General features: G+C 36.0%; 3 protein-coding genes across 3 annotated transcripts in view; 1 reads left to right on the forward strand and 2 right to left on the reverse strand.

Annotated features, from left to right (window-relative positions):
- Positions 1-2,974: 2,974 nt before the first annotated feature.
- Positions 2,975-3,917, reverse strand: LOC131152748 (uncharacterized). Its single transcript, XM_058104600.1, has 2 exons — positions 3,656-3,917; positions 2,975-3,549 (listed from the first exon to the last, which is right to left on the reverse strand). Exons 1-2 carry the CDS (start codon positions 3,826-3,828, stop codon positions 3,141-3,143), a joined length of 582 nt encoding a protein of 193 aa, XP_057960583.1. The 5' UTR covers positions 3,829-3,917; the 3' UTR covers positions 2,975-3,140.
- A 20,278-nt stretch (positions 3,918-24,195) lies between these two features.
- LOC131152749 (calcium-binding protein PBP1-like) lies at positions 24,196-24,575 on the forward strand. The gene has a single exon (XM_058104601.1). It carries the CDS (start codon positions 24,196-24,198, stop codon positions 24,532-24,534), a length of 339 nt encoding a protein of 112 aa, XP_057960584.1. The 3' UTR covers positions 24,535-24,575.
- Positions 24,576-52,999: 28,424 nt separating this feature from the next.
- Positions 53,000-72,089, reverse strand: part of LOC131152750 (universal stress protein PHOS32) — a 31,938-nt gene continuing 12,848 nt past the window's right edge. The window contains exon 2 of the mRNA XM_058104602.1: positions 53,000-53,340. Coding sequence (XP_057960585.1) covers positions 53,321-53,340 — 20 coding nt within the window. The 3' untranslated portion in view covers positions 53,000-53,320. The remainder of the gene's footprint in view (positions 53,341-72,089) is intronic.

The following is a 72,089-nucleotide window of genomic DNA, read 5'->3' on the forward strand; positions in this document are numbered from 1 at the left end:
GCTCCGCCTAGTTAAGTGAGCATATAGTTGAATTCTTAAGCTACTAGCTTAAGGCGGGGACATAAGCAAGATTAGCCGAACTCGGATAACAAATATTGTGTCTACTCTTTATTTTTTGCACTTTAATTTCCGTACATATATGTCTATCTATTTATTGCCTTGATTGTTTTACATACATGCTTTGAATATCCGTGGAGTTGGTAACTACTTCGAAAGACACTAAATTGCGAAATACTAGTTGTAATTTGAATTTAACTTAGGAAAGTTTTAAATACCCAATTCACCCCTCCTCTTGGGAATACACCATTCCTGTCAATATCTAACACCTGATCTTTACATTTCAAAAGATTTGCCCATACTTTTCAAGAGTGGTCATCAATGAATGTTACAAAATATAATGATCCACCAACACTTTTATCATTCATAAAACACATAGTAGTATGAACCAGATGGAGATTATGTTTTCTCCTAAATTGGGGGTTTTTTCGAAATGCAACTTTATGTTGTTTACCAGCTAAAGAGTACAATTCTTTAAAGAATTACCTGAGAAATTTAAAAGGAACTTTTTTCCTGCAAGAATCTAGAGTCCCTTCTCGCTCGTATGGCCAAATCTGTTGTGCCATAATTCAATGGTGACTTCATGATCTGTAGTATTCACATCTTTTGCACAAAGTTGCTTAACTTGAGTGTAGTATAAGCTAGCATCCTTCTTTCCTTTGGCCATCACCAAATTCCATTTCTCAAGCTTCCATACTCCATTACCAAAATAGCTTTCATAACCCAAGTCATCAAGTTGACTTGTGGAGATAAGGTTGAGGCGAATGTCTAGGACATACCGAACATCCTTTAGTAGTAGCTTGCAGCCAACATTTGTTTTTATCAACACATCTCCTTTACCAGCAACTTTGCCTTTGACTTCATTTCAAATCTTAACAAATCCATAATCACCGCATTTGTAAGATTAGAAGAAGTCTCTCCATGCTATTACATGGAATGATGCTACAGTGTCAATCGTTCATGTTATGCCTTGGCAAGTGAGGTTAACGCGTCTTTCCTTACTTGCTATGTAAGTTTCACCTTCATCAGAAGTCACAAATGCACTACTTTTGTCCTCCTCTTTCTTGTCTTCGCTAGTTTGTTTTGCTTTCCATTTCCAATAGTCCTTATTTATATGTCCATGCTTATTGCAATAAAAACAGGTGAAGTTAGCTCTTGATTTTGATCTGCCTCTGGACTTGCTTCTAGACTTGCCCATGTTCTTCTTGTCACCTTGAGAATATCTACTTTTGCCCCTTTCAGTGACCATTGCTTGTCCTTGAGATTGAATGGCAAGCCTTGCTTAGCTCTTTTCTTGCCTTCTCTAGTGATGCTATCCGTCACCATACTCATGGTTACCTTTTCGTCTGGTGCTAAATTATTGAGAGCTACCACCAGTGTCTCCCTGCTATCTGACAATGAACTCAGCAGAATCAATGCTTGTATTTCATCTATAATAGTCAACTCCATACTTGTAAGATTATTAGTAATTTCATTGAATTTATTCAAGTGATCTAAAACATTTTTCCCATGACATAATTTTGAATTCACAAGCCTTCTTATTATGAAGGCTACGTTATAGGCATTCTTTGGCTCGCACACCTCTCCCAGATGTTGCCAAAGTTTGTATGCATCCGTTTCTTTGGCCGTGTCACGTATTGCCCTTGGCTTAACCCATTGTCTTATAGCACTGACAGCTTTTCTGTTGAACTTCTTCCAATCGGACTCACTTTTTCCACTTGGTACAATCCCTTTACGTTCAATATGATTGAACAAATCTTTACAATACAACAAATCTTCCATTATTGTCTTTCAGATGAAATAATTTGTCTCTATAAGTCTGATTATAGAGTTGCTGCCAAGACTTGTACTCTATTCCATTCAATATGCTCTCGTACTGTACGTGGATAATTGCAGTGAACAACATTGCTACAGTATAATATCAAATGTTAGGAACAGATCCAGCCACGAAGGCGGTATTAACATCAATAAAACATGTTATCTAGGCGGTATTAATACACAACAATAAAACTTGTTATCTAGGCGGTATTAATACATAACAATAAAACCTGTCATAAAGGTGGTATTAATGCACAGTAATAAAACCTACCATAAAGGCGGTAGTAATACACAAAAATAAAACCTGTTACTAAGACGGTAAACCAATAGCTCTAATACCAATTGTTTGGATATAAATCATGCTCAAAATCAAATAAACACAAATGCACAATATTTACGTGGTTCAGTCAATTTATCCTACATCCACATGAGATAAGTAACTTCACTATATATATATATACAGTGAAGGAGGAGAATGATTACAATACACTCATCTCATTCACTTTAATATACACTCACAGTGCATACAGACTTATTGTGTATTTATACACTCACTCACACTTTATTTGTGTATATAAATTTCACAAAACTTTTTTGAGAGCACCCAAAAGAAGGATGAGTACTCCCTTTTATAGGCGCAACTACAATTATCGTTTCCTCCTTGGACTATGTGCCACCACACAGCAACCAAGGTCTTTTCTCCCTTTAATATTTTATTTATTTGCGTGATGGATACAGCTACCTGCTGCTCAACTTTATCTCCTTAACTTTTAATTATTTGAGTGATTGGTTGCAATAATTTAGCCTCACTCTTTTTTATTTATTATTATTCATAGATCGTATTTCTACAATCCAATAAGGAACCTCTTATGATCCCAAAATCAGATTTATGAATGGAATACATTGTACAACTTCCCTACTACATGACCAAGTTACAAGTCTTCACTGTTGAATCATTTATGTGAAATGAACGACCTGAAGTTCTATACAACCTCCCCAGTACAGCAACTTGCTTCCTTTTCTCCATCTGTAAAACCTATACCTTGTGCTCTCTGTATTTTTTCAAACCATAAAGCGTCGGATAAAATCAAATTTTACGTTGACCCAAAAACAAAATTAATTCATGCAGAAATAATTTTACAAAGCAGAAACATACATATTAACGGTCGTAAAACTGCAAACACCCCTTTATTAACGATAAGATAAAGCCAACGAAGCAAAAGCACGAAATGAACAAGCCTATCAAACTCCTTGCTTTACTTAATTTACGCATCGCACGGCTGCCAGTTCCAGTTTTTCTCGATCTGCAAGACCCATGCCTTGTGCTGCTCTCCGTCTTTCTTTAAAGGATGAACCGTTGGATAAAACCAAATCTTACTTTGGCCGAAAACCAAATGAATTCTCGTATAGTTATTTTGTATATCCCATTTTTGGATTAAATCTTGCGTGCCGTCTCGTTTAATATGAATCACCAGCCCCCAGCCGCCGTCATCGAACACTCTCACACGTATCCTCCCGCGATCGTGATAAAACACCCAATCGCTGTTCCAGTCTCCGCACTCTTCGTTGATGGTGGTGGTGATGTCATTTAAATGTCGGGTTGTAGCAGACTTCTCTAAGAGCAAACCTTTCCTTGAAATATTCATAACGTCATATAACCAAATCCCCATCGATCTGCAGAATACACAAAGCATACATAACAATCATAATTTGCTGATGACCATATTATCCGTTGTATTATGTAGTAAAATGAAGTGTATAGCCATGCGTAAATACATACCTTCGCCAAAAGTTAATGGAAACAAGCCCCTGCTCTGCTATATATCTGCTAGCTAGTCCGTCCTCGATCTTCTGAATTATTTGCGAGAGACATGGGGTTCCTCCATTCCCCTTTATAGATGGGTTCTTCTGAGTGCAGGCCTTATTGGTCAAGGAATTCACTACTGTTCCCATGAAAATGACCCGTCACCGAGAATTCATTTCTTTATCCCAACTTGCTGTTAATATGTATTATTGTTTTCTATTCTAGCTAGGTGTGAACTGTGCTCGATCACCCTACATATATAATATATAGAGCACTAATTTTATCCATAAAAAAGTTTCAAGTACATATTAGTACTTATCATCTAAATAACTTTTTTGAGACAAACTCATAAGTTAAGGGATGGTTAGATTCCACTAAAAAAAATTAGACAAATGAAAACCAAAAACGAAAATCAAAAGTCAAAAATAGAAATTAAAAATTAAATAACAGTAACATATTTGATTAATATTTATAAAACTAATGTAGACACCCTATTTTGTCCGGAGCCAATATAACAAAATTGTACAAATTTTATTCAAATAAATGAAGAAAATATAATTGAAATACACTATTAGATTTTACATTGAAAGTAAAAATACAAACAGAAAAAAAAATAAATAAATAAAGAGGGGGATCTAGGTTCAAAAAAATAAAAATAAAGAGGGGGATCTAGGTTCTTCAGTTCTCCACGCTGACACCAGCACACACATATAAAAGAATAAGTTGTTAGGAAATCAGCAATAAAGTTGACTGATCCGTTTTTAATTTAATTGATCAGTTTAAATATTGATTTATCAATCAAATTCAATACTGGTCAATGCTCTCAAGCCTATAAATAGAGGCTTTCTGAGAGGGATAGGACACACAAATAAAAGAATAAGCCGTTAGGAAATTAACAATAAAGTTGATTGATCCGTTTTTAATTTGATTGATTAGTTTAAATGTTTATTTATCAATCAAATTCAATCTTGGTCAATGCTCTCAAGCCTATAAATAGAGGCCTTCTGAGAAGAATAGGACACATAATCACAAAGAGAGATCATATAGGCAATTGTGAGAAAATCAGAGAGTTCTAATCGAGGGAGATCTATAAAGAGTTTGGGAATTGGAGATACTGTGAACAAAAAGAAAGAATTCAGAGAAGCTCAGGGAAAGACAGTTGGAGTTTGTGAGTCAGAACTTGAAGATTTGAGAACTGCAGAAAACTAGCATCAAAGAAGACTTGAAAGACTCACATTAAACCTAAAGACAAAAGGAGTTGAAGACTAAGGTTAGTCTCATTTTTATTTTTGTGCTTTATTTTGCTTTTAAATTTTAAAAATTTTGGAAGATCCGGTGATTGGAAATGCAAACTTGGGTTCTAAAATTTACCCATTATTTCGATCCGTTGACCCAAGGTCCGACCCATTGGACTGGATTCCACCCGTTGGCCCATAACCCATAACCTATTTGACTGGATTGACCCATTAACCCAAAACTCAAGTCTAGGTTGGATCTAGGTCTATTGAACTATTGACCCAATACTTAGCCTAGTATCTTAAAATAAATTAGGCATAGCCCAATTAGTTAATTTTAGTACAATTTTAAGCTCAAAATCCCAAAATGAATAGGATCCAGTGTAACGCCCCGTACCCGCTACGTGGGGCCCGGAGTGTTAAGAGACCAAACACATGTCTCTGATACCAATCACACAACAAAATTAATTAAATATGCTCAACAAAATATACCTAAGTTCTATATTTACATATATACTATCTCATTCTTCATAATACAAAACCAGAATTGAAATATATTAAACATAAAACTAAATACACAATTGTTCTGATATATTCAACTCACAAAACTACCTCGCCCTAGAGACGATGAAGCTTCCTTTGAGGTTGATGATTTAGAGTCAGCTCCCACACTCTTGGGTTTGCCATTCTTGAAAGACTTTCCATTGTTTCCCTCTCCACCAAATCGTTTGGAGGAAGCAGTATCATCACCAGCGTAGTCAGTCAAGCATTCTGCAGCCGCTTGTGCAGTTGACAAGTCTTGAACCCTTTGCCTATGAAGTTCAATTCTTACCCACAGTTTCATTCCCTCAAGAAAATAGAACAACTTGTCCTTCTCCGACATATCCCGAATATCCAACATTAAAGTAGAAAATTGTTTCACATATTCGCTGATCGACTTCGTATGCTTGAGATCTCTCAGTTTTCTCCTTGCATTATACTCAACATTTTCAGGAAAGAATTGGGCCTTGAGCTCTCTCTTTAAGTCTGCCCAATTATCGATTACATAGCGTCTACTTTCAATCTCTTGGTACTTGGTACGCCACCATAGTTTGGCATCACCAACCAAATACATGGTCGCAATATGAACCTTTGCCTGTTCTGAGGCCATCCTCACAGCGCGAAAGTACTGCTCCACATCAAACAAGAATTTCTCTAACTCCTTGGCATATCGGGCACCCCCATACGTCCTGGGTTCTGGTACCTTGGTCTTGCTAACTCCCGGAGTGTTGGAGTTCCCCATAGTAAGAACCATCAGATTCACCTTTGCATCCAAATCAGCCATCCGCGACTGCAAAGTTTCAACTGTGTGGCGAAAGTCCTCTGACATATCGCCTATCAAACCTATTTGATGTTTTTGTGATCCCATCACCTCATCAACAAGTTCTCTCATCTGGGCCACCTCTGCAGCCATAGTGTTGGTTGTTGTCTCAACATGTGCTTCCAGCACGCTAATCCTCTCAACAGTGTTTGGTGTCATGGTCACTTACCAAAGCTTTTCCAAATCCAGCAATGAAGGCAATCAAATTCACGTAGCAACTCAACCTTGGGCTCTCACCAAGTGTCACCGACTTGGCTCTGATACCAAATGTCACGGTCCGACTATTTTCATACCCTTGTGAAGGGCTGTGCGGTGCTAGTTAAAGCACTCTTGTTTAACTAGCCAGCCTATCGTTTACCAACATTCATCCACAAAGCACTTTCATTAACATTCATATAGATAGTAGCGGAAACAGTAATCAATTCATGAAAGTCGTGGTAAGCAAGCAATAAACATTGAAGTAAACGTAATTCATTAACAAATCCTCCGTTGACGTGGTGTACTTAGCGAGGGAGGCAAGTAGGCTAAGCACATTGACAATTTCTAGTGAGTTTTACAATGATTGATGAACACTCACCCTCCCCTAAAGATGTTTTTATGTAATTATCATCCTGGCCCTTGGAAACATCAAAGTGACTGAGGAGTCATACTGTCTTATTTGGCAAACAAAGACACTACTAATAGAAAATAATCCTACACTAGTATTTACATGATGGAAACCTATCCCAAATACACGAGATAAGTGGTCACAGGCAAGCATAATGCCCTACACAAGCTTAGCTCGTGACGCTGGGTCCAGGACGTCGCGACATATATACTCAATGCATTTGATGTCTCTATCTACACAATTTATAAGCAATCCTATTTTGGTTCATATGCTAAAGTATAAATAAAGTAATGATGCTTTGGGCTTGAGTTGAACAAAAATAAATAAAGGCATCATTTTGTGAGGCCTTCCTAGAAAGTAAAAATAGGATGTACTCCGGAATTTTCACAACATCCCACCACTAACCATGCCTCCTATTGCCCCGCCTCGCCACATTGTCGTTGTTGCCTCCTCTATTACATCGTTGTGGCTTCCCTCTTGTCATCCTCTACACCTGTCACTTCCATCTTCAATCCTCACCTCTCTCGTTCAATTCCAATCCTCCTTTCTCTAGTCTCTTTGGAATTCAAAAAATATTAGAGCAAAAAATGAAAACAAATCCACATTTTTATGTGTACTTATTAAGGAAAGTGAGAAAGAAAATAAAAAATATTCCAATTCTATGAATAAAACTTTAATTTTGCATTTCATTGATAAATTAGATTTTCATAATTTTTAGTCATATTAAACTAAATTTTTATTTTTATAATATATAATAAAAAAAATAAAAATAAAATATAAGAAAAAAAATGAGCTTCATCTTTATATATATATATATATATATATATATATATATTTTCTTTTTTTAAGTAAAATCCAGATGATTAAAGATCCTCCATGGACTCCGGACAAACCGCTTATCCCCACCACCCCCAATAACAATAATCAATTTATTGCGACAAAAAATAGCTAAACTATTAAAGACAATTTTTATCCCTCTTTAAAGCTTCAAGAACAATATTTTTCTCTTTCATTCCTTACAAATAAGTGATATTCTTTGTGACTGCACTTGATAATGCACTAAAATGTGACCAGAAACTATTATTACTGTATAGCTAATATTTGTAATGCTTTTTATGTCTCACAAAGGTTCATATCTATTAAGGTGCCTTTTGTTGCTACCTCTATCTTTATTATAGTCTTTGAAGAAGTTTCTAACTACTTCAATTATTTTATAAAAATAAATTATAATAATGGAGAAGAGAGTGCCACTGCCAAATCATTGACATTGCTAATGATTTGAAACCCTAAAAGAGCTTAATTTAATTCTTAGATTTCTTCCACAAGAAGGTGTTTCAGTATTAAGTATTATATGTATAAACTAATCATGTAGACAATGGCCTATATAATTATAGCTCTTGTGAATTTTCTTCAATTGAATATTTATTATGATTGTCCTGTTTCTTGCTTTTCATATATGCTCATATCATCTACCCTTGCGTAGTCTTTGAAACAGATAATATCATTATATGGAGGAGAATTCAAGCAAGTTGCTTGAATTCTTTGAACAAGACAACGGTTGAAAGCGTGATTAAAATCACCCTTCTAAATCAATGAGAATACAAGAGAACTCTTCCCAATCTAAGGATGACAAAGGGTATTGGATCTAAACCAATGAAATATATTTGATAAATAAATGCCAAATACAATTGAGGTTGTAGAGTGATTCTCCCTAAAGATTCTTCCATTTCTCTCTTTCCAGATTTCCTAACATATAACTGCCGAAATTGCTACTTTCATTCTTTTAAGACATTCCTTAAGCTTTGAGAAATTTCAAGGTAAAAATATTGATGTCAAGGTATTCAATGTGACTATGTGATTATGCATCCTCTAACAAAACTCATGCTTAGTCTTGTACCTTAGGTATGTACAATTAAATGTTGATACGTGCATGTAGATAAGCCATCAAAACGTGCCCTGTCCGCAGGGCTGACTCTTCACAATATGGGGCCCTAGATGAGATTTAATCGGGACCCTTAATATTTTGTTTAATATTTTTTTTATTTTTTCATTTTTCATATCTGGATTCATATTTTCTCATTGACATAATTAATTTTCAAAATTAACACTAACTATAAATTGACAAATTATGTAAATAAATAAAAAAAAATTTAATAAATCTATAGAAATAATAGATTGAATCAATATAACCTGATTATTATTATTATTGCAAATCAATCAGCGAGCGAGGTTTTAGAGATATCGGATTCTTGTCGGATACAACGCTCTAACTTCAAAACTTCCAAAATATAAGAAAAAATAGAAAAAAAAAAAAAATTAGAGTGAAAATAATAGAAAAACAATACACAAACATTGAAATCAAAATTAGGGTTGATGAAAATTACAGAGAATCAGATGCCCGAAAATGATAAACACAAGAGTTAGAGCAAAAATCATAGAGAGATCGAGAGATGAGAGCGAGTGTGAGAGATGAAAGATTTTTTTAGAGAGGCTAAGAGAGAAATGAGAGTAATAGATAGTTAGAAATCATGATGAGTTTCAATGCCACATTCCAAAATTATGCTGCAGAGAGAACGTTGGATTACATACCAATCAGTCTCCTTGGCTCTGTGTATAATATTATTGCGAAAAGTTTATCCTTGAGATTGAGATAGGTTATGAGATCTTCAATTTCAGAATATCAGCGAGCCTTTATAGCAGACAGACAGATTACGGACGCATCAGCAATAGGCAATGGATATATAGATTTGGAAAAAGTTTTTGATCGTGTGAATTGGGAGAACCTAGAAGATATGAGATTTGGTGCAAGATGGGGGGCATTGGAGAAGGTTCTGCACACCAACCCCATCCTTCTTTATTTTAATTAATGGTGAACAAATGGGCTTTCTTTCCTTGTTTAGAGGCCTTCGTCAATGAGATTCCCTTTCTCCTTTCCTTTTCTCTATTGGGAGGAGAGGAGTTGAGCCAACTAATCAAGAAGGCTAATTCCCATGAACAACTTAAAGGAGCTTCTGTCTAATGCAAATATGCACCTAAACGTTTCTCATTTCTATTTGCAAACAACATAATAATCTTTTGCGGAGACTCAGAGAAGGAGCTGAGGCATTTGAGAACTATTCTCCTTTGTTTTGAAGCATTTGGTGGCCTTCAAACTCAACTTATTTGATAGTAGTATTTTTAAAAGGCATGGTAAAGTATCTAGAAACGGTAGCAACTTCCTTCAGTTGTAAGTTACGTAGACGCTCATTTTGTTCCGAGCATTATACACCAAAATTATATTATAATAATCGAAAGCCATTGAAGGTCTCCCCTACTGCGTAATCCCTACAGCCTTCAGCATTCTTCAGCCCTTAATACTGCGGCTCCCTAGCACACAATTAAAATATACTTTCCACTATTGAGACTTCTTTTCAGGCAGTCCACGCATACAAAGAAAATACGCAAAAATTGCATCATCTTTGTGTCTCCATCCGCACAGCATCATCATCACCTGCACAAGAGCATCATCAAAAGTTTAAAGTAGTAATTGATCTTAGTTTAACTAAGACTTAATATGGGTCTTTCTTTGTAATTTGAGCCCAACTTGGGCTAGCTAATCTATGCGATTGGGGGCGTTTGCTGGTAATTGAGGCCCAATGTGAGCCTTCATTGGAAAATGCTGGATTTAGGTTCTTTAATTAAAACCTAGCTTGGGCTTTGTTGAGAAATTAAGGCTCATTAAAACCATTTGATGAGCTACTGGGCCCAAACCCAGCCACCCTTCCTCTTACTATGTGAGAAATTTTCGCCACGGCCATCGACCTCTTTGGAGAAGGAGGAAAAAAAATATAATAATAATAATAATAATAATAATAATAATAAGGGACAAACCAATAATTTTTTTTCAACAAATTGTGCCACTTGGCACTTCCTAATGACCTAAAAACACAAATCAAAATGAAAACAAAAGGGAATACTCTCTAGCTGATTGCTTACTATTTAGCCATATAATTTTATAAGTATTCTACAATCACAAAGTATGACCAAGCTACTCCTTTGTTTTACCAACTTGCTTGAATTCTTTATATTATATTCTCTTTAATTTCTCCTTTTACCTGCATAATAGATTCAAGTACTAAAATCTTCTAATAGTATTAATTTCTTGACCATCAAATTTAATTTTTTCCCGATATTCTATCTACAATAGTTGAAATTATATTTCATATATTTTATCTTATTTCTACTTATTCTTAAATTTCTATACTCTAATGTTTCTCTCCATAATTCTTGGTTCAATTATCCTCTTCCTACCTTCATAAATCAAGATAATATCATATTCAAATAATATACAACATGGGATCTCGTTTTGGATACTCCTAGTGAGAACATCAATCATTAAAGTGAATATATATATTATATATAATATAATATAATATAATATAAGAGTTCATGGTAGATCATTGATGTACGTATTGAAAATTCTCTAAATTCTCCACTTACAGTCATAATACTAGTTGTTACTCTATCATATATATATATCCTTGATGACATCAGCCATCTATAGCATATTCCTTTCTTTTCTAAAAACCGACCAAAAAACTTCTCTATCTACTCTATTATAAACTTTCTCTAGGTTAATAGAGATCATATATAAGTCTATTTTCCTTCCCTTAATTAATGTTTTCCATTAATCATATTAATGGGTAATTAGCTTTTTGTAAATGATCTCGCAGGTACAAAACCAAGTTGATTCTCTAAAACCCTCGTTTCTAACCTTAATCTTTATTTAATTATCATTTCCCATAATTTTATTATATGACACATAAGTTCAATTCTGAGATAATTGTTACAATTTTGAATACCACCTTTGTTTTTGTATATAGAAATTATCATGCTTTTCCTACCTTTGTATGGCATTTTCATGTTTTCTATTTAGTTGTTCTAATCTTTTGAATAATGCTTTGTTGTTTATGGCGTGGCTCTTATAATTGGGGTTTTATAAACAAAGGACGGAAGAAAAACATAAGAATGCTGCACAGTAGGGACTCGTCGACGAGTGCCCTATCCTCGTCGACGAGTAGATACCGAGAGGCCCAATAGTTCAGAGTTTCTGAGATACCGAGAGTAGAAAAATGGGCTCGTCGATGAGTGATCGTACTAGTCGATGAGTGGTCTTCTCTAGCTCGTTGACAAGTGTTGTGTTTTCGTTGACAAGTGCGCCTGGTGTTGGCTTTTTGAGTCCAATCCCTGGTTTTGATAATGACAAATTTCAAGTTACTTATGTTTGTATCTAGTGATTGAATAAGTTATAATTCAACACACACATAAGGGGACTGAAAATGGAAGCCAAAGACGCATAAAAGCTCATATGATCAGGGGTTTTCCATGAAAATTAAAGAGCAAAGAAGATTAAGAAGAAGACATTTTGATTTTATTTGTATAATGCATTTAAGTTTTTATTATTTGGTTTGTAATAATGTGTACATCTTGCATGATATGTCTAAATGCTCAGATGACCATAGATTGACCATAGGGCACCCTTCGATCGATCGATGTCAGATTTTTGGGGTATCTCTCTGAAATTAGGAATAGCTTCCCAAGCGGGGGGGTGAATTGGATTCTAAAAATTTCTTTTAATTCCTTTTAAGTTACCTTAAACTTATTTTATTTCTTTTAACCAATTCGTGACTTGTTTCTTTATTTTGTTTAGCACTCAAAAACTTAGTTTCTTTATTGAATCCTTAACCATACAAACATCCAATCATTCAACCAAACCAATCAACTATAATTAGAAAGAAAACAACCAAGCCAATACACAACACTTATATAATATAAAAACTCAAGATGGTTGTTTGTTTACATTAGCCAAATTTGAACCAAGCCTTGTATAAATGAATTTGCTTCTTCAATATGATGTGCAATATAAAATCCAATCACTCTTTCCAAATATTTAGAATTCAGATAAACTCTTAGTTAATTTCTCCTTGGGATGTTTTACCAAGTAACGTACTCCCGTATGGTTTCCGCAAGATATGGTTTAACCAACGTACTCCCTTTCGGTTTCCGCAACCCAAATCAAAATTAAACTTTAAGTTTACTTGATTTCTATATTACGTAGTATATATAATTATCAAATAAACCATCCATTCAATTTAAGTATGCTAAAAATGAAGAGTAAGGGAAAGAGAGAGTGAGACAGAGATTTTTACGAGGTTCGGCTTATACCCAGCCTACGTCCTCGCCTTTGGTAAACCACCAAAGGATTCACTAGTTCAGTTCCGTTGACGGGTGGAACAATACCGATTACAACACTCCTTAGTTAAGGCTAGAGCCCGCCTTCTCCAAACGATATCCCCTCGTTCAGTCACTCCTTACATAGGTTAAAGCCCGCCTCTCTAAGCAATATTCCCTTGCTTAGCCAACGATCCAAACAACTCTTGGAATCATCAATCTACAAGATACAAATCAAATATTTGTGTACAAGAACTTGCTCACACAAAGAGCTGATTAGTACAACAATTTAGAAACTAATATACTTCAAAGTAAATAACAATATGGAATTTAACTTGAAGCTCAATGAAGTATATCACCGATTAATTCTTTCAATGATTGAAAGATTGAGAATTTGTAGCACAAGATTGGTAGAAGAAGATCAGCAAAGCTCAGTTGAATTCGTGCACAATATGTGAGCTTGAGGGCAAGAGAGAGGCTTGAGAGTTTGAGAGCAATTTGAGAGAGATGCTGAATTTTTGCTGAATTTTTAATTCTTGGTGTGTGATTCAATAATATTTTAGGCTTATTTATAGACTTTAAAAGGTAAGTAACTTGGTCCCCAAGCATGTTGAAATATCCCCCAAGTTTCCATAAATTTCGAGCCACAAACAACCCATTTAAAAATTTGACCGTTATGAGAAAAATCAAAACAGCCGCGTGGCAGTCGCCTGCTATGTTTTTTTTAAAGAAATAGCAGGGGCAACAACCTGGCAGTCGCCTGCCAGAACTAAGGCAGTCGTCTGACATGTTCACTCAGGCGTCTGGCATGTTTAGGCAGTTGTCTGGCATGCACACATGCTGGTATCAATTTCTAGCACCCTTCTATTTTTCTGTAATAAATTTTTCTGTATAACTCCAAATTGATGATCTTGGTGTCAAATGAAAGATAAGAGAAAATCCTACAACTTTCATGTTTAACACTTTTTAAAATAAAGAGCTTTTGATAGAGAAAAATACACTTCAATGCATATGTATAAAAATTAATAGCATTTTGAAAATCCTCTTTTTGGTGCTTTTCATTCCAAAAATGATTCTAACCTCTTTGAAACAGTTTTTGACCTTATAAAAATATTTTCCAAGTATGTTCAAAGATATATAGGTCCAAGACATTAACCTAAGAGTTTCATATATTCATATTGAAATTATTTGAAGTACTTACATGAAATTTCTTAGACTCTTTCAAATTTTCATTCCTTGAATTCTTTGAGGTCTTTATGTTTGCTTCATCTTTCTTTAAGCTTTCCATGTTGATCACTTGGGCTTTTATTCTTGAAGCTTTTTCTTTAATATTAATGCTCTCATGATCTTCAAGCTTTAAACTTTAAATCCATACTTCAAGCTTGATATAATCATTACAAGCTCTCATGAACTCTTTAACCTTGCATTTTTCATTTAGTCCTGAAAATATATCACTTAAATGAAACATGTTAAGTTCTACTTATTTGTTAGCATCAAAATAGGATATTAAGCCTTGTAAGGCTAATACTCTCAAAGGCCTTAGACTGACCTTAGGACTCATAATTCTGCATCAAAAAGTTCCCTATTGACTTTGAATTATTTATCATGTGACTAGGGACAATCTTATAAAGAGTATAGGACCGAAATGCTCAAATTATCATGTTTGGTCGACCGAACTTCAATATGTAGAACCATTCAGTCGACTGAACCTCTTTAGGGTCAACGGTTTGACCCTTCGATCAACCGACCTTAAAATGAGTTGCAACACTCTGGTCGACCGAACTGACACGTCGGGAGATCCCAACACCCTGGTCCCGAACCTTCAGTATAAAATTGAACTTATCGAATGAACACCCTAGTTCGGTCAATTGAACTCAGGTCTGGTTGACCGAACATCGGAGGGTTCAGAATCACCTTTGATTGGTCAACCATCAAATTCATCCTAGTCGACCGAATCAAGCACCCAAGTCGACCGAACCTTAAAAATGGTCGACCGAACCTCTCGGGTTGCTCGAATTTTTATCGAGATTAAACTGAGTTATTTTTAGTTAAACTCAATTAATGTTTTTTCAAAATACCCAAAGTGTCCCCAACGGTCATAATTTTTGTAAAATCTATAAATACCCCCTCATTTGCTTTAATTAGAAACTTTGATTAGCCAACTTTTCTCTCTAATTTTATCCTAACCAAAGTTTCCTCAAAACACATTTTTATTGCAAAATTCTTTTATTAGGGTGAAAATTTTTCATACTCTCCAAACAATCTCTTTCATTTACTCTTGAAAATCATTTTTACAAGAGAGTATTGTTTATGGATTTTGTTTACATTGAGTATGTTTATGGATTTTTTTTACATTCAAACCCTAGGTTGCTTGAAAATATTTTTTGGATAAATATTTGGATTAGGTTTAAATCTTTGAGGTGCACATATACATATTATATTTAAAGATTACAAAAATTGTTTTGAAAGCACCCTTACTCCTTGGAGTGTGTATTTTTATGAGTTTAATATGTACATCCATGCTTGTATTTAGAAGTTTTTTTATATGTACGAAAAGCTTTTTCATGTACTGGTTGGGTTCAGCTCGGAATTGAATTGGAGAGTCTCAGCCCCATTAGTGAGACAGTTCGGTTCAGCCCAAAAATTAATTTGGGGAGTCTCAACCCCGTAAGTCAGACAAGCTTGGCTCAGCCTTGTAATTGAGTTGGGGTTTTCCTCCCCCAGTAAGGAGAGGATGTAACCAGCTTCTGCTCCGCCCGTTTAAGTAAGTAGGAATAGTGGAATCCTTGCGGGGTATGCCCAAGGTAGGGACGTAGGCAGTATTCGTCGAACCTCGTTAACAAATCTGTGTGTCATGTGATATTATTATTATTATTATTATTATTATTATTATTATTATTATTATTATTATTATTATGTTTTTGTTTATTGTTGTGCCATTGTTAAGTTTATTATCTCATATGTATTATATTTGTGACATGCTTATATTATTATTTATATGTTATTAGTATAAATGGCCTGTAAAGTTCAATCTTTTTCATGATGCTATTCATTATTTCAGATTACTGGTATTTTATGTGTTGTATATTTTTAACTAATCCATATTATTGTTGTAAGATGGTTTTTGTCTAAATATTTTCTTTATTTTTTATTTTTTATTATTTTGTAGTAAATACTAATTGGTTTATTCTTCTTGTTGCAGGATTTTTGTTCTCATAATATTCATATTTAAGTTTTTTATTGTTTTTATGCATATTAAGTAATAAATATTGTTATTTCAGGGTTATACTAATTGTTTTGATAGTTAATATTCATGTTATTTTTGTCATATTTATTGCAAGATATTATGGATAAGTGCTTCAAGTGTTCTATGTGATCGTAGAATACCCTAAAAATTGAAAGAGAAGTTTTATAGGACAACTATAAGACTAACTATGCTATATGGATCAGAATGTTGGACGACGAATAAACATAATATCCAAAAAGTAAAAGTTGCCGAAATGAGGATGCTTAGATGGATGAGTGGTATAACATTGAAAGATAAATTAAGGTATGAACATATTCGTGGTAAGTTAGGTGTAACTACTATAGAAGATAAGATAAGGGAGGGACGACTCAGATGGTATGGACACTTGCAACGTTATAGTGCACTTGTGAGGAAGAGTGACTTAATTACTGTGGAGGGTAGTAGAAGGGGTAGGGGTAAACCTAAAATAACTTAGGAGGAAATAGTGAGTAAGGATTTAATATCCTTAAATCTATCAAAAGAAATGGTCCATAATCGCATAAATTGACGGAAAAGGATTCATATAGCCGACCCCACTTAGTGGGACTAAGGCTTGGTTTTGTTGTTGTTGTTTATTGCAAGGTATTAAATGGTTTTTATTATTATCGTAAATTTTTTATGGCTGGAATTCATAAGTTAGATTTTGTTTTAGTTAGAGCATATATTAAATGATTCGTATTGTTGTCATAGGGTTTTCATTATGATTACATTTTAAATATTAATGTTATTTTCGTTTAATATTCATATTGTAATGATTGTCATTGTTGTGTGTATTTAGGGTGTTTGGTTGTTATTGCATTCATTTTATGTTTAATAATTGCATATTCAGGGTTGTGTATTAATTTTGGTTGTTATATTGAATAGATGCATATTAATTTTAGAAATAACTTGTTTCCATAAGTTCAATTATTTTCTTGCCCTTTTCATTGGTTTCCATATTTTAATCTTAAGTTCGATTTGTTTCTTTAATTAATTGTTAGCATATGTGTGTCTTGTGCATATCTTTAAGAGCGTTTTAATATTAAGCCAAATATCATATTATTAAAATATGTATATTATTAGTTAACGATATTTATTATTATTACTATTAATATTATTATTATTATTATTACTATTATTGTCATTTATTATCATTATTATTATCATCATTATTATTATTGTTATCATTATGGTATTTATTATTATTGCTATTAATATTAGTATTATTACTATTATTATTAATATTATCTTTCTTATCATTATTAATATTATTATCACTGTTTTCAGTATTTTCATTATTTGGCCTTATACGTACTATGGTGCTTATTTTTATAAAATATTTTCTTGATTTTTATCCCCATGATTGCAATAAAAAGGATACTAGCTTTTTAAGCTTCACCTGCCCTCGGTTATGAGGAAATATATATATTATATATATTTTTGTGTGTTTTATTTCTCTGGATGTGTATTTCAAAAATTCACTAACAATGAGTAATTTTAAAGATCTATTAGATTAAATTTGGGATAATTCTTAATTAATTAGGTATCGTTTATAAGAACGAGCGCGTAGGGGGTGCTCTTACCTTCCCCTCGCGTAACCGAACTCCCGATCCCGATTTTGGTAACGCAGACCAATCCTACCCTTAATCGGGTAATAAGTAAGTGTTCTAACCACACTAAAAGGTTAGTGACAACTCCATTACACCATTTTTCCGAAAATTTAAAACATAATTTTTATTTCACCGACCCCATGGCACACGTGCTCCAGGACGTCGTGACAAGGCTGCCTGAGGATTCCTTCACAGAGGCATTGGCCAATAAAGAGGAAACCCTACGATTTAAGTTCAAAACAAAATTTTTTCAGAGGGGCATGCTTCAGGTTGGATTCTCTTGATATTTCTTTATTTATTTTTATAATCAAAGACAGTAGCATAAATATGTGCTCATAGATTAGTAATAACCTATTAGCTTTAAGTATGATAAAAATAATAACTAGTAATAATAAAATTTATAAATTTATAAAATTTTAATTGTTATAGTATATCAAGAGTAAAAAATATTTAAGTATTGATAGCTTGAAGTTTTAATGGATATTGAAAGCATGTTTGAATATATATCCTTCAATAAAAAAAATATACACTAAAACACACAATTAATAACATTTTAATTTTACTTATCCTTGGCATTTAGTTTTTCTTAATTTTGAATCATATTAAAACAAGTTTTTATTTCAAATGGTATTCGATATTGAGAGAAAATTTAGTGACAAATAAAAGTAAAAGACTGTCTAGGATGGATACGCAATCAATGTTAACCAAGAGACTGCTGCCCATTTATTCTCATTAATAGTTGGATGAATGATACAATATAAAGGGACAAAATTTCAATCTGAATTAAATTTTGTAATGGAAATTTTAATACTACATTAAAAAATAAAATTAAAATAAAGAAAAAAATAAACCAAATACCTGCACTGGGTTCAACTGCGTAGACTATTGTACTTTCCACAGACCCCACAATTATTTTATTTTCCTAAACATTTTTTAGAAACCAAACAGGCAACAACACATCAAATGATCGCAGATTTGCAAACAAATAGCAGATATTAAACCAACAAGTTTAACCTAAAAGCCTGATTGGAAAAGTAGATGGCGGGCAAATATACCTAGTAAGATATGAAGAAGGGACGATCAATGGCATCCAACAATGGAGTCTTGGAATAAATATCTCCAAAAAGTCCACTTCGTTCGGCAGAGGGGCGACGGTGAGGCAAGGAGCTTTGTTCGGCAGAGGGGCGACGGCGAGGTGAAGGGCTTTGTTCGAGTGAGGGGCAACGGCAAAGTGAGGGGCAACGACAAGGGGTGACGGCGAAGTGAGGGGCGACAGCTTTGGGCGACAGGGCGAGGTGAGGTGAGGGGCTTTGTTCGGTTAGAGGGCGACAACGAAGCGAGAGGTGACAGCTACGGGTAACGATGAGGGGCTGCGACGGAGAAAGGAGGATGCAGAGGGGAAGATGGGAAACATAGGAGACGAGGGAATACAGAAAAGGGAATGGAGCGAAAATGAGGGAGACTGGGGGAAACCTAGGGGGAGGTTAAGAAAGGGACTAGTGGTGATGAATCCTCCAAACTGTCACTACTACTCTACTAATAGTGACGAATACCAAAAACCGTCTCTATTAGCTTTAAAAATATTTGTTTATTTTACTAAAAGAAAAGAACTAGAAGTGACGAATCTTTAAATTCATCACTAATACTTTGAAATAATTTTTTTTATTTTTTTTAAATAAAAGAGATGTCGCAACATCCCGGCACGCATGTGCCCCGGGCGGCGAAATAAAAATCAATTTTAATTTTCAAGAAAAAAAATAAGGAAAGTCGGAGTCGCCACTAACCTTTAGTGTGGTTAAAACACATGATTACTATCCCGTTAAGGGTAGAATGGGTCTACGTTACCAGAGCTGGGGTCGGGAGTTCGGTTACGCGAAGGTAAGGTATGAGCACCCCCTACGCGCCCGTTCTTACGAACGGTACCTAATTAATTCGGAATTATCCCTAAGTTAATCTAATAAATCTTTCAAATTACTCCTATAGTGAATTTACTAATATACATGCAAAGTGAATGAATAAATAAATAAATAAATAAATAATATAAAAATATATGTAAAATATAGATATTTACATATTCCCTCAGAACTAAAGGTACGTAAAACCCGAAAGCTCATACCCTAGCATTAAAATCATAGGGATAAAAATCAAAAAAATATTTAGAAAATACGCTCCCAAATTTTGAAATTGTATAGAATTTTTCATATGAAAATATTAGTATGGGAGGTTTTAATATATGATAATAGGATAATCAGAAACTACTAAAATATTACAAATGTCAAAATAGGTAATAAAATACCATATATACTACAATACTAAAGATACTAAAAATAAAAATAAAAATAATACATAATATATTGAAAGTACTAAAAACACCCTAATAGGTAATACCAAATATCCTAAAGATACTATATGAAGTAGTACCCTATATATTAAAATACTAAAAAAAATACCCTAATAAATGATACTAAATATAGTAGTAATACCATATAATTCATAAACATATAATACAAACTTAAATACTTAAAAATACCATATAAACTAATAATAATACTAAAATACCATAATAATAAACTAATATTTATAAACTACAATATAAATACTACCATAAGAGTAATGAAAACATAATGACAAAGATAAACCTAATAAACTACGCCTAAAGACAAACATAATAATGTATGATCATAGTAATACCTATAAATACCACAATATATATAAAATGGACATAGGAAAGATAAAAACATGATAACGAACAACATACCAAAACATCACACAATAATGAAAATAATACAATAAAAGACAACCATATTCATTATTTAACATGCATTAATATAAACAATAAAAATTTAAACCTAAATGAATACTATGACAAAAACAAACCCTGCAAAAAATAAAATAAAATAAAATAAATTAACATGAAATATATATATATATATATATATATATATATATATATGAAACCTGAATTAATATTATTGCAAAAAGTGAAAAAAATTCCTGCGAAAAATAGATTAATGTTAGATATATCATATATAAAGCTCTAATTAAATATACAATAAAAAAAATTAAACTTTACATGTCAAAACCCCAAACAAATCAAAAATATATATATACATATGTATACAGGCATGTATGTGACAGTGTGAGTGCGTGTGTGCTCTGTCTGAGTACAGTGTGTGCGTGTGTGGTGTGTGCAGAGACTTACAGGGGACTCACGAGGTCTGGAGATGGCTCACGGATGGCAGCAGGGGGCGGCTATGATGGAGCTGTTCGGGTTTCTGGTGATTGGCTGCTGTGGGGGTGGTCGGTGCAGCAGGGGAGGCCACCGGTGGCTGGAGTCGTGGCTTTGCTGGCTGGCCGTGAAGGTTGATGGAGGAGATTCAACTGCTGCAGGGGCTCACCGGTGAGGTCGTATGACGATGGAGCTGCTGCTTGTGTGATGACAGTGGAAACGGCGAGTGGTGGAGGCATCGCCCAAGGCGCCGGTTGCTGGGTAGAGAATAGAGACGCGTCAGGGCTCCTCCTGAAGTTATGGTGCTCAGCTACAGAGGGATGGATGGAACAAGGGGTTCTCGGGTGGCTTGCAGAAGGTGGCGATGGCGGTTGCTAGGCGAGGAGTTGGCGAGATGGGAATGGAGATGGAAGAAGAATAAAGGAAGCAATTGAGAAGACCGGTGTGGTCTGCGGCTGGGCAGCAAAGAAGAATGATCAAAGGCTAGGTTTTTTTTTCTTGGTTTTGGCTCTGCCCGTGCGCCTCCCTCACTTTGGCCTCTGCCCTGCGCCTCCCTTTATAAAAAAAATTGGGAAACCCTATACTCTTCTTTTTTATTTGGTTTTCTTTTTCTTTTCTTTTTCTGCTTTTACTCTTATGGTAATAATGAAAATAGTAATAATAATAATTATTATAATAATAATAATAAAATCAATAAGGTAATAATAATAATAGTAATAATAATACTACTAATAATAAATAATAATAAATAATTGTAGTAAAAATAAAAATAATAAAGATATTATCAGTAAAATAATAATAATAATACTAATAATAATAATAATACTAATACTAATAGTAATAGTAAAAGAAATACTAAAAATAATGACAATAAAATAATTATTATTATAATAATAATTATAATAATAAAAGTAAAAATAATAATAATAATAATAATAATAATAATAATAATAATAATAATAAATATATCCAAAATAATAATAGTAAAGTAATACTAATAATACTACTGATAATAAATAATAATAAATAAAAATGATTATAAGAAAATAATAATAAAAATACTAATAATAATAATAATAATAATAATAATAATAATAATAATAATGAAAATAATAAGAGGGGACCCCGTTTTCTATTTAGTTAGGGCAAAAATAGGGTGTCTACAAGAGGTATTAGTGACGGTTCTCAAATTCGTCACTAATAAAGGTCTAATAGTGACGAATCCTTAAATTCGTCACTAATATTCTGAAATAAATTTTTTTTTTTTTTTAAATTAAAGAGGTATTAGTGACGGTTCTCAAATCCGCCACTAATAATGGTCTAATAGTGACGAATCTTTAAATTCGTCACTAATACTCTAAAATAATTTTTTTTAAATAAAAGAAGTATTAGTGATGGTTCCCAAATCCATCACTAATAAGTGGTTAATAGTGACGAATCTTCAAATTCGTCACTAATACTTTGAAGTAATTTTTTAAAATTTTTTTTTAAATAATAGTAGTAACGGTTATTTAATTGTCACTAATAAGAGTCTTTTAGTGACGGATTTAATTCGTCACTAATATTGCGCAAGTCGTCCCTAATATTTTTTTCGGGATAATTTCTGCGTGAAAATTGTTATCCCGCTATTTTTTCCTGATTTTAGTGACGAAATTATTAGTGGCGGTTTCAAATCTATCACTAATAGTGTCGTATTAGTGACGGTTGATAAAACTATCACTAATACTCACTTTTAGTGACAAAATTGAATATGTCACTAATAGTTTCTTCACTAAAAAATAATTTTCTTGTAGTGATAATACCCTATGTGTCTTAGATGGTTATAATTATGAGGTACTCTATATATACCCCCTCATTTGCAAAAATTAATATGAGATTAGCAATAATAATTAGCAAATATCCACTGATTTTCAAAAAGCCAAAATCTAATATTCAAGCCATATACTACTCATCTTACTCATTCATAGTGCAAATACTTTTTTGTAAGAGTTTTCTTGTGTTAATATCACTAAGCTTAAGCTCTCTCTTGTTCTTGATTGATTGAGATTATTTTATTAGAGAACAAAGCACCAAGTTTCCTTAGGAGACTTTGTTAATAAGTCTTCCTTAGGAATACTTCATTGAGCCTTTAAGTTTTGCATTATCATTGCAATACTCAAGGAGTTCACATTAGATTTTGATTGCTAAAATATTTTACAAATCATTTTCAAAATATCTCTTGTGCTTATATTTGAGAAATATATATTTTGAGATATTTGCTTGAGTGCTAAAAGATATTTGTTGCTATACCTTTTGATTGAGATCGTCTTTTTAATACAAAGATCAAAAAAAGTTTTACAAATCATTTTTGAATATTTGAAAAAATGTTAGGTACTTACACTGATTATATGCATCGAATTCAATATGATGTCACCATGTATTTGTATTTTAATTAAACTAAGCATATATAATTATTTTTTATAGATATAAAGAAATCATATATATATACATACATACACTTGATGCACCAAATAAATTCTCAAAAAAATCTATGCTACCAGAAATGCTAAATCATTATAAAAGTAGAGGAATGGCGTTTATGTAAATTGTCCTGCGTCTAACCCAAGTTAATGAATACGTTTAATTGGACAGGAAAAGGAAAATGCTGAGCCCGACCAGGGGAGGGGAGGGGAAGGGGAAGGGGGTGGGGGGGTAGCTTCCCATGCAACTTCGTGGAAGGAGAAGAAAAAGGCCATGAACCAATTCAATTTAGAGCGAAACGCTTCTTTAATTTCTTCTGTACCTTCGTCGGCATCATTCCAATTTCCCTTCCCTTCCCTTCCCTCCCCTCCACCTCTATTTAAATCCTCCCCTTCACCTTAATTTCAATATATCACAATTCACATGCATGCATGCATTAATCCCACTGCTACTATCGTTAATTTCAAACCATATTCCCACAGTCAGAAAGCTTACGTACCTACATTTCCTCATTTAGTTTTTTTAGAGAGAGTATAATTAATGGCGGGCAATAGGGTGGTGTTTGAGGATTATTTTCCGGCGATGGTGGAGATACTGGGGGCGGAGGGGTTCATGAAGGAGCTGTGCAAGGGGTTTCGGTTGCTGATGGACGTCGACAAGGAGCTGATAACCTTTGAGAGTCTGCAGCGTAACTCGGCGGTGCTGGGGATGGAGGACACCACCGACGACCAGCTCCGGTGTATGCTCCGGGAAGGCGACCTTGACGGCGACGGTGCTCTCTCCCTCACGGAGTTCTGCATTCTCATGTTCCGGCTGAGTCCCGATTTGATGGATGAATCCAGAAAGTGGCTGCACGAAATTCTGTTTAATGCTTTGTAATTTTATTTTGATTGGCACTCTCCATATCTATATATATATATTGGGTGGTGTATCGCATTACCTGTGCCATTACATATTAGAAGTTTTGTATTTCCTCGTCCAGCTAATGTAAATAACTTTTTAAAAAAGAAATCAATGGCAAGAAAGTTGATTCTAACTACACATTCATATCTATGAACAGAAGAATTGAAAAATTAAATTTATCACATGATTTCATTATAAATTCTAATCAAATTTTTATTTCATTCTATAATTCACTATTACATAAAGGAAAATAAATTTGAAGGAATAAAATAAAAGATATAGCAAACCAATGAAGAAAATTTTAATTTTATAAGTTTTTAAATTTTCACTTTTAATAGAATTGGATATGGAGAGAAATAATATGGAAAAAAAAAATTCAATTCCTTTCTTCAAACAAAATCTTGTCCCAAATATGAACCCTCGTGTTTGGAAACTTGGATTTCAGACCTTGAATTTGATTTGGGTGAATTTGGATAAATTTCAATACAATTTTATACTACATCTTATTCAAATAAAAGACAACTCCAAATATAAGGTTTAAGTGTTTGGTAAGAAGTTATAAGGCAACTATAAATTTAGGAATGAAAATTTATGTATAAATAATTTAATTTATAATATTCGGAAAAAAATATATATCTATAGAAACCAATGGAATCAAATAATTTGTCAAGAAAAAAAAACAAAAGAAAAAAAACAAAGGGCTGGCCCTTTTTAGTTGTACTTAAAAAAAAAAAATAACAGTTTTTATTCCTCAATTTAAAATTTTTAAAGAATTACTTTTAAAATAGCTTATTTTTTCAGTTTTATAATATTTGTATAAAAATGAAACATTAAAAAGTTTTGACATGATTCACTCATAAAAAATAATTTTATTTTCCATTTCTAACTTCAATGTAATTACAAAAATACCATCTTTTTTGTTAAACTAAACAAATATTTTTTCTACATTTTTAATAAAAATTAATCTTTGAAAAAATAAGTTGATATTTTTATAATTCTTTAGAAAAATAAAAAAATAAAAATTATTTCTACAGCTAAACGGGCTTAACTTTTTTTAACTTCTAAAGTTTTAAATTCTTAAATTTTAAAAGTTCGCCAAAATTGACTTTTAAAAGCTAAAAAAGTCATTTACTAAAACTTTTTACACTTAACTTTTTTTATTTTTATTTTATAATAAAAAAGTTCATCCAAAAAAAATAGGCCGAATCACCCTAAAACAATTTCTATATATATATATATAACATTTTTCTCATCAAAGAAGCTGCGCATAACATAATGTGGAATCTAATAAGCTAATGGGAAGTTTTTAAAAATCATGCAATAATATTTTTGGTCTCGGCCCTGTTTGGGAGGGAAAATTGCTTCATCTGAAAGCAAATTTTCTGGGGAAAGTGTGAACCCAGTTTCTGGTCTTAACGTGTAGGTGAATTTCTCGGGCTATGCCAAATTTGAGTCAACTACGTAACAATAAAATAAATAAATAAATAAGAAAAAGGAAAAGAGAGAAAAGAAAAATATTGATATGTCTAGCCAGGTTAGCTCAAATGGTAAGAACGACTTATGACTTTGATGACTATAAGGTCAGGTTCAATTCTCCTTTAAGGCATTACGCTGATGAATTATTAGGGTACGTCAATGGGCGAACAGTTTTTATCTTTCAGATTTTGTGCCGCACTATAGTGTCCAAAGTGACGTAATGGTGGCTGAGTCCCCAGATCATTTAAAAAAAAAAAAATTTGATATTATCCATGAAGTTTTTCATGTGATCAATTAATAGCTTTAAGAGCGCCATCAGTTCTTTAGCTTTTGGTCAATTGGCTGACTGGACATCGACAGGGTGATGGAATATGAAAGTAATTAAAACCATAGATACAACAGTCAAAATATTTTTATAAGCAAAAAAAGAAATAGTGAAAATGTTTAGATTCTTGAGAGGTATTAGAATATGTACACTAGCAATTTTACACTATTCAGTGTTGTTTTGATGCTTTAGTTATTTTAAAATTATGCTATTACTCTATTAGTTATTATTGTTGCATTATTTTATAATTCCAGTCATTATTTTTTATTCCCTCTTATTTATCCATAAAAAAATATAATTTGGCAAGCTATTATAAATGATTACCAAACGTACGTGTAGACACCCCAATTTTAACCAGGCCTTTCCAAGGAGACCTCATGTCAAAACCTTCCCACACATCCTTGTAGGTCCCACACTGGTTGTGGACCCCACACATTCTTGTAGGTCCTATGGTGTTCGTGGATCCCGCATATCCTTGTAGGTCCCACACTGCTTGTGGGCCCCACATATCTCCATTGGGCCCCACTTCTCCTGGTACGCTAACTCAGATTCTTACATCCAGTGCACGTTACCCCCTCTGGTACACTAGCTCGGATTCCTACATCCGATGGACGTTACCCTCTTTGGTACGCTAACTCGGATTCCTACATCCGATGCACGTTACCCCCTCTAGTACGTTAGCTCAGGTTCCTACATCCGGTGCACGTACGCTAGCTCGGATTCCTACATCCGATGCGCGTTACCTCTTTTGGCATGCTTGTGCCTGCTAGCTCGGGTTCCTATAACCCTTAAATGGCTTATGGACCCCACATTGCTTGTGGGCCCCATATATCTCCATTGTGCCCCACATAGTTTGTGGGCCCCACTTCTCTTGGTACGCTAGCTTGGATTCCTACATCCGATGCACATTACCCTCTTTGGTACGCTAGCTCGAATTCCTATATCCGATAAACGTTACCCCCTATGGTACGCTAGCTCGGATTCCTACATCCGATGCACCTTACCCTCTTTGGTACGCTAGCTCGAATTCCTACATCCGATGCACGTTACCAACTCTGGTACGCTAGCTCGGATTCCTACATCCGATGCACATTACCTCTTTTGGCATGCTTGTGCCTGCTAGCTCAGGTTCCTATAACCCTTAAATGGCTTGTGAACCCCACACATCTTTTTAGGTCCCACATGGCTTGTGGGCCCCACATGTCTCAATTGGGCCCCACACGATTTTTGGGCCCCACTTCTCCTGGTACGTTAGTTCGAATTCCTACATCTGGTGCACGTTACCCTCTCTGGTATACTAGCTCGGATCCACATATCCGGTGCCTTGCTAGCTCGGGTTCCTGTAACCCTCAAACGGCTTGTGGACCCCACATGGCGCGTAGGCCCCACACATCTTTGATGGGCTCGCACAGCTTCTAGAACCCTCATATTATTATTATTATTATTATTATTATTATTATTATTATTATTATTATTATTATTATTTATTTTAATTTGTCAAATGCAAGCATACTTTATTCCCCCATCATCACTCACCACATGTCATGTTTCTTCCCTTTATCATTCTTCCCATACTATATTCCCTTCATAATTCTTCATCCCATACTTTATTCCCCCCATCATCACTCACCACATGTCATGTTTCCTTCCTTTATCAATCTTCCCATGCTATATTCTCTTCATCATTCTTCATCCCATACTTTGTTCCCCCCATCATCACTCACCACATGTCATGTTTCCTCCCTTTATCAATCTTCCCATGCTATATTCTCTTCATTATTCTTCATCCCATACTTTGTTCCCTCCATCATTACTCACCACATGTCATGTTTTCTCCTTTTATCATTCTTCCCATACTAATTTCCCTTCATCATTCTTCCCCCCATACTTGGTTCCCCCCATCATGACTCCCCTATGTCTTCTTTCCTATGCTTGCCCCAAGCTAAGTCTATAAATAGCCCTCTCATTCCAAGCACAAAAGGAAGAGAGCTCTTAGTGGTGGTAAGGAGAAGATTTCAAATATTGAAATTTTCTATCATGAGTTTATGAAGCTAGTTTTTTTTTTAGTAAAGATCAAGAGGTCGACTGATCCCATTTCCTATCGGTGCTGAGTCACCCCATTTGAAGAAGGCACCCCGTAGTGCCTCAAATTAGAGCTCAAGAACAACTCTCGAGAAGACGTTGTAGAGCGGCCCTAGTAGACTCATTAACAGGAAAAGAAGACCGGAGCAGAGGAAAACGAAAGAAGATCAAGCGATCGATTGATCCCTTTTCCTACCGGTGCCGGGTCACTCCATTTGAAGAAGGTACTCCCTAGTGCCTCGAGTCGGAGCTCAAGAACAACCCTCGGGAAGGCGCTGTAGACTAACCCCTGCGGATTCACATACAGGAGAAGAAGACCCGAGGAGAAAAAGACGATAGGTAAGACCAATGAACTTTCTCTTCCTATGTTACATCTCCGTCCCCCTTTCCCGAACCGATCTCTGCTGGTTTATTTGATTCTATTTCATTTCTTATTTTATTTTAAATGGCTTCTTTTTAACTCATAAAAAATAAAAAAAATAAAAAAGAAATTTCATAAATGACACAAAAATTCAAAAAAAAATTGTCAAAGAAAATTCAAAAATTTTTAAGGCTTTGAAACTTATTTAAATTTGAAAATTTTTGAAGAAAATTCAAGAAAGTTTCCAACATGTTTGGCAAAGGTTAGATCTGTTTCCCCACATTCAAGATTTTCAAAAATACATTCTAAAGTCATATCTTTAAAACTATGACTTTCATGATTGTTGTCTAAAATTCTGTTGTATTCGGAAGAACATTGGAAAACCCTGAAAAATCAATGGTCTCGACCAAGACCTTAAACTGGTTTTCCCTCAAACCGGTCAAGGTTTGACCGGTTCACCATTTCCCGGACCGGTTCATACCTCGGTTCTCCATCATCCTTGCTGTATTACCTATATATTCCCCCCCGAAAATTCATAAAAATCATAAAATTTTCGAAAATCCCAAAATACTTTCACATTTTGATTTTAAAATGATTTGATTTGTGTTATTGAAAAGTTCCAGAAAAAAAAATCACAAAAAATCACAAAATCATTTTCATACCTAGGAAAAATCACAAAAACAAAAACATCTTTTTGGCACAAAAAATCATTCCAAATCCCCGAAACAAATTCCTCAAAACCTCCCGGATAGTATATTTCCTACTTAGAAAAAAAAAAATTATAGATTCAAAACACTCGCGGGAGCGTCTTTCGTATCCATTTTTTGATTTTACTTCCCGATGATTGCGACCAGAGCATTGACTATTAGGCTTTGGATGACCTGGTTCTGAGCGAATACCATATAGTATTTCATTCTTTTGACTTTTGAAAGGAGAGTAATCTTTAAAGACTTCTTACATGTATTTTCGGGATAATTCTTTTTAATCTGGCCTACCGTCGTAATGAACGAGGCCAGTAGGGGGATGCTTTAATACCTTCCCCTTGCCTAACACCATACTCCCGAGCCTGAATCTGGCCCTGACGCAGAAAGCCGATTCTAACCATAAAGGGCTCGGTATCAGTGGCGCCCGCGCGGGGGCGGGCGGGTCCCCGGGCCCCCCCCCCCTGCCAGCGCCCCGGCCCCCCGGTAGCAATCAAGTGATCAACAACACTTCAAAAGGTTAGTGGCCCGACTCACCACACATCCCGTTCTCACGAAAAATTCAATTCAACACTACACATTCAATTGTTACCCAGTCGCAAGCCGAACATTTTTAAAGCAGAGATTGTTCTGGAAGCCCGCTGCCGGGTCCGGGCACCGTCGCGCCAGCCCCATGGCGATGTCCGCTGGGGCGTACTAGCCGAGTTGCGGATAATGCCCCTAATCCATCGCTTAGTACTCCATGTGATCTTCAATCAATATGTATAAGCCGTTTTGATTACTCCTTTCATTTTGTTCAAATTGGTTGCTATGCCTATAACATGCCCAATACCTTCTGAATGCCCACGCCTGCCCTTGTTCTTACGCATTGTCTGAAATAACCCACATGTGTATTGCGTTCGTCTCCTGGATCACCTCGATGTTTTTAGCTAGCATGTGATTAGCCCAGTATGCCTTTGGGATAGCATCGCATGTTTTGTTTACGCCTTGTTGCTATTTTGTAAGCAGGTGTTCTGCAAATGACTGAGGGGGTTGGACCTGGAACGTAGAAGCCTGTCCCGCTGTATAGGGGGTATGTAGTGTGAAAATGGTTCTGAAAGCTCTCACCTCTCACCCCAGCTCTACACCCGGGCTTTCCAGCTAGGATTAGAAAGGAGTTTAATAGTGCGAGTTCCCAATGAGGTATGGACATTATGGTCGGCCCGTCGAACCACTTGAGAACGCTCAGTGTGATGCTTTTTTGGGACATCTGATGAGGGAGGATGAAAGTTTCCATCTGGGGGGACCTTTTAAATAGGGGTATGTGGTTGACGAGGCTTAAACCAAGCACGTGGATTGTTTCAGTTACCAAATCGCCTTGTCCTAGGGTAGGCATCAGAGGTATCTTATTGGATCATAATTAGTCCCCACGGGTGATTCCCTTAAAGGAACCAATGTTTTTAATCACTTGTAAACTTTGAGCTTTAAAATCGAAACCATCTTCTTCGAAAAAGTCATTTCCCAAAATTTAAACCGGGTTGGGATTTTCAAAGGTCAGACAAATCACGCAAGACAATAATGTAGTGCCAAAATGACGGCAGGCCATTTTTTCTACTACCCCAAGTTAGAGAAAGAAAACACCCCTTGATACCCTCTATTGTGCCTAAAAATATTTAATCTTTCGTTTAAACCCGCCAAAGGATCACACCCCACACTGGGGCAGTTTTGGAAAGATCGATCTCGAATGAAGCCTAAATAAATGAATAAAGGCACGAAAAAAAAAAAAAGAAAAGGAAAATGATGCAAAAGAATGAGGGGAAAATCAAAGTACAGGAAAGGTGGGAGATATGCGTCATTTGTGATCTTTGGCCAATTCACACTTTGGTAAAATTCATAAGTTCGAGCCTCATGCACCCTTTCTTCTTTAACCAATACCCACAACCTACATTACAACCTGAATGAAAAGACCTGACCAGATTGGCATATGTTGTTGCCTCAAATGATTTGTCAGACTTAATATTGAGCCTGAACTACGTAATGACCTGATCCTGAAAAGGTACGTAGGCAGCTTGTTCAAAAGGACGAGTTCGGTCAAACTCTTGTAAAAATGTCTCACCCCAAACTGGGGTAGGATTTGTTGCCATGGGATGGGTTTTTGAGCCTTGGTTTCCTTATTCTTCTGAAAACCTAAATCCCCGAGTCTACATTTCGTCCAGAGTCTTAAAGACCATCCAGAGATCGAAACGTGAAGCAAAGCACCAAAATAAGCCGTGAGCAAACAACGGACCTAGGGGCACTATTCAACCTTACAGTACCAGAAGGGTCAGTCTCCATCTAGTTGAAACTGGGGCAGTTATCGCAAAAACAAGAGATTTTAGTTTTCACAAATTAATGTCGATACCTTTTAAAACAAGGGATGCTGTTGTAAAATTATCTTTTTCCTGAATAAATTTTGAATGTAACAGAACAACTATTTCGCACAGATTGACGTCCTGATTCAGCACATTAATGACATAAATGCATGATTATTCTCATTATTAGGGATCCCCCGTTTATTGAGGTCAAAAATCAAGAACCCAATAAACTAGGAGGGTGTTCAGGCACCAATGAGGAGCCTGAAGCATGTCAAACATCGGTAATGAAGGAATGTTGGGTCAGATTCGGCGTACTCCTTCGAGTTTTGGGAATCTCTAGAAGCGTTAGTGATTAACTATCAGGTTAGATCTTGAACAATCCCTGAGTTTGGAAGATCATGGAAAGTACTGACAGCCAGACACTGGGGCAAATTTTGAGTATCTTTTGGAATCTGAAGTGCCGACAGTCAGACGCTGGGGCAGAAATTGAGCATCTTTGGATTTTGAGGAAAGCGCTGATAGAACAAATGTTGAGTATCTTCGGGAAAGTACCGACAGTCAGACACTGGGGTAATTTTGAGTGCCTGTAGAAATTTGAAAATGGTCAGAGTCGTGACGAGAAAAGCACTGGGCCATATTTCGAAACCCTTTTGGAATCCGAAACGCGGTAAAGACTAATAGAGTATGGATGAAACCAGGGCAGTTCCATTTAAGGCGAAGTTGGGTACCATCGTGCCATACTAGAACTTAAAAGTGTGGCCAAGATCCGGGATCGAGAAGAAGGACCATGCATCCTCATACATTTCATGCATGCACTTCATGCATCTTCATGCATTTAGTGAAAGGCATTCCCATTATAGGAAGCAGCATACAGACATATCATGTAACAGGCATCATGTATATATAACAACATGCTCCTGCATTCAAGCATCGCAATTTAGTAACACGCATACATATAGTAGTAGAGCACCATTCATTCATACTTGCCTGATTGAATAAATTTTTAATTAATCCTGTTGCATCCATAGCCAACCAGCGTAGGGGTTTGGTCATTGTACCCCCGTGACCCAAATTTTTACATCCATAACAAGCCATTCAGAGGATATTACAACCCGGTTCAATGTACCAACAACACTATTGTCCTCAGTAAAAAAAAATAAAAATAAATAAATAAATAAAAATAAAAATAAAAAAAGGGAAAGAGAAAACACTCAAATTTTATTAATTGCCCTCACTTATGGCGGAGGAATACCGTGGTTACAGTCATGGTCCCGGGAGATTACAACCAGAACTCTCCAAAAACCCAAAAACAAAAAAAACAAAAAAAAAAAATTGATCTTTTACAGGTCACGTACAGACGGATTTTCATTTCAGGCTGAAGAACAAGAAGTCGGACCTTTTCCATGCGCCATGATTTTGAGCCATTTTTGCTCCCGCTAGATGTCCTCCCGGCTTTTCTCTAACTCAGCTATTCTAGGCCTAAGGTCGTCGGAGTAAACTGCTACCATTTTTCTCAAATCATCGACCTCCCATTTTAACATATTATTTTCTTGCCTTAACTTCCTCGTTTTCTGCTGTTCCTCTTGGTATTTCATCCGTAAGATGTAGGTTTCATTCTCGAGGAGGGTCACAGTTTCGTTCTGTCTCTACAGACGATGGGCTAGGTGAGATGTCGAGGACATTGCCTGGGCACTGTGATAGAGTGCCTGGTTGGCTATGCCGGGATCAGACATCGAGGCCAGTACTGTCTCATTCCTCAGCATTTCTTTTTGGAACTGAGGAGAGAGTTGGAAGGAGCCGAGAGCACTAGAACAGAATGGCACCTCTGGTGCCACATTCAAATCAGGAACCCGCTTGGAAGATGAAGCCCCAGCCATGAGAAATGTTTAAGAGTGTTGAGAGATTCGAAAATAGTTAAGGTTCGGTTTCTCGTAACAGAGGATGGCCAAAGATAGGTTACAATCACGCGTGGAGTTTGCCTGTGGTGTTTAAGTATGAGAGGAAGTCCGTTTAAATAGAATAAAAAGGATTGTCATGCTGAGTGTGTGTCTGACAGAAGGACGAGAGAGGCGACGTGCATCGAGAAGCCCCCAAAGTTTGTGAGCTAGGTAAGCTGTGAGAGTTGTGCAGTCCCCTTAGTGGAGGATTATGTTCACAAGGCGGCGAAAAAAAAATCCCGAGGTGGATTTTGAGAGACGTGGAGCAGTCATAATATCTAAACCCGAGGAAAAAGAAAAAGAAAAAAGAGAAAAAGGGGGGGCGCATTTATTCTTGGGGCCTGTTTAAAAATAAAATAAAAAAAAGGAACTCGAAGCCGGTTTGTTTTGCACAAAGCCCAACTATTTAAATAAACTCAGGTTTTATTTTTGAAAAGGAAAAGTGGGCCGGCCTATTTTAAAAAATGACTTGGGCCCTATTTCTTTCTAAATTGGTTCGGCCCGATTTTGAAACTCAATCCAAGCCCAACCGTTTTAATAGACATAGGCTTTAAAAAGTGGGCCGGCCTATTTTAAAAATGACTTGAGACCTGTTTCTTTCTGAATTGGGCCAACCCAATTTTAAAACTCAATCCAAGCCCAACCGTTTTAATAGACATAGGCTTTTGTTTTTAAAAAAAAAAAAAAAATAGGCCAACCTCTTTTAAAAATGACTTGGGCCCTATTTCTTTCTGAATTGGTTCGGCCCAGTTTTAAAACTCAATCCAAGCCCAACCGTTTTAATAGACACGGGCTTTTGTTTTTTTAAAAAAAAAAATGGGCTGACCTCTTTTAAAAATGACTTGGGCCCTATTTCTTTCTGAATTAGTTCGGCCCGGTTTTGAAACACAATCCAAGCCCAACCATTTAAATAAACACGGGGTTTATTTTAAAAAAAAAAAAAAAAAGTGGACCGGTCTATTTTAAATGACCTGGGCTCTGTTTCTTTCTGAATTGGGCCGGCTCGGTTTTAAAACTCCATCCAAGCCTAACTGTTTAATTAGACACAGGCCTTATTTTTTAAAAGAAAAAGTGGGCCGGCCTATTTTAAAAATGACTTGGGCCCTGTTTCTTTCTAAATTAGGCCAGCTCATTTTAAAAATCAAAGCCCATTTTTCGAAAGTAAACTCGGGCCCAATTCACTCAAGCTCGTCCCAAAGACCACACATGACCTGAACACGTGATAAAGCCCATGTGGCTCGCTCGTGATCCCCCGAATTCACTCAGCTCACTCGACTCGAAGACCAGTTGACTCATCCTCGACCTCACCACCCCAACTGAAACCCTAATGAAACCCTAAACCTAACTTCCAAACCAGAAATACCTCAAGCCCTAAATTTCCACACAAATAACAACCAGTAATCAAGCATACACAACATTGAATATATATATATATATAAAGAGAAGAAAGAAAGAGCTTATCTCCTTTGGGAGTTCGAAAGAACTCCCCTTGCATCTGTGCGGATCTTCCCTACCGGGGCACTCCCGGTGATCATCATTTGTCTGGCCTTCACCAGATCTCTCCAGATCTGACCGCGAGAACAGAATAGGAGGCTGATCGGAGCTGGATCATCTCTAAAGGTGTTTGGGATCTTTAAGTTTGCCAAGATCTAAGGTCTCTGAAGAACGGTATATAGAGAGAGAGCTTGGAGATAAGGTTTTAAGTTTGCAGCAAATAAGAGCAGAGCACAGGGATTAAAAGAGGAGAACAGAGAGGGTGAAAGAAGAGAGAAGAGAGAAAGAGGGGGCGTTCAAGAGAATGAAACGCAGGGAAATGAATAGAACAAAAAAATTAGGTTTAAATATCTAAAGCCCCGGTGCCACAGGATTCAACCAAGAGGCAATCCGCTGTCCGTTCGATCAAAAAGTCTGCGTGCCCACCCTGATCCCCACACGATCTGTGTTTTTCAAGGACGGTTAGGATTGTGCCACGCCTTGATCCGGGTCACATTTGACCAGCCAATCAGTCACCAACACGTGGCTCATTTTCCCCCACAAACAAAAAGTCTGCATGGCCACCCTGATCACAGCACGATCTGTGTTTTCCAAGGACGGTCAGGATTGTGCCACGCCTTGATCCGGGTCACATTTGACCAGCCAATCAGTCACCAACACGTGGCTCATTTTTCCTCACACACAAAAAGTCTGCGTGGCCACCCTGATCACCGCACGATCTGTGTTTTCCAAGGATGGTCAGGATTGTGCCACGCCTTGATCCGGGTCACATTTGACCAGCCAATCAGTCACCAACACGTGGCTCATTTTCCCCCACACACAAAAAGTCTACATGGCCACCCTGATCACCGCACGATCTATGTTTTCCAAGGACGGTCAGGATTGTGCCACGCCTTGATCAGGGTCACATTTGACCAGCCCCTCAGTCACAAACACGTGGCACCCCTTCTCAACCGCACGATCTGTGTTTTCCAAGGACGGCCTGGATTGAGCCACATCATTTATCCACACCCACATACACAAGCCATTTAGTCACTGACATGTGACACCTCTCCTTAACCGCATGATCTGTGTTTTCCAAGGACGGTCAGGATTGTGCCACGCCTTGATTCGGGTCACACTTGACCAGCCCCTCAGTCACTGACACGTGGCACCCCTCCTCAACCGCACAATCTGTGTTTTCCAAGGACGGCCTGGATTGAGCCACATCATTGATCCACACCCACATATACCAGCCACTCAGTCACTGACACGTGGCACCCCTCTTCAACCATTCGATCTATGTTTTCCCAGGATGAACTAGATCATGCCAGGTCTTCGATCCGGGTCACCCTCCATCCTCCTACTTAGCACATGACTTTACTCAGAACACGACACGTGGTCGGCTGTATGGCCTAGCTAAAATAGGTGTCTTTTATCTTTATAGGCCTGTTGCTATAAATAACGTAGGAGAGTTCCTACTGTTACCCCAAAGCAACAAGACCTATAAAGAGGGGCAGCTGTATACACCCCAATTTTAACCAGGCCTTTCCGAGGAGACCTCATGTCAAAACCTTCCTACACATCCTTGTAGGTCCCACACTGGTTGTGGACCCCACACATTCTTATAGGTCCCACACTGGTTGTGGACCCCACACATTCTTGTAGGTCCCATGGTGTTACATCCTTGTAGGTACCACACTGCTTGTGGGCCCCACATATCTCCATTGGGCCCACTTCTCCTAGTACGCTAGCTCGGATTCCTACATCCAGTGCACGTTACCCCCTCTGGTACGCTAGCTTGGATTCCTACATCCGATGCACGTTACCCTCTTTGGTACCCTAGCTCGGATTCCTACATCCGATGCACATTACCCCCTCTGGTACATTAGCTCAGGTTCCTACATCCGGTGCACATACGCTAGCTCGGATTCCTACATTCGATGCGCGTTACCTCTTTTGGCATGCTTGTGCCTACTGGCTCGGATTCCTATAACCCTTAAATGGCTTGTGGACCCCACATTGCTTGTGGGCCCCACATATCTCCATTGTGCCCCACATAGTTTGTGGGCCCCACTTCTCCTGGTACGCTAGCTTGGATTCCTACATCCGATGCACGTTACCCTCTTTGGTACGCTAGCTCGGATTCCTACATCCGGTACACGTTACCCCCTCTGGTACACTAGCTCAGATTCCTACATCCGATGCACGTTACCCGCTCTGGTACGCTAACTCGGATTCCTACATCCGATGCACGTTACCTCTTTTGGCATGCTTGTGTCTGCTGGCTCGGGTTCCTATAACCCTTAAATGGCTTGTGGACCCCACACATATTTTTAGGTCCCACATGGCTTGTGGGCCCCACATGTCTCAATTGGGCCCCACACGATTTGTGGGCCCCACTTCTCCTGGTACGCTAGCTCGGATTCCTACATATGGTACACATTACCCCCTCTGGTATACTAGCTCGGATCCACATATCCGGTGCCTTGTTAGCTCGGGTTCCTATAACCCTCAAACGGCTTGTGGACCCCACATGGCACGTGGGCCCCACACATCTCTGATGGGCTCCGCACAGCTTCTAGAACCCTCATATTATTATTATTATTATTATTATTATTATTATTATTATTATTATTATTATTATTATTTATTTATTTATTTTAATTTGTCAAATGCAAGCATACTTTGTTCCCCCATCATCACTCACCACATGTCATGTTTCTTCCCTTTATCATTCTTCCCATACTATATTCCCTTCATAATTCTTTATCCCATACTTTGTTCCCCCCATCATCACTCAACACATGTCATGTTTTCTCCCTTTATCAATCTTCCCATGCTATATTCTCTTCATCATTCTTCATCCCATACTTTGTTCCCCCCATCATCACTCACCACATGTCATGTTTCCTCCCTTTATCAATCTTCCCATGCTATATTCTCTTCATTATTCTTCATCCCATACTTTGTTCCCTCCATCATCACTCACCACATGTCATGTTTTCTCCTTTTATCATTCTTCCCATGCTAATTTCCCTTCATCATTCTTCCCCCCATACTTGGTTCCCCCCATCATGACTCCCCTATGTATTCTTTCCTATGCTTGCCCCAAGTTAAGTCTATAAATAGCCCTCTCATTCCAAGCACAAAAGGAAGAGAGCTCTTAGTGGTGGTAAGGAGAAGATTTCAAATATTGAAATTTTCTATAATGAGTTTGTGAAGCTAGTTTTTTTTTTAGTAAAGATCAAGAGGTCGACTGATCCCGTTTCCTATCGGTGTTGAGTCACCCCATTTGAAGAAGGCACCCCGTAGTGCCTCAAATCAGAGCTCAAGAACAACTCTCGGGAAGACGTTGTAGAGCGGCCCTAGTAGACTCATCAACAGGAAAAGAAGACCGGAGCAGAGGAAAACGAAAGAAGATCAAGCGATCGATTGATCCCTTTTCCTACCGGTGCCGGGTCACTCCATTTGAAGAAGGTACTCCCTAGTGCCTCGAGTCGGAGCTCAAGAACAACCCTCAGGAAGACGCTGTAGACTAACCCCTGCGGATTCATAGACAGGAGAAGAAGACCGGAGGAGAAAAAGACGATAGGTAAGACCAATGAACTTTCTCTTCCTATGTTACATCTCCGCCCCCCTTTCCCGAACCGATCTCTACTGGTTTATTTGATTCTATTTCATTTCTTATTTTATTTTAAATGGCTTCTTTTTAACTCATAAAAAATAAAAAAATAAAAAAGAAATTTCATAAAAGACGCAAAAATTCAAAAAAAAATTGTCAAAGAAAATTCAAAAATTTTTAAGGCTTTGAAACTTATTTACATTTGAAAATTTTTGAAGAAAATCCAAGAAAGTTTCTAACATGTTTGGTAAAGGTTAGATCTGTTTCCCCACATTCAAGATTTTCAAAAATACATTCTAAAGTCATATCTTTAAAACTATGACTTTCATGATTGTTGTCTAAAATTCTGTTGTATTCGGAAGAACATTGGAAAACCCTGAAAAATCTATGGTCTCGACCAAGACCTTAAACTGGTTTTCCCTCAAACCGGTCAACGTTTGACCGGTTCACCATTTCTGGACCGGTTCACCCCGGTTTTCTCCATTTCGCTTGTATACTATTATTATATCCGAAAAATTCATAAAAATCATAAAATTTTTGAAAATCCCAAAAATACTTTCACATTTTGATTTTAACTAATTTTATTTGTATTATTTTGAAAGTTCGGGAAAAATCACAAAAATCACAAAAATCATTTTCATACTTAGGAAAAATCACAAAAATATCTTTTTAGGCACAAAAAATGATTCCAAATCCCAAATAAATTTCAAAAACCTCCCGGAATAGTATATTTCCTACTTAGAAAAACCTATAGATTTCAAAACTCCTAGGAGCGTATTTCGTATCCTATTTTCGATTTTACTTCCCGATGATTGTGACCAAGAGCATTGACTCTTTAGGGTATTGGATTGACCCGGTTCTGAGGGAATACCTATATAGTATTTTCATTCTTTTGACTTTTGAAAGGGAGTAATCTTTAAAGACTTATTACATTTATTTCGGGATAATTCTTTATTAATCTGGTACCGTTCGTAAGAACGGGCGTGTAGGGGGTGCTAATACCTTCCCCTTGCGTAACCATACTCCCGAGCCTGACTCTGGTGACGCAGACTGATTCTACCCCTAACGGGGTAGCAATCAAGTGTTCTAACCACACTTCAAAAGGTTAGTGGCGACTCCACCACACATTGTTCTCCACGAAAATTCACATTTTCAAAATACACATTCATTTTTCCTAGTTCGCAAGCTGAACCCATTTTTAAAGCAGAGATTGGTTCTCTAGGCTGAGTCTGGGACGTCGCGACAGTACGTACTTTTTTTATGTTGTTGTAATTATTTCAATGCAAGTGTTATAAGTTTTGGCTATAAGAAAAGTGGCTTTACCTTTTCTTTTTTTTTTTCTTTTTATTATGGGCGAAAAAATAGTTTCTTTCATGACAAATAAATCAAGTTCAATCAAACTTTTCATGCTCAAGATTGTTTATTGATTTTTAATTGAACTAGGGTCCAAGTCAACTGAATTTTCATTTACTTGCTCAAACTTATTATTATGCAAATGAATAAACTTACCAAACTAAGCTACCAATATGCTCATAACCTCTCACTCCGAAAGACAAGAGGCTCATAGGGTATTGTTAGGTGAAAAGGTGAAAAGGGATTGCTACTAATGCCACCTTAGATATTTCTTGCCCCTACTAAGCTACCCTATTGGCATTTGTTTGTTTGAACTAAATAAGTCCACACCTACATAGCCCCTATTTTTAAACTCACTTCATTTTATCAAGTATAATTCAGTCTTATTAAACTAATCCATAAATAAGCTTAATCCAAACTTATTATAGATGAGCCCAAACTGAGAATGTAGTCAAACTACTTACAAGCGAAACAAGTTGCACCCCTTGATGTTTAAGTTATGTACATTTGTTAAACAAGCCAAGAGATTATGTTTAGGAATCACTCATTTATACAACAAACAACCTTGAACAAGCTCTTAACGAACCAAGCCCTTGAGCCACTCCTAAGTGACTTGGTTTATTTACAATCCTACCTTGTACGTAGTAGCAACAAAAAAGTTTAAAAAAAAAAAATAATAATGTCACTATACATCATTTTGACATACATTAGTTTACTTTTTGGTAGCTAATATCTATATCTTTAACAATGATTTTTAGGTCTTCTAGGAGTGACTAAACATTTTGGGAGTTTCACTTTGGAAGTCTCAAATTTAAATCTTAAAAGGGATGGAAAGTGTTTGGGATGGGAGGTGGATTACCTCCTACAATGTAATCTAAAACTGACAAGGCATCCAATCGACCAAGAAAACAACAGTCTTCAAATTGTGTAGAAAATCCCTTCATAACCTAAAACTAAATTGATTCCATTCCTCACTTCATGTTTTATATGCCTTGTATTCAACCATAGCCCCCCTTATTCTCTTAGCTAATTCTTTCAAGACCATCTCTACTCTCTTCTCTGCCTTGCCAACTATCTACTTTCAAAAACTATGTGTTACCAATTGGTGCTAGTGTGTGCAGGTAGTACAGTGTATATTAGCACGAAATTAATGTCCAAGTAACTAATGCATTTTTACACAAAAATATTAAACTCTAAGAATTATGAACATTGGATAAAGAGAGGCATGTTGCTTTTTTGGTCGAAAAATAACATGGAGCTACAAATTGTTGAAAACAAGTTATTTTATAGACCAAACAATGTCACATTGTATGGTATTCCTAGAGGTTTCTCAGCAAATAAAAATACAACTTGTGTTTTTTTGACTTGTATAATTAGCAATTCCTAATATTTAACCAAGAAGTTAGGTATATTATTGAATACAATATCACTCTTAAAGGTACATAAAAGGAACTCAATGTCTACCAATCTATTTTTTGCAATGTTAAAATGATTAGGAGACAATAAGCAAAGTTCTTAGCTACCAAATTTTTTTGTATAGGTTAAATCCTGAGTTATGATATTCTTATTTTTACAAATAGTGGGAAAAGGTCTATTAGAAATTTGACTTACACTCTAGAGATGTATGAGAAGTGGTCGGGTCAAAAAGTCAGCAAAACAAAGTTTGCATTATTACTTTTGAAATACATTATTCCTGCTCGGAAACATGGGTTATTGAGAATCAAGGGTTTCATGGAAGGTAAATTCTTAATTACATATTTGGGTGTGCCTTTGGTTTCTAGAAAATTGTCTTCCAGGATCTTGGAGTCTCTTGTGGAGAAGATTAAGAAGAGAATTGTAGGGTGGAAATTTAAGTTGCTCTCGCAAGGTGGAAGATTAATTTTATTAAGACATGTGTTGTCTAACATGCCAATACATTTGATGTCAGTTATTAATGTTTCACAAGGCACCATTTCTTGTATCAACTCTCTTCTTGCTAATTTTTTATGGGGAGAGGTGAAAGGTAAAAGGAAGATTGTTAGCTTTGGTGTATTTCTAAAAGAGGGGGGGTGAATTGGAACTTTAAAATTTATTCCCAGGTTTAGCTAATCTAACAGCAGTATATTCGCAACCTAGGGTCTGTCTATACAGCTCCAAATGCGCTGATAAATATAATATGCGAAAATTTAAATCATGCGCATCATTCATACCATAACATATATGTGCGGTAAATATAAAGTGCAGAAATATAAGCAGACATGCAATATGTTATCGGGGTTCGGCCAACTGTGCCTATGTCCTCACCTCTAACTCGCAAGCCCGAGAATTCCACTAATGACTCACTTAACGGGTGGAACGGCACCGGTTACAACCAAGTCAATTTAAGGGGCTGACCTCAACTAACACGCCTGACCAGGATGGCGCACGTAACTTTCCTAACTGGGTCTAAGCGAGTCTAAAACTATTCAACAGAGCTAGTCTCCCTCTTTAAGCCCATGCCTAGAATACAACAGATTTAAAATACAACTTTTGTGTACACAGAAATATGCTTCTCACACTAAGCAGATATGTACTACAATATGCGCAAGTAATAATCAATCCACACCAATCATGTAAGAACTGTAAGTTCAGTGGTGTATATGTGCAATATACACTCAATATAATGATTATACTCAATCAAGCACAAGAGTGTTCAAGCAAGCTAATCTTTGAAAACAAAGTATATAATTCTCAATATCAGATTAGTATTTCAAAGATGTTCGCAATATTATTCAAATGAACTCAAAAATATTTTCTCAAATTGTATCAAGCACAAGAGTTGTTTGAAAACAAACTTTATAAAATATTTTGCATATAAAAATAATTACTTAAGGAATCTTGCAATGACAATGAAAAGATCATCAAGCTAAAGAGTTTTCTCAGCACAAGATTTATCAAGTTAAATCCATGGGAAGAACTCTAACCAAACTCTCAACAAAAATCAAACAATACAAATATCAATGAGAGTATAAGGTTATTTAGAATGGAAACACTAATATTCTAAACACTCTCTCTAGGCTTGGATAATCAAAGAGAATGAAGTGGAGGAGTATTTGGGATAGTATTTGGCAAAATAGGCTTTTGGAGATTCAAAGGATATTTGCTAATTGTTTTGCCGATCTCATATTAATTTTTCCAAATGAGGAAATCATTTGGGATAGGAAACCTTGTCTCATTTGGCTCATAGGAAATCACCAGAAAAATTCAAGTAAACAACCATAAAGTTCGAAGAAAAATAAAAGAACCAGAGATAATAATAAAAGGACTTATCTTTGAAGTGTTTGATCTGAGCTCAAATCTAACAACAAAGAGCCCAATGCTCTTTGCTCATGCTTGCAATGTGAGAAAAGAAAGTGTCATAATGTAAAAAAAAAATATATATATATATATATATATATAGAGAGAGAGAGAGAGAGAGAGAGAGAGAGAGAGAGAGAGAGAGAGAAACAACACACACACACACATAGAGAGAGAGAGAGAGAGAGAGAGAGAGAGAGAAAGAAATATCTAAAGAGAGAGTGGGAGACAAAGAGGGAGATTTGTGTGAGAGAAGAAAGAAATATCAGAGGAGAAGAAAATACAAAACTGATAAATAAAATTGGAAGAGAATGAGAGAGAAAATAGAGAAAGAAAAATTGAATAAGGGAGAAAGAGAAAACAAAGAAAAGAAAGAGAGAGTGGGAGATAGAGGGAGATTTTTGCGAGAGAAATAAAGAGAAAGAAATAAGCGAAGAGAAAGAAATAAGCGAAGAGAAAGGGAGAGAAAAAAGAGAAAGAATAGAATTGGAGAGAAAGAGAAGAGAAGATAGAGAGAAAACAAAAAACGAAAAAAAAAAAAAAAAAGGTTTTTATATATAGTAGTGGGACATGTGTCACCATACGGGCATTGACATGTCGCGCGCTTAAGACCGCACATTTAGGGAGCGATGTAGCGTGATCCTGACCGTCCAATTTTTGTTTTCTTTGGATGGTCAGATCGCTACCACGTTAGTGATTCATGCATCCTAGAATCAACTGCATTTTGCCACATAGTGGGTGATGTTATGCTCACATCACCTTGCTACATAAAATTTAAATATATATATATATATATATATATAAAATAAAAATAAAAATAACAGTGCCACGTCTCACCACCACAGGCTAACAAGTGGTCATTCTTTCCCCAACCGTGTTAACTCAGTTTTACTCGTATAAACCACCTGTTCATTTATTTAATTTGATAAATTAATTTTTAACTGATTTTTTAATTTTCAAAAATTGAGAAAAATAGTAAAAAAAAATGTTAGTCTTAGTGGTTACATAATCATATTTGATGTATTTTGATGACATCAACCTAATTTGTAGTTCCAAGTTGACCTATCTTTGCAAATCAAGTTAGTACAGGTACAAGTGACAAAGACATAAAGGTACTGGATTAAATGCAAAGATCGAGTAGACATTCGAGTTGGAAAGATCAAAGTGGACACTCACTCAGAATAACTCAAGCACATCCAACAAAGTCACAATGTAATAGGAAGTGTTTGAGGTAGGAACTATTGTTACTCTTGCGGTATTGTTTCACGCAAGATCATTGAGCAAATGCATTTCATATTAGGTTATAAAGCATTTAGGATATCACCAAAACATAAGTTCTATACTTATGAGTTTTCAAAAAACAAAACAAATTGTATTATATAAATATCCTATACTTGCTTTGTTTTCAAAAGGGATAGTTTTAAACAATCTTAGTATTATAACATTTAATAGACTTGGTCCCGGTTAGGTTAAAACCTCATTCATGCACATTAAAATCAAGTTAATGAAGAAATAGGGCAAACTGTCGATGGTTTGGCCCAGGTGCATCGACGGTAATCGATAGAGAGTTAATTAAATTTTGGCCTGGAGGAAACCATCCACGGTTTGAGCAAACCGTCGATGGTTTGGGGGAATCCGTCGACGATTTGCATCGAGATTCTACACCCAATGGCTAGTTTTCCAAGTAATAAATTATTTTATTAACCCAACAACCATAAAACGGCTAGTAGCTCAATTTTCCTATAAATACAAGTCCAAACACTTGTTTAAACATTGATTTTAGTAATCATATATTATTTGCAAGCACACTTCATTTAGTTCATCATCTTTGTGCTCAACATCTCTCTTGCTCTTCAATCTTGGTGTGATACATTACTTTGAGAGAGTTGTGTGAGGTTTTTATTGCATAAAAAATCAGCTCATTCAAGGAGCATTATATTTGTTAATCATTTTCTTCCATTTATTGTAAAAGGGTTCTTGGTGAACCTATGGTTCTTGGTGAACTGAATTGCAAGGGTTCTTGGTGAACCTTGCTAAAAGGCTCTTGGTGAGCAAAGAAAATTTGTTCCTGTATGTAAGGGCTTCTCCGCCAGTGAATGAGATTGTTTAGTGGATTGTGGAAACCTTGTGTGTGACTCAAGGTGTGGACGTAGGCAAAGGGCTAAACCACGTTAACATCAGTGTTAATCTTTCTTCCCTTCTCTTTAATTTATATCTTGTGCATGATTTATGTTGTTTATATTGTGATATAATTGCTTGCATCTTGGTAAAATTTATTATTATTATTATTATTATTATTATTATTATTATTATTATTATTATTATTATATTTTTGTGTGTATCCCAATGATTAAATAAAGAGTAAAGAAGTGTTTTAGACCTCATTTATATTAGTTTTAAGGGGGATTTATCTAATAAGATCCTCTCCTTTTGGAAGCCTTATGAGACATTCTTAAATCAAACTTTTTCACATTTTTCTTTTAAGGTTTTAATATTTATTTTATTTTTGAGTAGTTAATTATAGACCATTAGATTCGGTTTAGGGATAATTTATGATTAAGTAGGTACCCTTCATAAAACAAGTGTGTAGGGGTTGCTAGTACCTTCCCCTCACATAACTGAACTCCTGATCCTAATTCTGGCAAATGTAGACTAATACTACTATTCATTGGCTTAGGATTAATCTAAAAACCAATTAATTAGTAGCGCTTAGGTGAACAAACTACTCTTAGGAAAATAATAGGTTAGTGGTGACTCCATCGAACTTTCAATATTATTATTATTATTCCTTGTCATTCCGAACCCTTCTTCGGGCCATTGTGACAAGGAGGATTAGTGGTGAACCAAGGCCAATGAAGCACCATCCTGATCAAATTATATATTTTTTTTCACATAAATGGTAATTTAAGGGGAAGGAGAGGAAACCAACATTTGGGGGCTTTTGGCATAGTAGAGGGGGGCTGACGGTCAAATGGTGCGGAAGATAGAAAATACGTTGAATTTGATAAGGAGACAACAATAGGACGAGCACTTGCAAGGGAGGAAGACGACAACCAGAGGGGAGCACAAAATGATGTTGTTTCAACTTCCATATATATATATATTATGCAGAAAGGGGCTTAAGAAAATGATTTTGTTTTGGGTGCTTATGAGGCTAGTGCATGCTTAATTTTTTCTCCCATTAACCAAAATAATGTCATTTTGGTCCCACGGACACACCTACACGTGGGAAGCCACACACCAAATTTTCTTAATTTAAAAAAAATATTCTTTTGATCATTTTTTTTTTTTAAATTGTCATTTTTTATCTTTAACATTTTTCCCTTTTTTGCCTCTATCCGGGACAAAATGAGGTGTCAATAACAAATACTATTTCAATAATGGTGGTAGATCCAATTTCTACCGCATAGCTTCTTTTGTTTCAATCATTGTGTTTCTTTAGATTGATGGTACCCTTATTTGGGTCAATTCATCCTTAAATGCTAGAAGTATTTCAATTTTTAGTTTCCCATTTGAGTGTAAATGTCAATTAGGATTAATTAAGAAATCAATGATCCTAACATTCATAGACACTACATTAGTGTTGATGTCCATGCTTATAAATCATGTGTCAATGTTTATCACATTTTTTAGGGGAGGTAATTTCTCCAAAGTCATTTCCTTCTTAAAAAATTATTTTGAGTCCATCAATGATTTATGCTTCCCCCTTATGGGCTGGTCCTCTTCTCCTTAATATTATTTCTCTCGAGAAATTCAACTCATCTTCCCCATCCATTACAAATTAAAGCAAACTAAGAAAAAACTAAGGGTTTATGAACATTGAAAACAAGTGTAAGCATACCATAGATGCAACGCTCTTTTTCCCTCCAATATCTAGACTTCATGTTCTAGAAATTTGTCTTTACTTAGATTTTTTTAATTGCTTATTGAAAAAGTATAGAAATTGTTATTTAAAAAAATCATTTGTTATATATCCTATTTTTCTATTATTTACCTTCTTGTTACTCCACGTCATCTTTGTTGTGTCTATTTCCTCTTTTTTCTATATCTTTTTCACATGTTGAATCCCTTTCTAACCTTGAGTGGAAGCTCGTTATGGATGGAGAAGTGGATACCCTAACTACTCGAGGGACATGAGAATTGGTGGATCTTTAAGAGTTGATTAAGTGCCGTAAGGTTTACACGACCAAATATATCTCATATGATACAACTAAACATCCATTGATTGCTAAGGAATATTGCCTAACGTATAATATCGATTAGTTAGAGAATTTTTAATGCTCAACTAATATGTATGTGCTGATTTTATTGGCTAATAAGTTTGAATGGATCTTATACCACATAGTGTGAAGATTACTTTTTGTAAGGGGACTTACAAGAAAAGGTGTAGTGAAGCAATCTCCAACTTATGTTGCTCAAGAGGAGAGTGGTAAGGTATGCATAGCAGGTTGCATAAAGTCATTTATGGGCTTAAAAAGTCTCCTTGCATTAAATTTGGAAATTTTAGGATGGTAATATTTGCATTTGGTTTTATCCAACATAACACTTATCATTTAATCCATGTCTCAAAAAGAAGATGTCATAGGTTTGGTAGTTTATGTGGATGATACCATCATCATTGGCAATAATCATAATGGGAGTGTAGATGCTAGCCTTTGAAACTCTGCAGTACTTTCAATAAAATCTATCTTGAACTTGTTAAATGGTATTGGTACATTGGGAGCAAAACCATAGATATTCCAAATTAAATCTCATCATAAATATTTTTAGGAATATTGAACTACATATTAAAGACAAAGGTTGATATGGGAAGTTGATTGGCAAGTTGATGTACTTGATTGTTACTAGACTATAGACACCATTTATTGTGGAATGGTGTGTAACGTCTCAACCTGGGTCTGCCAGGGAGTACTGCGTCTCTCCTCCTCCACTTGGACAAGATAACAGGGGGCGGGCCTTATCAGACTAATGACTGACCCCATAGACCAACACATGTCTTTTTCTGTGTGTTTTGTTCTCACTCACACACTTCCTAAGAAAACTTCTTAGGTGGTCACCCATTCCAAGATTGCTCCAAGTCAAGCATACTTAACTGTGGAGTTCTTATGGGAAGGTTCTCGAAAAGAAAGGTGCACCTTTTTGATATGGGTAGTAACATCTAATCTTTTAAGTCTTTCATCCATGGGGTGTCACATTCTCCTCCACTTATAGAATGCAATGTCCTCATTGTGAACCCACATTTCCAAACCCAAGTGATGTGAATCTCATCACACTTCCGGCTAGGTTTTGGCTCTAATACCATTTGTAACGCCCCAACCTGGGTCTGCCAAGGAGCACTGCGTCTCTCCTCTTCTACTTGGACCAAACAACAGGGGGGCGGGTCTTATCGAACTAATGACTGGCCCCACAAACCAACACGTGTCCTTTTCAGTGTGCTTTGTCCTCACTCACACACTTCCTGAAAAAACTTCCCAAGTGGTCACCCATCCTAAGATTGCTCCAAGCTAAGCACGCTTAACTGTGGAGTTCTTATGGGAAGGTTCACGAAAAGAAAGGTACACCTTATTGAAATGGGTAGTAACATCTAATCTTTTAAGTCTTTCATCCATGGGGTATCACATGGTGTGTTAGTTACAAAATATTAAAAGCAATTACACACTCACACGAAGATGTTATTTGTAGGATTCTTTGTTTTGGTGGCTATAGTTTTGCAAGATTGGACGAGATTAGATTGAACTAGACTAGACAAAACTAGCTATATAGTTAATATACCCTGTGTTTGGGTTGTCATCTACAAAATACAGGATAATCCTTCAAAAAACCAAAATGCCTTCGATAAAAAGCAATATTTCCTATTTAAATTCTATTCTCTCTCACTACCTTAGCCCTTCTCCAATCTTCAATTGCACAACAAACCTTCCAATGCATCTCGCAAATGGATATAGTCACTCTCCATCATCTACCCTCTCATTTAACTCTCCTTTTCCATGCAAGATCCCCCATTGCAAATATCATTCTCAATCAAATCAACTCCATTTTTTCATTCCTATGACTTCATTCCTTCTTTTCTTTTTTTCTTTTTTTATCAAATTTTGCAATAGCTTCTTACTTATATCTTTTCAAAACCTTACTTGAATGATCGACAACGGCAATGGGATGTGAAGAAGATAACCAGAGGCATACATGAGTATCAAAGAAGGAAATTGATGCTACAAGTGCAGATGCTAAAGAAGACAACCTTATAAGGGCATCATTCCCATTTTGTGCACCGAGACAACTTTATTGAGGCTAGCCCCCCACTTCACCCCTCTCCTCCCTTTGGCGGGTTGGGGGGCGTTATCCAAACAAATGGACAAACTATTGGTTTTTTGAGTCTGATCTCTGTGTTGATGTTGACAAACACAAGTGCCTTATGTGTGTACTTAGTGCTTGAACATGTCATAATTCAGGACACACATAAGGGAGAGAAAGTGGATGACAAGTTAGGACTTAAAGCGCATAAAACTTGGCATATTCCATGGAGTCTTCAAAGCAAATGAAGAAGACATATTTGATTTGTATTGTAATGCATTTAAGTTTTATTATTTTGGTCTGTAATAATACATACATCTGCATGATATGTCTAAATGACCTGAAGACAGACCTTAAGGCACCTAGAGTTTAACCAAAAAAACCATTTAATAAAAACTAAAAGCAAACAAAGGTTTTGAAATAGCCTTAGGTGACTTCAGTTGACCGACATTGGATTTTTGGGTTTAATTTAAAAGTTCGGTCGACTGAATCATTGGCAATATAAATGTTTCGGTCAACCAAACAAGTCATAAGTCAACATGTTGACTTCGCTCGGTCAACCATTCTGTTTTGAACACACCACCCTCGGTCGACATAACCAACATGTGTTTAACACCCCAACTACTTGGTCTACCGAACTTATAGTTCATTTTGACCATGGTCAAAACCATATAAGCAGTCAAACGAACCTAAGTCACAGTCGACCGAACCTACGAAGGGTTCAAAATCACCCTAAGACTGTCGAGCAAATCCGTAATTCAAAATTGACATGGTCGACTGAACCTATTAATATGATCGACCGAACCTCTTGGGTTGGAAATTTTTTAAAGGACTAAAACGTTATTAACTTTTAATTAAACTTTTTCAAAATACCGAGTGTGTCCCCAACGATCATAATTTTCTAAAAATCTATAAATACCCCCTCATAACTTCATATTAGTAACTTTTATTAGCTCAAATTTTTTCTCTAATCCATTGTTAATCAAAGTTCCTCCAAAACATCTTTTATTGTTAAAATCATTCTTTGGGGCATATTTTTATCAAATCTATTCCACTCTCTTTCCGTTTATTTATTTCAAAATTTATTTTGAAGGAAAGCATATTTATTTTGGGCATTTATTTTATATTCATTTACACTTATTCTCATTTGCATCTTCATTTATTAAAATCATTTTTGAGAGTATTCTTAAGATTTCTTCTAGTTAATTTTCTTGATAAACATTTTTGAAAGAAATCCTTTATTACACAAATATTTTTCTTGAGGTTAAACTTTAAATTCTCCAAATATTTTTTAGCAAAAATCTTTGTTGGAGAACATAATAATCATTTTGATATTTTCATATGTTTTATTTGTGCATTAATTATTTAGATAAGCACCTTTTACTCTCTTGAGCTTAACTCATAATATATTTGACCGCATGTATTAAGTTATAATGTTGTACATCATCTATTTAGTATAGAAGCATTGTCTTTGTACACAAATTTTATTGAATGTCTGTTGTATTCCCGACGTGTGATCGAAAGAGGGAGACTAGTCTTGTGAATAGTCCCAGATTTGCTCAAATCTAATTAGGAGAGCACCGGATTGGTTCAGACCCGATTAGGAGATGCACCCTTCTAGGAAAGTGTGCAAGGTGTTAACTCCACCCAGTAAGTGAGTTTGGGAATGTCTACCCCAGAAGGACATTGTAAACAGTTTCTGCTCTACCCGTAAGTAAGTAGGGTTAGTGGAATCCTTGGGGAGTATGCCCAAGGTGAGACCGTAGGCTAATTTGGTCGAACCTCAATAACAAATATCGGGTGTCACTCTCTCTCTCTCTCTTTCTCTCTCTCTCTCTCTCTCTTTCTCTCTCTCTCTCTCATTTAATTTTCGCACTTAAATTTTTATGTATATGCTTATTTATTTACTGTTACAATTATTTGCATGCACACATTTAAATTAATGAGACATACTGCACACATGTATGTCTACACTCACTGTTTAATTATTTTACACACATGTTTATTTTATGAATGGAATATAATATGTGGTGAATCAATATAAATGTTTAATTTAGTCAAAATGTTTTTAAAACCCAACCCAACCCACCCCACTCTTGAGATCACACCAATTCCAACACAAACATAGCCCTCCCCCCACCCTACAACACACATCCTATTCTACTTATGTGTTGCACTAATCACCAACTAAATATCCTTAGCCTAGGCTAACCGCCATTAGATCTTAAATATCCTTGGCCTAGCCAAGTCGCCATTACATTTTAGACTCAAATGCTTTTAAATCACTCATGCTCCACATAATTTTTTTAACATGGAACTAACTTAAAGTTTTCTTAACAACCTTTTCCTTAAAATATGAGTTTCAATTACTCTATTAATACCCTAGCATCACACATCTAACTAGAAAACATTGCTCAACTATAGAAAAAACAAGAAATTATGAAAGGTCACTCACACTCAACCCTAACATCTATAAGATCCAATATCCCTCTTTTCACAAGGTCTCCAAACGCAAAATCACAATTTAATATATAAATGTCATCTAAACTATGACTTAGTTCAAGAGAAAATGTCAATTTCATCTGGATTTGAACAATTTGTAAGTGGCACCTACGAAACAAACTACCAGATGAAATGCCAAAGCATAATATCAAACTAAAGCTACAAGATGAGCTTATGTTGTTTGTATCAAAGATGAGTTTATTAATAATGAAATCCCTACATATTTTATGATAATCAAATTGTCAAGCTACAAGATGAGCTTATGTTGTTTGTATCAAAGATGAGTTTATTAATAATGAAATCCCTACATATTTTATAATAATCAAATTGTCATTTACATTCCTAAGTCTTAACTTTTTATGAGATAAAACACATTAAAGTCGCACTCACTTTGCAAGGAATGCTAATATACTTCATTTTAATCTGCATAATAAGTAAGAAATTTCTTCACAAAGGCTCTCATTTACCTGTCATCCTTCATTGTTATAAGCTGACTATGTAATATTCATATATCCAGCATAAGTTAAGGTAATATTTGTATGTCCAGGCTGAGATAATGTTTTAAGGGAAAACTTATTTCAAGCAGATGCCGTACGTTTATAGTTGATATCACCATTGCTTGTTGGAAGCCCTCCCTTCAGCTGGCACAAGTTAGAGAAGCCATGTATACTAATAAACATTCCCCAGGGTTTACTATTTTCTATTAAATGTAATAAAACAAAGTGAATGAGGGTTGCAAAGCAAAAGGTTCAACATAATTTTATGTCACAAAGTGAGCAGTGCAAGCTGCCCAAAGACCCCAAAGAAACTGATCAACGATTATCGACCATTCCGAATTTCATAGACCTAAACACAATAGCCAAACCAGAGATAGAAGAAAGACCCACACATCATAATTCCTTTTTTTTTTTTTTTCACAAGACATGAATCCACAACACCAAGAACATCTCGACTCCTGACCATCTCAGCATCCAGGCCCTGCATCTGCTCACGCAGCCTTCTCCAATTCTGCAAAATAGAAAATTTTGAATTCAGTGCAAGTCTTCACAAAAACTGACATCAATAATCAAATATATATTTTTAATATATAATTTTTTTAAAATTCCATAACATACTAATTGACTCATCAAATGCAAATACAAGTATGAAATTATAAATGTTATAATTTCTATTTTTGACTTTAGTCTTCAGCTCCCAGCCCCCAAACACCCCCAGAACAAACAAACAAAGTTTGGCTCCGCCCCAAGTCACATTATATTGTCATTTACATGCAAATTAAACTCATTTGACTATTTTGCCCTTTTAATAGCTTTTGCAGTCAAAAACATTAAATGAAGCAACCAGAACGCAAGTTACATACCATAAAATAAGCTCTGGCAAAGGTTAAAAGAACATTTATCAAATCATGTAACAGTTATGTCAAAGAAAAAATGTTTTACACGGAATCAACAAGTGACAGATGGAGAAGAAAACAAGCACATTTATACAAGCTACAAAAATCTTCACCAAGAATAAAAAGAGAACCAATTTTCAGCAAATCTTTTCTAAGAAATAGCTTTTATTTGGATCCCATTGTTCCAAAAAGCACAGGCAAAAGCATTAAAACACAGTAACAAAGGAACTCACCAGTTTAGAAGAAACCAAGTGCCATAAATTAGCAAACCACAATTTGGTAATTGGTATAGACATTCCAAAATGCTAAATCTAACAATTCAAAGTTCTAACTCAAAACTTTTTTCACATAATATATGTTTTTGTTAGTTGAAGTGGGGAATGATTACATTGTAATTATGTTTTCTGTCACAATTAGTCTATTTCACAAAATAAAATCTCTTCTAGATTTAGAAACACCTCAAACATCCCCTCCAAAATGTACAAGTGCCATTACACATTTTTCAAAAATATATCCATATAATATACCCCTAAAATTCCACATATAGAGCATGTGCCACAACACTATCCCATTCCAATTCCACAAAATGTTCCACATTCTAGGTACCACTAGTTTGAACCAATAGAAAATTACACCACAAAATTTACACCTAAGGATATTTCAAATGCCAATATAAAATTTTTAAAAAATATGCAAAAAGAAATGCACATGCATGTCAAACAAAAGTCCCAGCAAAAGGAGAAAACAAAAGGCCATACCTATATGCTACATGAGTCCTCTTCTGCTATTGGACATGATTCATGGCAATATCCTCCGAAAATTGAAAGAATGTAAAAATCCACATGATCTCAGTCCAAATGCCCAAAACATTATCTAGTCCTCTCCCACCTACTACCACTAACAACTAGCTCATTCCTTACAAGTGCATTATTTTCTTACAAGTGCATTATTTTGCCTAATTGCCCAAAACACCTTAACCGCTCTTCCCTTATCTTATCTTCTACATGTCCAATGCCTAACTCCCTACAAATGTGTTGGTTCCTTAATTAAATTTTTATATTTTATTGCTTGTTTTAAGATAAAAAAGGGAGAATATGTTGAGAGAGAGAGAGAGAGAGAGTGCAAACAATAGAGGACAAGGAATCCTCCAAAAAACAAAACAAAACAAACAAACAGCCCTGCCACCATCCAAAAGAGACCTAACTAATGCTACCTAATAAATCTCTTCCCATCATATTTAATAGGGCACAAAAAATTAGCTAGTTTCCATTGTCCCTTCTTAAGCAGACTTTTACCATCCAAACAGATTTCCTTTCCCTCCAGGTCAGTTAACAGCAAACCTATTTTATTCAGCAACTATTGAAAGCTAAAGGCCAGGCAAAAAAACCAGCCTCAAACTTGTTCCTCCTTGCCTATTCCATCATTCTCCAAAACACAACTCTCACCCAAAGCATTCAAGTTGTACCCAAAACATCCATCAATTCTTCTTTTCCTTGCCTATGCTAAACCTCTCACTCATATCACCCTTCTTAACAATTAACTCCTCCATTATACTTAAATTACCTCTAATATCTCTCCTCAGAATTTTCATTACCTCGTCAAAAGTACCATGCTTCTCTTAAAATTTTTCCCTCATTTCAACACTCATCTACACTACCTCCCAACAATCATAGACCTTTTGGCCCCTAACCTTATCAAATATCTTCATTACCACGATTTTTCCCCATCTTCCCCAACACTTGATTTTCCCCCAAAACAACATTTTTCCCCTGACTCCCATCCTCACAAGCTTTTTATCTTACGTCTACCTATCTTTAAACCTCTCGATTCAAAATCTTTTCTTCATAATTTCAACTTATATTCTACTCTTTAGTTTCATCAATCAAGACAAAATCATCTACAAACAACATACGCTCTGGAACCTACTGTGCATCTAATGTGACAGTAAAGACAAAAAAAATTGGGCATGAAACGCAATGGAGGAAATGCCTAAATGATCAAAACTCACGCAATTGCTTTAAAAAAAAAAAAATTTAAAAAGTAATTGCAGCCCCCATGTTCATGATGTCCAATCATTCCTACAAAAAACGCTGCCTGAGGGAAGCATTTTACGAAAAAAAAAATGCCAGAAGGAATCAAATACCATTAAACATAAACTGCAGGACTGGAAACAAAACAGGAATGGAATTGAGGAAAAACTGTAATCATTTTTGGAATGTGATTATTGCCTTTGCATACTCACACAGAATGATGGTCAGAATGGAATGAAAGACTGGCATTTTCCAAGAACACCCATTTTAAATCATATATTTATTTTGGATTTTTTTTTCTAGAAACCCCCCTTAATTATTTTTTTGAAAAAAACTCAGACACTCTCGCACACAATTTCAATGGAGATCCATCTCCACAAGGCAACTAGAGATAATGAAGGGCACGTGACGATGAATCATCTCTACAACATCATGGCAACATGGACATGGTGGGATAACTAGCAGTTCGGTTCAGAAGGGGGGGGGGGGGGGGGAACCATTTTTTTGTTTTTTGTTTTGGGCAGTGGGGGCGGGGGTGTGTGTGTGTGTGTGTGTGTGTCTTGAGGGTGAGAATGGATGGGTGCATGTGCAACAGCTACTGTGATGCCATTGCAGGAGCAACGATTGACATCACCAAAGAAAGGTGATTGCCAAAGGTTTGAAACCTTTTAGTTCATTGCAGAGAGAGAGAGACAGAGATGGAGACAAATCAGATCTCCAGTGCTGCTATTTTGCTATCTACAATGTTGACTCCAACCACAGGGACCCCATGGTTGCAAGCCATAGCCTGAGAAGAGAGATCAGGTTAGCATGAAAGGTGGGGTTTCTAGAAACAAATAGGTAAGGCTATTATGGGGAAATAAGTTATTATCTAAGGGGATTTTCAAAAAGTTAGAATTTGGATAATAATTCCAGTGGGATAAATACTGATTCTAGCCAATCTGGACTGGAATTGCAATTCTGCCAACTTGCAGGTATCATGATTCCATTTAGGATTACAGTCCAAACTTTTTTTAAAGCAAACAAAGGAATGGAATTGAGGTCTAAATTTCAATTCTATTGCAGCCTTGGTTCTGCAAACAAAACGCCATACAAGTGCCATGGAATTAAGGAAGAAATATGATAAATATTAATCACATACCAACAAATAGAGTTCAATCATTTCTTAATTCAACACAAATCAAGCTATCCCGATCACTTGGGTTCAACAACTCCAGAAATCTTTATTAGCCATCACACACTGTCGAGATCCTCTTTAGTACGATAACAGTCCAGTCCCCAAAAACAATGCTTCTTCACACCATTGATTCATACTCATCCAAACCTAGGAGGATTGAGCCAACAACCTGCCTAAAAAGAAAAGCAATGGATGAACAAGTTGTCGACTTTTTGAGTCTAATCCCTGTTTTGATGCTGACAAAGCACAAGCATTTAGTGTTTTTTAACAGGTTCATGATTCAGCACACACATGAGGTAAAAGACATTGAAGCCTGGAGGAACATAAAGATCATATTATCCGGCGTATTCCATGAAAACTGAAGAGCAAAAGACGAAGACGTTCATTTTCACACACAGCTAGTCCCAAGCCCGGGTTAAGGAGGAGGGTTGCGTTAGGTAGCTGACAGCCAGCGTAAAATTTGTCAGATCACTATGATATGAATCCTTACCGAATATTTGCCGAGGCGTCCCCTACGAGCGACGCGTTGCACTTAAACCACCCTGTGTAGCGAAAAGTGGGCGAGGGTGGGCCAGATCGTTGCCCTAAAGCAACGCGCCGTGTCGGCGCCTGGGTACAGTGTCAAATATGCGAGGGTTCCTGCATCATTCTGGACGTGGGCAGGTAAAGACGTTAATTCAGAAAACTAGGATTAGATTAGCAACTTGGAATATAAGGACACTTACGGGTAAAAGCATGGAAATTGTGGATACAATGATTAGAAGAAGAATTAATATAATTTGCCTTCAAGAAACTAAGTGGGTAGGGGAGAAAGCTAGAGAAATCGATAAATCAAGATTTAAACTTTGGTACACTAGAAAAGAAAAACATAAGAATGGAGTAGGCATTATTATAGACAAAAACTTAAAAGATAGCGTTGTGGATGCAACTAGAGTAAGGGATAGAATTATAAAAAGCAAGATGGTATTAGGACAAGAGATAATAAATATCATTAGTGTTTATGCTCCTCAAGTTGGCTTAATAGAAAATCTTAAGAGACAATTTTGGGAAGATATGGATAGTATTATACAAGGCATTCCAGGGACTGAAAAAATATTTATAGAAGGAGATCTGAATGGACACGTTGGAAGAGATAATAAAAATTATGAGAGGATACATAGATGATATGGATATGGAGAGAAAAATGAGTCAGGGGAGATGATCTTAGACTTTGTTATGTCATATGATTTTAGTATAATAAAATACTTGCTTTAAGAAGAGAGAAGAACACTTAATAACCTTTAAAAGTGGACAAAATAGAAGTCAAATAGATTTTTTTTTAACTATGAGGGTAGATCATTTATCATGCAAGGATTGTAAAGTTATGCCAGGTGAAAGTCTAACCATGTAACATAGAGTCTTAGTATTAGATATATGTATTAAAAAATGAAAAAAAAATTGATAAAATAAACCAGTGTAGGAGAACTAGATGGTGGAACCTAAAAGGAGAAAATATAATAAAATTTAAAGATAAAATGATCAAAGATGGAGATTGGACCTTAGAGGATGGGATAGATACAAATACTCTTTGGAATAAATTAGCTAGTTCTATTTAAAAGATAGCAAAAGAGATTTTAGGTGAATCAAGAGGAAGATTCTCGAATAGCAAAGAAAGTTGGTGGTGGGATAAAGATGTACAAAAAGTCATAAAGACAAAAAGAATTTGGTATAAAACGTGGAAAAAATGTAGAAATAGAGATAACTTTGAAAAATATAAGAAGGCAAGAAAAGATGCAAAAAGGGTTGTTAGTGAAGCTAAATATAGATCATTTAATAGTTGGTACAAAAGAAGGGGAAAGAGATAAATTTAAACTTGCTAAAGTTAGAGAAAGGAAGAGCAAGGACTTAGGAAATGTAAAATGCATAAAAAGCGAGAATGATATTATCTTGGTTAAGGACGAAGATATTAAAGAAAGATGGCGAAATTACTTTAGTAAGTTGTTTAACGAAAACCAAATAGAAGGCTTAAACTTAGAGTTGTCAAATGAGGAAAAAACTAAAAATATAAGATTTATTCGCAAAATTAGAGTTAACGAAGTTAAGTTTGCACTAAAAAGGATGAAAAATGGGAAAGCTATGGGACCAAATAACATCCCAATTAAAGTTTGGAAATGCTTGGGTGATAACGGAATTATATGTTCAACTAATTTATTCAATACAATTGTAAAAACTAAGAAAATGTCAAATGAATGGAGGAAAAGCACTTTAAAACCTATATATAAAAATAAAGGAGATATTCAAAATTGTAATAACTATTGTGGAATTAAACTTATAAGTCATACGATGAAACTATGGGAAAGAGTTGTTGAACAAAGATTTAAGGTTAGAAACGAAGAACTCAGAAAATCAATTTGGTTTTATGTCTGGGAGATCTACCACAGAAGCTATTTATCTTTTAAAAAGATTAATGGAAAAGTTTAGGGAAAAGAAGAGGGACTTGCATATGATATATATTGACCTTGAGAAAGCATATGATAAGATACCTAGGGAAGTTCTATGGTGAGTTTTAGAAAAAAAGGGTATATGTTGTAAGTATACCGATGTCATTAAGGATATGTATGATGGAGTAATGACTAGTATAAGGATTATAGATGAAGAAACTAGAGAATTTCCAATTACCATAGGTGTACATCAAGGATCTGCTTTGAGTCCTTATCTTTTTGCTTTAGTGATGGACCAATTCACTAAAAGTATTCAAAAGGAGGTTCCATGGTGTATGTTGTTTGCAGATGATAATGTATTAATTGACGAAACTAGGGATGGAATAGAGGCTGAGTTAGATTTATGGAGAGAAACTTTGGAATCTAGAGGCTTTAGGATAAGTAGAAATAAAACAAAATATATGAAATGTAATTTTAGTAATGATAGGAGGAATATTGGAGACAAAGTTAAACTTGATGATGAAGAAATAAATAGCACTTGTAGATTTCGATACCTTAGATCTATTATGCAAGCTGAAGGAGAAATTGTAGATGATGAAATGCATAGAGTTAAAGTAGGTTGGGTAAAATGGAGAAATACATCAAGTGTGCTATATGATCGTAGAATACCCTTAAAATTGAAAGGGAAGTTTTATAGGACAGCTATAAGACCAGCTATGCTATATGGATCAGAATGTTGGGCGAAGAAGAAACATAATATCCAAAAAGTAAAAGTTACCGAGATGAGGATGCTTAGATGGATGAGTGGTATAACATTGAAAGATAAATTAAAGAATGAACATATTCGTGGTAAGTTAGGTGTAGCTCCTATAGAAGATAAGATAAGGGAGGGACGACTCAGATGGTATGGACACTTGCAACGTAGGCCTTATAGTGCACCTGTAAGGAAGAGTGACTTAGTAACTGTGGGGGCAATAGAAAGGGTGGGGGTAGACCTAAAATAACTTGGGAGGAGATAGTGAGTAAGGATTTAATATCCTTGAATCTATCAAAAGAAATGATCCATGATCGCATAAATTGGCGGAAAAGGATTCATATAGCCGACCCCACTTAGTGGGACTAAGGCTTGGTTTTTTTGTTGTTGTTATTGTTGGTCTGTAATAATGCATGCATCTGCATGATACGTCTTGTATGCTCAGATAGGCCTTAGATTGACCATAGAGAATGGTCATTGGTCGACCTTCGACGTCAGATTTTTGAGGATTAACTCTCAAAAAGACCTAGACTGACCCCCATGCATGTATAAATAAGTGTCCTATTAAAATTAAGTTAATCGTCATAAGAATAGAGACAACTTTTTAAAGAGAAAATGACCGAAATGCGCAAGGATGGCATGTTCGGTCGACCAAACTCAGTTACACTAAGATCTTCGATCGACCAAACCCCCACCAGGTCAACAAGTTGACCTTTCGGTCGACCAACCAGAAGTATATAGGCAAGCCCTGGTAGACCGAACCTCCCTAGGTCAACAAGTTGACCTCTCGATCGACTAATCAAGATTATATAGGAAACGCCCTAGTTGACCGAACCCCCACGTGGGAAATGTCTACTGCCCGTTCGACCGAACCTACTAGCTCAAAAGAACCCAGTCAACCGAACCGCGCAGATTTGAAAAATCGCCCTTGAACCCCTCAAGTACGGTCGACCATCCTTCTAGTTCAAAATTCTCGCAGTCAACCAAACCCAAACACTCGGTCGATCGAACCTTGAATCTAGTCGACCAGACCTCGAGTTGGCGAAATTTTTACCACAGTAAATCAAGGTTAATTTGCTTTAAACATTATTAAACATTTTTCAAAATACCCAATAGGTCCCCAGCAGTCAAAATTTGAGGGATATCTATAAATACTTCCTCATTTGCCTTCATTAGCAAAAGATTAGCAAAAGTCATCAACAAAAATCCTCTCAAATATTTCATACTCCTTTTGCTATATACTCAATATTTCAAACATATTTTTATACACTCACTCACATATTTATTAGCAAATATCATTTTGAAAAAGAGAGTTTATTTTTCTAAGTTCTCCTAACTTGCAAATCAATTGCAAAGTGTATGAATATTTGTTTGTGGTATTGTGCATCATTTCAAATCATTTTATGAGCATTACTCTCACACATTCATATATATTTGAAAAACCTTTTTGAGAGTTTTGCTTGATTTTTTATTCCCACGATATTTCGTATATAAATATTTGATTGGGAATAACTTGTTTTTAGCTTCCTAGTCTTTGCATTCAAATTGCAAGACTTGAGAGCTTGCATATTTTATTTGATAAATCTTTTGCAAGCTTAAACTCTAAGTATCTGTTGTGATTATATTTGATAAAATATTTGTGTGATACTTGATTAGGGTTTTTGAGGTAACCATAAATATTTACTTGTTGAATATATTATCTTGAATTAAATTTTCAAGATCTCACTTGAGCATAAATCCTATCATACGTGAGTGCATAAATTGATTGAGCATAGTGGTACATATTTGCTTATTGTAAGAAGCATTTTACTTGTACGCAAATTATAGTGTGAATTGGTTATATTCCAGGCGTGGGCCTGAAGAGGGAGACTAACCCTATTAAATAGTCCCGAATTGATTTAGATCCGGTTAGGAAAGCTAAGTGCACCATCTTGGTAAGGTGTAGGCTGAGGTCAGCCCCGTGAATTGACCTGATTGTAAATGGTGCCGCTCCACCCGTTAAGTGAGCATTAGTGGAATCCTCAGGCTTACGAGCTAGAGGCGGGGACGTAGGCACAATTGGCCGAACCCCGATAACATATCATGTGTCTGTTTATATTTGCGCAATTTATATTCCTGCACGTGTATGTTGTTGTGTGAATGATGCGCATGAATTAAATTTCCACATATTATACCTATCTGCGCATTTGGAATTACATAGACAGATTTTAGGTTGTGTAATACTGCAAATGTCTGGTCAAACCTAAGGAGAAATTTTAAATACCCAATTCACCCCCCCTCTTGGGAATACACCAAAGTCAACACAAGTGTAGCGGTAAGATCCCCAGTACATTGCAACAAGGGACTCAAAGCAATATAACATTGTCAAACCAGCAGATGAAGATTGCACAGTGGCCTTTTGCATCCCACCACTTAAAATCCACCAAACCAACTGCTCAATATTTCTTATGGACAAACTTCTACTTATGAATGCCAATTTTCATCCCAAACTTCAGGAATAAACCCTAAACCAGCAGCATATTGAAGCAATGAATGAGCAAGAGTAGTAGCGAGAGATCTGTTCTTTCATGACTACGATAGGGTACGGGAATATTTTCTTCAATTCCAAATAATCTAGAATACCATCTAGCTGAGACTGAATTTAAGGATAACGATCAATCAAAAAATAAAATAAAATAAAATAAAAACCTAGGAGGAGGAGTTGGACGAGAAGATGTTAACAAAATGCAGGTTCTTACATAATTTCAGCAATACAAAAACAGCTCTATGCACTTGCATGAATGGAACTATTAATTGCAAATGCTCAAGGACGGAAAAAATGAACCATGCAAATTCCACTCCATCCAGTTGACAGTATGCGAATCCCAGCCAGCAGGAAACACCATAATCTAGTTGTCAACTCATGGTAAAATACCACCACCACTAAGAGTCAAAAAGCAGTATCCTGCATCATCAGGCACATCACATCAAAAAATGATACATCCAGGATTCACTAACCCAAATAATCATCAATCCCCTGTTCAAGATTCCTGGATCATCAGATTTGGCTACAGCATCAGCTTTCAAAAGAGATGACGAAAAGCAGACACATTCAAACATCCTACCCTATGACAAACCACTCACATAAGTTAACATCCACCAATTTCAACTAGTAATTTTCATTCAACTTATGATATTTGGAAGGATTTGTCCCTTTCCCAGCCCAGCATATTGACAAAAAGCAAAATACCATCAGACACATAAGGCCAAGGTCCTTCTAGACAGATGTGCAAATTGGGCACCTAAGCAAGTGTCCCAACAAATTTCTAATCAAACCCAAATATGTATTAAAGATATAATTTTAATTTGTGAACCTTTACTATGACAAGGGGTGTTCTACTGAAATGACATCATAAATAAACTAACAAAAAACCCACAAAAGGAGAAGAAAACTCATATTTTAAATGAAAATGATGGGAGGCAGTTATCTCTCAAGTTTAAAACAGCTCTCCCTCCTTCACTACCTTCACTCTCACTAGCAAATAGCTCCAAAATTATCATGCTTTGTACATGGAACAGTTCAGGTTGCTTGTGTATTCAACACATATGTATGGATGGTCTGCCATCATTCTTTGCATTTAGAGTGGGAGGAAAAGCAAAATTTCTATGGTCCACATTTCCATTTTCACTCCCCCAATGTTCGTAATTAAGTCTAAACTCTGTCAAGATTGATATCAGGAATCCATTAGTCTTCTAATAGCTGGATTTTTAGAGAATTAATGACTATTTGTTGGCATCAACATAAAAGTTCATAACCACTCAGTACAAATGTTCTGTTAAAAATTTATGCATGCCAACTAAGCAGTTAAAAGTAGGCATTAAAGACCATATAATCATGCTCCTGTCAATAATTACACCCAAAATTGGCCAACCCTCGCAAGTCAAGAAACATACTTCTCCAGAGTCCCAGACAACTTCCAAAGCCTATTTCCCTTCCTCCTCAAATGGGCTTAAATGTATCTAACACCAAGCGCCCAAGGCTCCCTTGCCATATCAGGGGTCATTGAACAGCATTATGCATGCAGGTCGCAGCCTTACCTCCACATTTGGCAAGGCTGTTCTGGTAACATTATCCTCAGGTTTAAGTGCGACACCCTTATAAGACCTTGTGTCCTTTTCAAATGGACAAAATAAACATATTTCATAGCATGGCAATATATTTCAATTATTCATCCCTCTTAGTCCACAAATTGCCTGCAAAATTTTGACTCTTCTTGGATCTATTTCACAATCAGCACTAAAATGGACACAGCAAATGCTGGTTCACTTGATGGAACGTTGAACATCAAAATGGCAAGGATGGATAATATTCACCAACTTGAGACATGGTTTAAATGTAAGAGAAGTTCCCCAGTCAACACAAGGCTAAAACAAATATTTACAGAGAAACTGACAACAAAAAGATCCCCTTCTTAACTTAAGTCCAACTTCACCATGAAATTGTCAGATCAAATTGCCCAAGGCCTTGTAAATTGGCAGAAAAGGATTCAAGTAGCCTACGCCACCAAGTGACTTAAGGCTTGGTCTGTTATTGTTGTTTAAAATAAATTTAAAAAATCAATAAAAAATAAATTAAATAAAAAAGGAACACCAAACATAAAAAATCAAGTTGCTCTCTTTGGTTTTCTGGAGTTGTGGGGCATTTGCAGTCTTGTGGCGAATTTGATTGGGATAGAATACGCATATCTTGACAAGGAAGATGGTCAGATATTCTTTGCTATGGGAAAGGCTTCATGATTTGGCTTCCCTTTGGTCTTTTGCAGCAGGACGTTTTAAAGGGTGTCTTTTTTTAATTTACAGCGAGATTGGAAGGCAGTATTATTTTGATTGTAGTTCTGTTTTCCTTTTTTATCATAAGAGGATGTTTTATTCTTCTTTTTGTACATTCTTTCTTCTTTAATGAAATATCTTCCATCTCCAACACCCCCTGGTTAAAAAAATGCAATAAGGAAGATCAAGTTGCTCTCAGATAGCAACATCCAATCAACCAAAATGATTACAAGTACCGAATTCCAACTTAATCCACCTAATCAAAGAAAAGAAAATTTCAAGGATTCCAACTTAAATCTTAATGTTTTCTCTCGATCAAAGGGTGGTTGACTAAAGATACAGGAGAGAGCAACATAGATCACCAAACTGTTTTGGATACTGTCAATTTTTTGTTTTTTCAATTGCTGCTTATAGCTGACCCCACCTACTGGGACTCCAGCCTTAGTTTGTTGTTGTTGTTGTTGTTGTTGTCAATTACTGTTTGTGCTAGGATTGGCACCCCTAACATATTTATACCACTGATGTTAAGGATTTAACAGCCCTGAAATTGTTGTAGGAAATTGCCCCCAGTAACGTAAATTAGCAGAAAGGATTCAGGTAGCTAACCCCACCAAGTGGGAGTTAAGGCTTGGTTTGTTATTGTTGTTATATTGGTGTGGGGTGAGGAAGAAGGAGCTTTAGCCTATAGTTATATATATATACATATATAAATTGTTATAATGCTATTTTTAAGGGGGGTGACTTTTCTGATATTCAGCACAATTGGCATTTTGTTCCTTTGTGTTTTTTATCTGGATTTTCCAGACTTTGTTAAGGAGATGTCTTATTCTCCTAGTTGCATATTCTTATTCTATTAATGAATTCTTATTTTATGATAAAAAAAAATACTATTTTTATACAGTAAATTCTATAGATTCAGTTAGGCCCTTCTCTGGCACTTCATTAGTGATGACTTTTTCTTTTGCTGATCAAAAAAGGGAGAAAACTGGGCTTTATTATTATGAAGAGTCTAAACAAATATTAACAATGATATGCTGCTAAGAGCAACAAGATCAAGGAGAATAACTACTCATTCCAAATCCTCAGAGAATCGGCCTAAAAAATTTGCAATGAAATTATCACAAAAAGGTTAGATACTAGGCTTCACTCGTCGCAAAAAACAAATAAAAGTTTTCAAATAATACTTCAATTACAAGTTCGATTTTTTTAAAAAAACAAATTGATTAAAATTAGTAGCAAATCATGGAAAAAATTCGCAGTACTTTGGAAAATGTTAAAATGCATAATGTAAAGTTTAGAACTAAAATAGTGTGAATAAATGCATAAATGATAAAATTATGTCTAGGAAAAATTAAAATATTATGAATAAACGCATAAATGATAAAAATTATTTCTAGGATGCAGAAACTATAAAACAACAAGATATTAAACATCTTCAATTAGTTTAAATCAGCTAAAAGACTATTTTGTAAGCAAATATGAGCAATTTAGACATAAAAGTTCACCATTTTCAATATTACAAAAAATATTCAAATGGCTTAAAACTATCATTCATATACTTACCTGGTATAAAAGATTTATATTTATCAAAAAAAAACAAAGGTCTATCAAGAAAAAGACCCCATCTTGTAATAGATTGACCAAACGTAAAATGCCAATCTATAATAAAAATTATAAAATACAAGCCTATATTGAATGTGATGCCAATTCATGACAAGTGGCACAAACATAAGTGTTGAGTCTATGAGTCCTAATCCCCTTTTGATAATGACAAATCACTCTGTATCTTACCTGTGCACTGAGCATCTTAACAGGATTAATCTTGGCATGCACAGATGGTAAGGATATGATGGAAGCCCTGAAGGACATCAAAGCTTATGCACTTGCTATTTGAAGAGCAAAAGGGAATGAAGACCAAATTTGTCATTTGTATTTGCACTATATTTTTGGGTTTGTAATATTATGGTATGTAATAATGCATCTGCATGCATGATAGGATTTTATGCTCGAAGGCCATAGACTAACCTTAGGTCCCTAGACACATCATGAAAAATCTCCTAAGCTAAAATGTTATACTTGTGCAAGCAGGGATTATCTTTTTAGGTCAAAAATTGGGCACATTTTATTTTTAAAGAGCCTCAGGCAACCGAACCTTGGGTGTTCAAAACACCTCAATCAACCAACCACTATCTGAGCAATATTATATTGCCTCGGCCGACAAACCAAAATGTGAACGCATTGCCCTCAGTCGACCGACCATTAGGGTTTGCTTTTCCAACGTACTCAGCCAACTGACCAAATGACCTAAGAATAGCCCGGCCGACTAAACCTACGAAGGTTTGGAAAATCGCCCTAGCTCAGCCGGCTAGCCCTTATCTCAATCGACTGAGCCTGCTTTATTTTTTAAAATACTAGAGGGCTCAGCCGACTGGCCTTGTGCTCAGTTAACCAAACCTCAAAGGTTTGCACTATTTTATTCGTTGGTCAGTCAACCGACCCTTAGGTTAGTCAACCGAGCCTCTCAAGCTGCCGAGTTTTTACTACGCTAATAGGGGTTAATTTTTCACTTTAACTTTTCTACAATCCCCTCCATGTCCCCAACAGTCAAAAATCTTGGGAATTCTATATAAAACCCTTCATTACTCCAGATTAGGAACTGATTAGAAAAGTGATTAGCAAAAATTCTCTCTGAAATTTCATTGTGTCTATTACTCATATACTTTGATTTTAAAGCTCATTATTCACTCTCTTCTTGATATAAATCTTTTTAAGAAGAGAGCTTTATTTGTTATACCCCTTATTTGCAAATCAATTGCAAGTTGAAGGGAGTTTGATTTTCATTATTGTGTGCATATTCTTATATCAGTTTTAAGCTAATACTCTCACGCATCCATACATTTTCAAATATCTTTCTTGAGAGTTAGCTTTGAGATTTTTCCCATATTATTTCATATTGTTAAATATTGTTAGGAAAGTCTCCTCTTAAGCTTGTGAGTCTTTTTGCATTCTCATTGCAAGACTCAAGAACTCAGCTTGTGCATAGTGTTAAAAATATTTTTGTGAGCTTATCAATCATCTCCTATACTTCATTTTGAAATTAATTTTTGGGAGATAGTACTTCAAGCTTTAGATCTTTGAAGAGTTCTTAACATATATTTTGTTTAAACTCAAAGATCATTATCTCTCTCATATCTCATAAACTTGCTTTTAAGAGATATCTTTACACAAACTGTATTAAGCATAAATCTTTATCATACAAGAGTGCATTGATTATATTGTGGTACATATCTGCTTAGTATAAGAACCACTTGTATTGTACACAAAACTTGTATTTGGTGATTGTATTCCAGGCGTGGCTTGAGAAGGTGGTGATCTAGCCTATAAGGATCAATAATATAGGTTGGGCTCAGCCCTGTGAATGTAGGTTAGGGTTCCCCTCGCCCAGTAAGGAGAGGGTTTTGAAAACGGTGTCACTCCACCCGTTAAAAGAGCCTTAGTGGAATCCTCTTACTTGTGAGCTTGAGGCGGGGACGTAGACACTATTGTCGAACCTCGATAACATATCTGGTATCATTCTTACTTTGACCTTTTTACTTTCCTATATTTAAATTTTATCCTTATCTGCTTGGTTCATTGCACTATTATTTAGATATTAATTTGTGATTACTAAAATATACTAAACTGTCTTATCTGCTTTAGTTAGAATTTCATTTATTAACTAACACCAGCTGTAGATTATTGTTAGAATTTTAAAATCTCCAATTCACCCCCCCCCCTCTCTTGGGATTATACCAATTCCAACAATCGGTATCAGAGCCTCATTGCATAAACTTAAACGTTTTTCTGTAAAAAAAAATCAAAACAGCTCATGTTGGTGTAACCCCATTTGCGAAGGGACACTCGTCCACACGTCCTCCTATCTTCTGTGGTGTTAACTACACCTTCTGGAATAAAGGATGCATATTTATCTTCAAAATATTGATTGGTAATTGTGGAGAGTGGTCTCCAAAGGAGATTATGTTCCAATGAAAACTATTGATGGTAAGACTGAACCTAAGACTGAGGATGAATATACTGATGATGACATGAAAGTAGTTAATGTTAATGCAACTGACATGAATGTTTTGTACTGTGTACTTGATGTGAATGAATTTAATAGGGTTATGGCTTGCACCTCTACTAAGGAAATTTGGGATAAGTTAGAAGTCACATATGAAGGTACTAGAGATGTGAAGGATAGCCGCATTGAAATGTTGACTAGTGAATATAATGCATTTAAGATGTCACCTAGTAAGTCTATACAGAGCATGTACACGCGATTCACACACGTCACAAATTCATTGCATGCACTAGGCAAGACCTACCCTACTTACGAAATGATTAGAAAAATTCTTAGGGGACAACCACCAGTTTGGGAGGCAAAGGCTACTGCCACAGCCGAGGATAGAAATCTAAGGGCGATGACCCTAGATGAACTCATAGGATCACTCATCACATATGAAATGGCCATAAATGAAAAAGTGAGTGAGCATAATAAAGCTAGGAAAGTGACTTTTCTAAAAGCGTCCACCAATGACTCTAGTACAGATAGTGATGAGGTGCCAAATGAGGACATGGCCATGCTAACCAAAAAATTCAGCAGGTTTTTTAAAAAGAATGGGAGGTTCTCCAGAAAATTCAGGAACTCAAAAACAGAAAAGGGTGATTCGAACAGGAAAAAAGAAAAATCAGATACTCCCATCTGCTTCAACTGTAACAAAGTCGGCCATATCAAACCTGACTGCCCACTACTGAAAAAGGAGTCAAAAAGGAAGAAGAGAGCAATGAAAGCCAGCACTTCTTGGGATAAACACAATACCAGTGGTTCAAACACCGAGTCCAGCAACACTGAAGTCGCAAACCTATGCCTGATGGCACACAACGACCACGAGGTATATTCTTCTTGCTCTTTATCGTCTTATTACTATAGTGATGATTCTAATGATGACAGCGTGCCTACATATAAAGAACTGCAACTTGAGTATATTCGTGTTTGTAAATCACTTGAAAAAAATGACTAAGAAAAATACTGATTTGTAAAATAAATGCAAAAATTGGTCAAAACTTTTTAAAATGGGAAAATCTGTTCATTCTACTTGGCAAGAAGAAAAAGAGTTGAAAATTGCTGCTCTTGAAAGAAAATTGGAGGATAGCTCCAAAATTATCTATAAATTCACAGAGGGCCAAAGCAACTTTGAAAAACTTCTTGGGGCTCAAAGAAACTCACTTGATAAAGAAGGGCTTGGTTTTAATGGAAAAGAAATTAGGAGACAAAAATATCTTTATATGGGATATTTCGTAAAAGAGTCAAAATCATTTATCCCATCTAAAGATTCCTATAGGCATGCTACATGTTTTAAATGCAAAAGAAAAAGTCATACACAATTTGACTGCCCACTTAAGAATACGGATATTAAAATTAAAATGGTATGGAGAGTGAAAGAAAAATCTGCCACTGATCCCAATGGACCCAAGAAAATTTGGGTACCAAAATTAGTTACTTGCAGGTGTGCTTGAGATCGTCCTCTACCAAGGACAAATGGTCACATGGATAGCGGCCGCTCACGACATATGACTAGTGATAATGCCAAGTTCGCTTCCATTGCACCCAAAGATAGAGGATTCGTGACCTTCGAAGATAATGCAAAGGGCAAAATCATCGGCGTAAGTAAAGTTGGTAAGGAATCCTCTTTGGTTATTGATAATATATTGCTTGTTGATAGACTGAAGCAAAATTTCTTAAGTATTAGTCAACTTTGTGATAAAGATCATAGGGTATCCTTTGAACATGACAAATGCATTGTAGAGAATAAATCTGATAACAAAATTCTTTTTACTACTCATCGCCATGAAAATGTTTATACCACTGGTTTTGATAACCTTGCTTCTTGTCATGGGCTAAGCTTGTTCAGGGCATTATGCTTGCCTATGACCGCTTATCTCGTGTGTTTGGGATGGGTTTCCATCATGTAAATACTAGTGCAGGGTTATTTTCTAGTATTTATTTCATTGTAAGCCAAATAAGGCAGTATGACTCCTCGGTCACTTTGATGTTTCCTAGTGCTAGAGTGAGAATGGCCTAGAAAGCTCTTTAGGGGAGGGTGAGTGTTCATCAGTCATTGTAAAACTCACTAGCAATTGTCAACGTGCTTAGCCTACTTGCCTCCCTCGCTAAGTACAACATGTCAACGGAGGATTTGTTAATGAATTACGTTTGCTTCAATATTTACTGCTTGGTTGCCACGGCTTTCATGAATTGATTATTATTTCCGCTGCTATCTAATTGAATGTTAATGAAAGTGCTTCGTGGATGAATGTTGGTAAACAAAAGGCTGGCTAGTTAAGCAAAAGTGCTTTAGCTAGCGCCGCACGGCCCTTCACAACGGTGTGAAAAAGGCAGACCGTGACATTTGGTATCAGAGCCAAGTCGGTGACACTTGGTGAGAGCCCAAGGTTGAGTTGCTACGTGAATTCAATTGCCTTCGTTGTTGGGTTTGGGAAGCTTTGGTAAGTGACCATGGCACCAAACAATGCTGAGAGGATCAGCGTGCTGGAAGCACAGGTTGAGGAAACAACCAACACTATGGCCGCGGAGGTGGCCCAGATGAGAGAACTTGTTGATGAAGTGAGGGGATCACAAAAACATCAAGCAGGTTTGATAGGCGACATGTCAGAGGACTTTCGCCACACTGTGGAAACTTTGCAAGCCCGGATGGCAGATCTGGATGCAAAGGTAAATGTGATGGTTCTTGCTATGGGGAACTCCAACACTCCGGGAGTCAGCAAGACCAAGGTGCCAAAACCCAGGACGTATAGGGGTGCCCGAGATGCCAAGGAGTTAGAGAACTTCTTGTTTGATGTGGAGCAGTACTTTCGCGTTGTGAGGATGGCCTCAGAACAGGCAAAGGTGGATACTGCAACCATGTACTTGGTTGGTGATGCCAAACTGTAGTGGCGTACCAAGTACCAAGAAATTGAAAATGGAAACTGTGTGATTGATAGTTTAGCAGACTTGAGGAGAGAGCTCAAGGCCCAATTCTTTCCTGAGAACGTTGAGTATAATGCAAGGAGAAAACTGAGAGATCTCAAGCATACGGGGTCAATCAGTGAATATGTGAAACAATTTTCTGCTTTA

This window comes from Malania oleifera, chromosome 4 (genome assembly GCF_029873635.1).
Source record: "Malania oleifera isolate guangnan ecotype guangnan chromosome 4, ASM2987363v1, whole genome shotgun sequence".
NCBI classification, from domain to species: Eukaryota; Viridiplantae; Streptophyta; class Magnoliopsida; order Santalales; family Ximeniaceae; genus Malania; species Malania oleifera.

Coding starts and splice junctions, on each gene's coding strand:
- LOC131152749 (XM_058104601.1), top strand. CDS start 24,196: ATGGCGGGCAATAGGGTGGTGTTTGAGGATTATTTTCCGGCGATGGTG.
- LOC131152748 (XM_058104600.1), bottom strand. CDS start 3,828: ATGGGAACAGTAGTGAATTCCTTGACCAATAAGGCCTGCACTCAGAAG. Junction 3,550..3,655: donor TCCATTAACTTTTGGCGAAG/GTATGTATTTAC, acceptor TGTATTCTGCAG/ATCGATGGGGATTTGGTTAT.